Source organism: Macaca mulatta, chromosome 6 (assembly GCF_049350105.2).
Source record: "Macaca mulatta isolate MMU2019108-1 chromosome 6, T2T-MMU8v2.0, whole genome shotgun sequence".
Classification (NCBI taxonomy): domain Eukaryota; kingdom Metazoa; phylum Chordata; class Mammalia; order Primates; family Cercopithecidae; genus Macaca; species Macaca mulatta.
Window position 1 is genome coordinate 123,882,159 of NC_133411.1, and position 72,089 is coordinate 123,954,247.

Below are 72,089 nucleotides of genomic sequence, written 5' to 3' on the forward strand. Positions count from 1 at the left end.
TGTCTTTCACTCATTATTTTAAAATCCTGACATTTATTGTTAATCAGTTTTATCCAGTATGAGATCCATATGACTAAGCTCTTATCCAAGCCAACTTGTATTAATTTGGCAAGTATTACTTCACCAAGCATGTGCTGAGCAAAATCTAAATATATCAGCCAAGAAGATAAGTATCCATGGCTCTTTAGCTATAAAAGACGTGCAACTATGATTTCATTTGGGAGTGAGGAGACTCTTAATAAAACTGTATTCAGGTTTCTATTGCTGTTTGAAGACTGAAACATTCTGAATTGTCATTTTTTTCCAAAGCCCAACACTGCCATGTTTTTCAGATGAGCGGTTCCCAAAAGCTCCTTCTTACTTGCTTATAAATGTAATACTGTCTTTGTTTTACCCTCAATCTGCTGTCTTCCTGAGTTTCTTTCTGCTGCATTCATTCTCTGTGAGTTCCTGAGAATAACATTCTTGATTTATATACTTACCATTCAGTGTCTGGACAAGGTATATGATGATGGATGTTCCTATGACTTCCTTAACTCTCCTTAATTTTTCTTACTTTGCACCAGATTTTATGCAGTCTTGTGGCATTTGCACTGTGGGGATGGTGAGAATATACATATTTGCTATGGAAAGCTCCTCCCACAGATGTCCTCTGTGAATCCACTAAGTAGAAGCTCATGTTCTCTCTCAGAAAAACCATCTCAGATGCCAGGGAGGCACTGTGAAATATTTGTCATTGCCTCCCAAGTTCTTCCTGTTCAACTAAGAAATGCATGCGTGTACAATGCTTTGCATTTGCTGGAGTGTCACAAAAGCTGGAGAACAGAAGGGAAGCTCTTAAACTACATATTCCCTTGGCTCATTTGCTAAGAAGGGAAACATAGACAGAAACAACGGCCCTTCGTGTTTCTCACACTCCCTTGTGCAGACTGATCTTATGAGTCTTCGGATTCTCCCTGCTGTTGCTTTGGCTCTCATCAAGCCCAACATTCTCCCTTGTGGAGGCATCTTTAATGACTCGTCAGCAGTACAAGCATGCTCTCCATTTCCTTATACTCTAGTGCATCTGAAATTTACAAGAAGTTTCTCAGCCTAGTGGTTTTATTGTGATATAAGTTTTAAAAAATAGAAGGTCAAATCTGTCCTACAGAACCTTATACGCCAGCAGTTAATTCCACTCTAAAAATGGGCCCAGTTATCAATCAGACCAGTTGATAATTAATCAACTGGTCTACCAGGCACTATCATAAATACAAAAAGAACATAAAACATAGCTCCACCTTCCAAGAATGTATAGTTTATCTGAAGAGGTAAATAAGAAATAAGAGAAGGTACGTCATCCAGTATTCAGCGATATGGACTGAAATTACAATGAGTGATAAGAGATTGGCAAAACCTGGGCCTGTGGGTATGTTGAAGCTGGGGCTGTTTTCACAGTCAGCTTCTTATACTGGGCCTTAAGGACATATGGGATTTTGCTGGGCACAGAAGAGAAAGAACATCTGAGGTGTGAGAACTATAGGAAAAGAGGCCAAGAAACAGGGATAAGCATCACTCTGACAAGCTCAAGGGATCAGCTGCTCTAAACCCTGTAACATTTACATGCAGCCATGTGGTCTTCATTTAACAGCATCTTCCCTCATTTATGAACGCATGCCTTAGTTTGTGCATATTTGCCTTTTAGAGAAATTGAAAACTATGGGTTTTGAAGTCAGAAAAGCCCTGGTCTCAGATCCCAGCTCAATTATTTACTAACTGTGTGACCTTGGTCAAGTTTCCGTTTTCTAAACAGTTGGATGAAGATAATAATGGCTCATTTTTCTTGAGCTTATTGTGAAAATTAAACAACATTTATATAAATAACAGAGCCTACTGCATAGTAAACACTCAGAAATGTTAAGGAAAGTTAATTAATCAATTTTCACTAATGGCTGTTGCTGGTTTTCAGATTAAGAATCCCTACATTAGCTCATTTGCTGTTACTCCATCTTCTTGGATGAAAGACACTACTTTTATGACAGTTTCACTGATCCTCTGGGTGAAAATAATTTCCCTCTTCCAAATTTTCATAGCATACTTGCTATATGTTCAACATTATGATTATTATATTATGCCTTATATTTTTTATACTTATGTAGTAAATACTAGTAAGTATCCAAACTTTCTAACCAGAGGTGCCTTGTACGTCCTTATAGAACTTGCCAACATATGACCTAACAGGATTAGCAGCTGCTACTCCTTCCATGCACACAGGAGAAGGCTAGAGATGCTTTAAGAAGGGAAGAGAGGCCAGGTGCAGTGGCTCAAGCCTATAATCCCACCCCTTTGGGAGGCCGAGGTGTGCGGATCAGGAGGTCAGGAGATTGAGACCATCCTGGCTAACACGAGAAAACACTGTCTCTACTGAAAACACAAAAAAAATTAGCTGGGCATGGTGGCAGGTGCCTGTAGTCCCAGCTACTCGTGAGGCTAAGGCAGGAGAATACGTGAACCCAGGAGGCGGAGCTTGCAGTGAGCCGAGATTGTGCCACTGCACGATAAAAAAGAGAAGAGATTGTTTTCACAGGAATTCCAAAGAACAAAGGATAATGTGCATTTTCTCCTCCTTTCACTTTTCCACTGCAATGAGGGGTTTTGCTGGCTTTGTTGTTGCCATGTAGCCATAGAGGGTGAGGTTACAAAGTTCCTGGGAAAATTTGACATCGGTTCCCTGGATTTGGAGAGGGGCATAATGAAAACTGGTGCCTGGCTATCACATGAGAAGTTTGCGGGAAGCCTGGCTGTGTTGCAGCTCAAGGATGCCAGTGTAGTTCCCATACACTAAGTGAACCCCCTGGACTGGGATTGAGTCTTCTTGAGAGGAGTTTACCCATAACTGCATGCTGGGGAGTGCTGTCATCAGAACAAAAAAGGCTAGAAGTAGAGGTAGTATTTAAAATACTTACAACTAGTAAGAAAGCAGAACCAAACAATCATTATATATTCCAGTAAACAATGAAATATCCACCATAGATCCATACTGACTGAATGTGAGTCTGTCCAAAGTGTTCCTTAGGGAGCAAGAGCCAGGAGTAGCAGATGGGGAGTTTTGGGAGTACAGGTTGTCATAAGAGGTTAGCTACTAGGAAAGGGCCCAGTGTGGAAGTCCACAATGGGAAAGTGTCAAAATAATCAACCAAAGTGTCTGTAAGAGACAGCACTGGCATTTGGATGATACAATTAAGACTTTGTATTATTCCTTCTAATCTGCTTTCCCTCTGCACCTACCAACCACAAGTGGGAGGAAAACGTGGAGAGTAAAGGAACAGACCACCTGTGCTCCTTCCCTTTTGCTGCTTGGTAAAAGCCTGAGTAGGGCCTGTGCTGGAGAGAGGGAAGAAGCTTTTAATTACCTCAGGTGAAGCTGAAATGTACATTTAATATGACAACTCCAAAATTCAAAAGTGACTGAAAAACTACAGAATCCACCCAAGATCATATCTAGGAACAAGAAAGAGAGATGGACTTGAAGATGGGAATCAGAGAATAATTATTTCTTGAGGGCACTCTTCTGTGCCAACCTTTTCAAAAATCTGATTACAAAGCATTGAGACCTTCAGAAGTTGTCATGTAAGAATTCTGGCATTTAAAAACAAAAATCATCTATTTTTCCACCTCTGTTAATACTCCGGCCACAGTCAAACAGCACTTTAAAAGTATATCTCTAACATAGGCCATTTACTGCAGGACAGATGAAAGGAGTTTATTTACTGATTCTACAGAGACCAGGTTGTAATGTGCATGAAGTGGGAAGAATAATTATACTCTTCACAGTGATTGAGCTAGAGAAGCATATTGACATCAGTCCTTGGACAGAATTAACTACCCTTTCTGATGTATAGTCTTGTGTTGCAGATGGGGATACATTCTGTGAAAATACATCATTAGGAGATTTTGTATTTGTGTGAACATCACAGAATATACTTATACAAACCTAGATGGCATAGCTTACTACACACCTATATAGAGGGTAGAGCTTATTGCTCCTAGGCTACAGCATGGTACTATAATGAACACTGTAGGCAACTATAACACAATGCTAAGCATCTGTGTATCTAAAATAGAAGAGGTACAGTAAAAATGTGGCATCTTAATTTTAAGGGACCACAGTCGTGTGTGCCACCCATCATTGCCTGAAATGTCATTTTATGGCACATGACTGTATCTTTGACACTGTATCATGTGTCAAACAGAATACCGTTAGTGGATACTGAGGTAGAGACAGGAAGGCAAAGTCAAACAATATCCCAGAGTTTTAATAGAAGGAGCTGGCTTCCCTATAGCAGTCAGCCTGGGTTCTCCAGATGTATTAGTCTGTTTTCATGCTGCTGATAAAGACATATCCGAGACTGGGAAGAAAAATAGATTTAATGGACTCACAGTTCCACGTGGCTGGGAAGGCCTCACAATCATGGCAGAAGGCGAAAGGCACTTCTCACATGGTGGCAGCAAGAGAGAAGGAAAGTCAAAGGAAAAGGGTTTCCCCTCAGAAACCATCAACTCTCATGAGACTTATTCACCATCACAAGAACAGTATGGTGGAAACTGCCCCTATGGTTCAGTTATCTCCCACTGGGACTGTACCATAACACAAGGGAATTATGGGAGCCAAAATTCAAGGTGAGATTTGTCAGGGGCACAGAACCAAACCACAACACCAGGGTAGGGATGAATGTGATGTAGGAGAAGAAAATAGAAGCAGAGACAAATGGCAAGGTAATTTCTACTTACCTCATTATGCTTAGTATGACTAGGGCCAAAAAAATTAAAATTCCCAAGTAAATTCTGAACCAGAGACAATGTCAACAAAATCACTAATATTAACAGTTTTATGTGGAAGGATTAGGTTATATTCAAATGATAACAGTGAATTCTTTAACAATTTTTTTCTCTCAACAGAGTGACAAACACTGTACAATCAGGAGCTCAAAGTCAGAAAGTTAGATTAAATCTATCTCCTCATAATTGATATTCCCTCTTTCTGCCTCTGTCTAAACACAGAGAGAGGCTAACTCCAAAAATAATTATATAACAATCACTAAAAAACACTTAACAAAATAAGATATATATCATATTTACTATGCCTCAAGTAGACCAAAAATTTAATAACAATTTTTAAAAACATGTAGGGATTTTTGGCTGGGAGAAATGAATTCTCCACTTTTCTCAATCACTTTTAAGGCTGGAATGTCCTCATTCAATATACCTCATAGACAAATCCTTGTGGGCACAGATGTTCTGAGACCAAAAGGGGAAATTATCTAATTATTTTAAGAAAAGGGGGCCGGGCGCGGTGGCTCAAGCCTGTAATCCCAGCACTTTGGGAGGCCGAGATGGGTGGATCACGAGGTCAGCAGATCGAGACCGTCCTGGCTAACACGGTGAAACCCCATCTCTACTAAAAAATACAAAAAACTAGCCGGGCGAGGTGGCGGGCGCCTGTAGTCCCAGCTACTCAGGAGGCTGAGGCAGGAGAATGGCGTGAACCCAGGAGGCGGAGCTTGCAGTGAGCCGAGATCCGGCCACTGCACTCCAGCCTGGGCGACAGAGCGAGACTCCATCTCAAAAAAAAAAAAAAGAAAAGAAAAGAAAAGAAAAGAGAAGTTGTGGTAGGCATAATAATGGCCTACCCATAATAATGGCTCTGCTGAAAAGTCCACATCCTAATTCCTGGAACCTATGAATGTATTATGTTGCATGGCAATGAGAACTAAAGTTACAAAAGCAATTAATGCTGCTAACCAATTAATTGTTGGCTTTAAGATGGGGAGACTCACCCGGATTATTCAAGTAAACCCAATCTAATCACAACAGCCCTGAAAAGCAGAGGACCTCTCCTTGCCCTGGTAAGAGAGAGATGGGCCTATGAAAAACGGGTCAGAGGGATAAGATTCATATGGTTTGGCTGCATCTTCACCGAAATCTCATCATGAATTGTAGTCCTCATAATCCCCATGTATCAGTGGAGGGACCCAGTGGGAGGTAATTGAATCATGGGGGTGGATAGCTCCATGCTGTTCTCATAACAGTGAGTGAGTTCTCAGGAGATCTGATGGTTTTATAAGGGGCTTCCACCCCTGCCTTTCCTCTGCACTTCTACTTGCAGCCACCATGTGAAGGAGGACATGTTTGCTTCCTGAGGCCTCCCCAGCCATGCTGAACTGTAAGTCAATTCAAACTCCTTTCTTTATAAATTACCCAGTTTCAGATATGTCTTTATTAGCAGCATGAGAACAGATTAACAGAAAATTGGTAATAGGTGGTGGGGTACTGCTGTAAAGAGTAAAAATGTGGAAACAACTTTGGAACTGGGTAACAGACAGAGGTTAGAACAGTTTGGAGGGCTCAAAAGAAGACAGAATAATGTGGAAAAGTTGGAAACTCCCAGAGATTTGGAGGGCTCAGAAGAAAACACAGAGATGTAGGAAAGTTTGAAACTTCCTAGAGACTTGTTGAATAGCTTTGACCTAAATGTTGATAGTGATATGGACAATAAAGTCGAGGCAGAGGTGGTCTCAGATGGAGATGAGGAAATTGTTGGGAACTGTAGCAAAGATGACCCTTGTTATGCTTTAACAAAGAGACTGGCGGCATTTTGCCCATGCCCTAGAGATCTGTGGAACGTTGAACTTGAGAGAGATAATTTAGGGTATCTGGCAGAAAAAATTTCTAAGTGGCAAAGCATTTAAGAGGAAGCAGAGCATAAAAGTTTGGAAAATTTGCAGCCTAACAATATGATAGAAAAGAAAATCCCATTTTCTGGAGAGAAATTCAAGCAGATACTGAAATGTGCATAAATAATGAGGAGCCAAATGTTAATTACCAAGACAAGGGGGAAAATGTCTCCAGGGCATGTTAGAGACCTTCAGGACAGCCTCTCCTTTCACAGGCCCAGAGGCCTAGGGGGAAAAACAGTTTCATAGGCCAGGTCCAGGGTCCCCCTGCTGTGTGCAGCCTAGGGACTTTGTGTCCTGCATCCCAGCTACTCCAGCCATGGCCAAAAGGGGCCAAGGTGCAACTTAGGTCATGGCTTCAAAGGTTGCAAGCCCCAAACCTTGGCAGCTTTCATGTGGCATTGAGCCTGTGGGTGAACAGAAGTCAAGAAATGAGGTTTGGGAACCTCCACCTTGTTTCGAGAGTCACCTGGATATCCAGGCAGAAGTTTGCTGCAGGGGTGGAACCCTCATGGAGAACTACTGCTAAGGCAGTGTGGAAAAGAAATGTTGGGGGACAGAGCCCCCACAGCGTCCCCACTGGGGCACTCCCTAGTGAAGCTGTGAGAAGAGGATTACTGTCCTCCAGAGGCCAAAAGGATAGATCCACAGACAGCTTGCACTGTGCACCTGGAAAAGCCAGAGACACTCAATGCCAGCCCATGAAAGTAGCCTCAGGGGGACTGTACCCTGCAAAGCCACAGAAGCAGAGCTGTCCAAGGCCATGGGGACACACCTCTTGCATCAGCATGACATGGATGTCAGACATGGAGTCACAGGAGATCATTTTGGAGCTTTAAGGTTTAACGACTTCCCTATTGAACTTTAGACTTGTATGGGGCCTGTAACCCCTTTGTTTTGGCCAATTTCTCCCATTTCAAAAGGGTGTATTTACCCAGTGCCTGTACCCCCATTGTATCTGTGAAGTAACTAACTCGCTTTTGATTTTACAGACTCATAGGCAGAAGGGACTTGCCTAGTCTCAGATAAGACTTTGGACTGTGGACTTTTGAGTTAATTCTGGAATGAGTTAAGACTTTGGGGGACTGTTGAAAGGGCATGATTGTGTTTTGAAATGTGAGGACATGAGATTTGGAAGGGGCCAGGGGCAGTATGATATGGTTTGGCTATGTCTCCACCCAAATCTCATCTTGAACTGTAGTTACCATAATCTCCACGTGTCTGGGAGGGCCCTGATCGGAGGTAATTGAAACATGGGGGCAGTTACCTCCATGCTGTTCTCATGATGGTGAGTGAGTTCTCAGGAGATCTAATGGTTTTATAAGGGGCTTCCCCTAAATTTTTCTCTGCACTTATTTGCTGCCACCACGTAAATAAAGACATGTTTGCTTCCTGAGGCCTCCCCAGCCATGCTGAACTGTGAGTCAAATAAACCTCTTTCCTTTATAAATTACCGAGTGTCAGGCATATCTTTATTAGCAGTGTGAGAACAGACTAATACAGTGATGTTGCTGGTTTTGAAGGTGGAAGAAGGGGCCACAACCCAAGGAATGTGGGTCTCTAGAAATTTGAATAGGAAACAGATTTTCTCCTAAAGCCTTGAGAAAAAAACATAGACTTGGAACTGGCAACACCTTGATGTTAGCACAGATAATAGGATTTTAGCCTGAGAACTGAATTGAATTTCTGACCTTCAGAACTATAAGATAATAAATTTGTATCATTTAATCGACTTACTATGTAAGTTGTTATGGCAGCAATTGAAAACCATAACAGAGGGATATGATGGAGGATATAGCCCATTTCTGGAAAGATTCTGAGTAATTCTATAAATCAGGATACACCCTTAAAAATCACATAAATTTAAAATCAAATAATGTAGGAAAAGAAAGGTAACATTCCTTTTAATTCATACTACAAAAAAAATTGATTTGGTTCAGATTTAGGTCTCCAAGCTAACTAGTAAAAATGAGAATCAGCCAAAAAAAAAAAAAAAAAAAGAGTCAAACAGCAAAGGAAGAAAAATGTAAATGAAATAATAATCCATAATATTATTTGATGGTAAGTGTAATTTATTGTTTTTTTCTTGCTTTCCCCCTCTCATTTGCTAGTCCTCTTTGATTCTCTTTTATTATAATACTTTCTCTCTATCCTCTCTTATTTAAATCACATACAGCAGAGAATTAAAGTACATTTTTGTTGTATGTTACATTGATCAGATAGGGTCCTACATTTCCTATTCTTAATTTTTAAAGTGAATGATCGAGCTTGTATTCCTTTTCATGTATGTACTTTATTCATTTTTTTCTGGGAGTCAAGGTTCCTCATGCTTATGTGGCTACTTCCTAAGTGAAATCAAGATGAAGTGCAAATAGGCATCAGGTGGAATAGCCACGGGCTCCTTCTACCCAAAACAATTTGAGTGTTAACTTATTTGTATTTTTCAGAGAACTGAAGGCTTCAGTTTTCCAAGATGAATCTGTTAACTAACTTGCCTGGAAATCTTTCAACTAAATGCTCTCAAAAAAGAAAATACTCTGAATGAAACAGGAGATACTGAAAACCTTTCCTTCCCACCATCAACCCCCACAAGCAGAAAGCTACCCAGGCTCAGCGAGTTGCCCATCAGCTGTGTTCCCAGGTCTCAGTTGCATTGCCATCTTTTCAGATCAGTTCTATCAATACCAGATGTACCATCCGGATACATGCTCATTAGTCATATGTTTTAAAACGAGCCCAGTTCTCACACCCACCCAATGGTGGGAACGGAAATGATTACTCTGGGCACCATGACGGTGTGACTGTGGAAGCAACTGTTTGGTGTTAACTGATTTGCATACTGGTGAAGAACTCCCAGAGTCCTGTTTTGGGGTAGTCTTTCCTGTTTCTGCAGTTCTACATGCAGTGCTGCCTCTCAGGGATGGAGGCTAGATATTGAAGCTGTTTCAACCCACCCTGTTTAAGGGAGAGTGCCTCTCATCATTTTGTCTCAATCTAATCACATGAACCCTCAAAAGCAAAGGGAGCAGCTACTCTGGAAGCTTCTATGCCACAGGTAATGCATTCAGAGCCCAGCACTAAATCTGAGGGTCCACTAAACTCTAAAAAACAGATGAAAATAATCTAATAGAAAAACATTCCTATAGCCTCATGGTGGAAAAATGTGAAGTCTTTATTCTCTACTTCTACCCAGTAGGCAAGCAGTGATTTTATCCTCCAGACATATCAAATCCCCTGGAAAGAAGGGAGTCATTTGTTTCTGAAGTCTGCAGTCATGGGAATAAGCAGTTAAAAATGAGTTTTTCCAATTTCAAGAAGAGAAGGCTTTTGTAAAGGCATGGAGGATTAAAATCAAAGTAGGTTCTCCCAGTGGCAGAGACCAGTGCCCCCTCCCCAACCCACTACTCCAGGAGATGCTAAGACTTTCTCATGAAGCTGGGAGGTGGATTTCTGGGGACTGAACCTGGAAACACAAGCCTAAGAGGTCCATGTTTAAACTTCACATGGCAGAACTGGCAGTGAAACAAATGGATTTTTAAGCAAATTAATTGCATGGCTTAAAATGGAACATAGTTTGGACAATAAGAAGCTCAATAGCAACAGTAATGATATGGAGCCTAGAGGCCCTCAGGAACGTCCTGAACAGTATAAGAAGCCTCCCATTCTTCTATAACCCCAGTGGGTAGAAAGAAACCCCCAAACATGCTTTAAATATTATTTATCACCAGATAGCCCATTGAAGATTTAGAACCCAGTATAATTTAAAGAAGAGAAACAAGATAAACATTGTTTCTTGCACCCAAATACTGTAGATCAAATTCATGCTCCTTTAGAAAATGATCAGGACAAATCTTATATTTTAAATCCCTGAATGAGCCTCTCTGATTACTTTTACCAAAACTCTTACACCCATACTGCTTAGCATATCGTCATCTGAATCAATCCCCCTTTGGTCCCTTTCCACCCAAAGCTTTCCTTTTACCTCTGGAATTCATGGTGGGAATAAGCAAACTACCCTACATATACAACCTCTTCTTAGAATGGTTCCCCCACCTTTTCATTTAATCAAAATCTGGTCCTGCCATGAAAACAAAGCACCCATGGACAGCCTTCCCAGAAGAGGCTATTCTTGTCTCAAGTCTCATGTTGTGGTGGGCAGGTGGCTCTCCTTGTTTCCCATTGGCATGTCCAATCCATTGTGTATTCACGCTTTTACAAACCTCCTATCCTGAGACTATGCCACCTGGATATACCACCTTACTCCTGACTCAGAACCTTCCTCTCCACCCCAACTCTTTTTATCATTTTATGTAATACCAGCCTATGAATGGAAACCCTCTGGAACACCCTAAGACACTCAAATTCTTGACTCCCTTCTTTTGTAACTTGACTTAACTTCAACCCACCACTCTCTTAGTTACACCATGGTGGGACCTTGTCATCACTAAAAATTGTACAGCCCCTCTACTGCTGGCACACTTGCTTAACTACTACCACTTTAAAATGTTTCAACCCCAACCTCATTTCTAATCTACTGGACTTGTCACTTTTTTTCTCTGTCTAGAGCTTTATCCTCAATTTACTTTTATCCTTATCCTGCTTAGATGACATGCTCCAACACTATATTTCTGCAAACACCATCAATTCCCTTGCCCCTTCTCTCCCTCCATTATAGCCACCTGGAAAAACTCCCACACTGGAGACAAAGCAACCATTTACCATATCTGTGCCTGCACCCAAGCACCTTAATATTTCTAGGAAAATTCAAATAAACAACCAGAAAAAAACGGTTTTCCTTTTAATTTATATGCACATATTGCAAATAGAATCTCAACTCCCTAGCAATTCTATTTGTTACTACAGTAAATTTGATTTCCAGTCTTCTAAGAAGACTTTTACATGTTCACTTTTCTCCTCAAATTTCCTACCCTACTCTTGGTCTTAGTTGACCTTGTCTCATATTGCACAATACTTCCTTGCCTTTTTACCACCAGATCTGTAAATTTTGCCCATGTGCACACATATTCCACAGTTTCCCTCTGTTACAATTAAAGAAGTGACCTGTGCTTTGCTAAGGTTGCCCACAGTGCTTTCACAGGGACTTTGGCTGCCATAAATCTCCAGCAACATCAGTCTTTCTCCCTCTACTGTATTATTTCCAGCAGAATACAAAAATGCTGTAATATATCTTATCAAGAAGAAGACAAAGAGGAGGAAGAGCAGAAAAGAAACTACACCCTTTTACACATCCTGCCGGCCACTGCTCTTCTTTACATGCAAAATTTTCTAAAGAATTGCTTGCACACATAGTCTCTATAATCTGCTTCCCATCCACTCCTCAAATCCCTTCAACCTGGTATCTTCCCCCATCTTCCTCATATGTTATCTTTGTTGATAGTGCCTAGAAAAGCTCAGGACTTTTGTAAATTCATTCTGATTTACTCTCTTAAAAGCACTATTCATGTGTCACCAGATTCTGTTTTGATTTTTAAGTAGACAAACACAATATCTGCAAATATATGTGATTTTTTTCCAAAATTAATGACTATTATGTATTTTCTTCTCCTTATTGCACACTTTAGGACTTCTAGTACAAAATAGAATGGTAGCAGTGAAAACAGACAGTCTTGACATATTTCTGACTTCAAAAAGAATGCTTTGTGAGTGATTTTTTGTGTTTATTTTGAAATGATTTCAGGCTTTTAAAAGCTGCATAAGTAGTACAAGAAAGTCATATATATATATAAAACATAAATGGTAAGAAACATTAACATGATTCTAAAGACACAGAGGCATACTCAGAGAAGTGTCACTCTCCCCATGCCTTCTAACCCATTCTCATCTCCTGTCCTTTCTATTATATTCCACCATTCCTATGTTTCTTTTTGTACGATAAGATACATTTTTATTTCTTCTTCTTCTCACACAAAATGAAATGTACTATATTATTTTATATTTTATATTTTTTTAATTAACAGTATACCCTGGAAATCATTCCATATTTTTATTCATGGAGATTCTCTTCATTGATCCTCCAGCTTGTGGTTATACCACAGTTTGTTCAATCACTCTCCTATACATGGTTATTTGTTTCCATTATTTCACAATTTTAACAATGCTGCCAAGAATAACCATGTGCATAAGTATTTGAAATTTTTGGAAGTATATTGTATTAGTCTGTTCTTACACTACTAATAAAGACATACCCGAGACTGGAGACTTTTTCTTTAATTTATAAAGAAAAAGAGGTTCGATGGACTCAGTTCCACATAGCTAGGGAGGCCTTACAATCATGGCAGAAGGAAAAGGAGGGAGCAAAGTCAAGTCTTACATGGCAGCAGGCAAGACAGACATCATGTGCAGGGGAACTCTCCTTAATAAAACCATCAGATGTCATGAGGCTTATTCATTATCATGAAAACAGTATGGGAAAGATCCATCCCATGATTCAATTACCTCCCACTGGGTCCCTCCCATGACACACAGGAATTATAGAAGCTAAAATTAACAAGATTTGGGTGTAGATGCAGGCACACCCTATCATTCTACCCCGATCCCTCCCAAATATCATGTCCTCCATTTCAAAACCAATCATGCCTCCCCAACAATCTCCCAAAATCTTAACTCATGTCAGCATTAACTCAAAAGTCCACAGTCCAAAGTCTTATCTGAGAAAAGGTAAGTCCCATCCGCCTATCAGCCTGTAAAATCAAAAGCAAGTTAGTCACTTCCTAGATACAATGGGGGTCCAGGTATTAGGTAAATACACTTATTCCAAATGGGAGAAATTGGCCAAAGGGGCTACAGGTCCCATGAAAGTCTGATATCCAATAAGGCAGTCAAATCTTAAAGCTCTGAAATGATCTCTTTTGACTTCATGCCTCACATTCACATCACATTGATGTAAGAGGTGGGCTCCCATGGCCTTGGGCAGCTAAACACCTGTGGCTTTGCAGGGTACAGCTCCCCTCCCAGTTGCTCTCACTGGCTGGCATTGAGGGTCTGCAGCTTTTCCAGGTGCACAATGCAAGCTGTATGTGAACCTACCATTCTGGGCTCTGGAGTATAATAACCCTCTTCTCACAGCTCCACTAGGGAGTACCCCAGTGGGGATGCTGTGTGGGTGCTCTGACCCCACATTTCCCTTCTGCACTACCCTAGCAGAGGGTCTTCATGAGTGCTCCGCCCCTGCAGCACACCTCTGTCTGGACATCCAGGCATTTCCATACAGCCTCTGAAATCTAGGAGAAGGTTCCCAAACCTCAGCTGTTGACTTCTGTGTACCTGCAGGCTCAACAACACGTGGAAGCTGCCAAGGCTTGGGCCTTGCACCCTTTGAAGCCATGGCCCAAGCTGTGCCTTGGCCCCTTTTAGCCATGGCTAGAGCAGCTGGGATGCAGGGCATAAAGTCCCTAGGCTGCACACAGCAGAGGGTCCCTGGGCCTAGCTCATAAAAATCATATTTTCCTCCTAGGCCTCTGGGCCTGTGATGGGAGGGGCTGCCACAAAGGTCTCTAACATACTCTGGAAACATTTTCCCCATTGTCTTGGTGACGCATATTTGGCTCCTCATTACTTATGTACATTTCTGCAGCCAGCTTGAATTTCTCCCCAGAAAATGGGTTTTACTTTTCTATAGCATCATCAGGCTGCAAATTTTCCAAACTTTTATGCTCTGCTTCTTCTTGAATGCTTTGCCACTTAGAAATTTCTTCTGCCAGGTACCCTACATCATCTTTCTCAAGTTCAAAGTTCCACAGAGCTCTAGGGCAGGGGCAAAATGCAGTCAGTCTCTTTGCTAAAGCATAACAAGGGTCACCTTTCCTCCTGTTCCCAACAATTTCCTCATCTCCATCTGAGACCACCTAGCCTAGACTTCATTGTCCACAATACTATTAACATTAAGGTCAAAGCCATTCAACAACTAGGAAGTTGTAAACTTTCCCCCATCTTTCTGTCTTCTTCTGAGCCTTCCAAACTATTCCAATCTCTGCCTGTTACCCAGTTTCAAAGTCACTTTCACATTTCTGGGTATCTTTACAGCAGTACCCACTCCAGTACCAATTTACTGTATTTGTCTGTTGTCACACTGCTAATTAAGACATAGCTGAGACAGGGTAATTTATAAGGAAAATGTTTATGCACTTATACTTCCACATGGCTAGAGAGGTCTCACAATCATGGCAGAAGGCAAATGAGGAGCAAAGTCAAGTCTTGCATGGCAGTGGACAAGACAGAGTATGTGCAGGGGAGCTCCCCTTTATAAAACCATCAGAACTCATAAGACTTATTCGCTATCACAAGAACAACATGGAAAAGACCTACCTCCATAATTCAATTACCTGCCACTGGGTTCCTTCCACAGCAAGTGGGAATTATGGGAGCTAAAATTCAAGATTTGGGTGTGGAAACAGCCAAACCATATAATTTATCTTCAGGGTAAATTTCTAGAAGTGGAAGTGCTGAGTCAAAAAGTAAACATTTTTATGGTTAAAACCTACATTAACAACCTTAAGACTGAAAATATATCCGAGATCATTTCTAACCAAAATAGTATGAAACTAGAAATCAATAACAGAAAGAATCTTAGAAAGTTCACAAATATGTAAAAATTAAACATGCTCCTAAACGATCAATGGGTCAAATAAGTAATCAAAACCGAAATTTAAAAATACCTGGAAGGTCGGGCATGGTGGCTCACACCTGTAATCCCAGCACTTTGGGAGGCCGAGGCAGGCTGATTGCCTGAGATCAGGAGTTCGAGACCACCCTGGGCAACACAGTGAAACCCCGTCTCTACTAAAATACAAAAAATTAGCCGGGTGTGGTGGCGTGCGCCTGTAGTTCCAGCTACTCAGGAGTCTGAGGCAGGAGAATTGCTTGAACCTGGGAGGCGGAGGTTGCAGTGAGCCGAGATCGTGCCACTGCACTCCAGCCTGGGTGCAACAGAGTGAGACTCCTTCTCCAAAAATAAATAAGTAAGTAAATAAATAAATAAAAATACCTTGAGCGCTTTTTCCTACGAATGTTGGCCATGTGTATGTATTCTTTTCAAAAGTATCTGTTCATGTCCTTTGCTCACCTTCTAATGGGGCTATCTGTTTTTTGCTTGCGGATTTGTTTAAGTTCCTTATAGATTCTGGATATCAGACCTTTGTCAGATGCAGAGTGTGCAAATATTTTCACCTATTCTGTAGGCTGTTTGTTTACTCTATTGATTCTTTCTTTTGCTGTGCTAAAGTTCTTTAGTTTAATCACCAAATCTCACCTTGAATTTTTGTTGCAATTGCTTTTGGCATCTTGGTCGTGAAATCTTTGCCTAGTCTTATGTCCAGAATGGTATGTCCTAGGTTATCTTCCAGGTTTTTTTTTTTTTAACATTGTATGTTTTACATTTAAGTCTTTAATTCATTTTAAGTGAATTTTTGTATATGGTATAAGGAAGGGGTCCAGTTTCAATCTTCATATGCTAGCCAGTTATCCTAGCATCATTTATTGAATGAGGAGTATCTTCCTCATTGTTTGTATCTGTCAAGTTTGTCAAAGATCAGGTGGTGGTAGGTGTATGACATTATTTCTGGGCTCTCAATTCTGTTCCATTGTTCTATGTGTCTGTTTTTGTACCAGTACCATGCTGTTTTGGTTTTTATAGCTTTGTAGTATAGTTTGAAGTTGGGTAATGTGATGCCTCCCACTTTGCTCTTCTTGCTTAGGACTGCCTTGGTTATTCAGGCTCTTTTTTATTCCATATGAATTTTTAAATAGTTTTTTTCTAAATCTGTGATGAATGTGATTGGTAGTTTGATAGGAATAGCACTGAATCTGTAAATTGCTGTGGGCAGTATGGCCATTTTAACAATATTGATTTTTCCTATCCTTGATCATGGAATTTTTTCTATTTATTTGTGTCACTTCTGATTTCTTTGAGCAATGCTTTGTAATTCTTGTTGCACGGATCTTTTACCTCCCTGGTTAGCTTTTTTTCTAGATATTTTATTCTGTTTGTGATTATTGTGAATGGGACTGCATTTCTGACTTGGCTGTCATTTTGGATATGGTTGGTGTATAGGAATGCTACTGATTTATGTACAGTGATTTTGTATTCTGAAACTTTGCCTAAATTGTTTATCAGATCAAGGAGCTATTGGGCAGAGACTATGGGGTTTTCCAGGTACAGAATTATAACATCTACAGACAGGGATAGTTTGACTTTCTCTCATCCTATTTGTATGGCTTTTATTTCTTTTTCTTGCCTGATTGTTCTGGCCATGACTTCCAGCACTATGTTGAACAGAGAAAAACCATTAAGATTGTTTGGCTCTGTGTCCCCACCAAATCTCACCTTGAATGGTAATAATCCCCACGTGTTATGTGAGGGACCCAGTGGGAGGTAACTGAATCATGGGGCAAGATTTTCCCATGCTATTCTTGTGATAGTGAATAAGTCTCATGAGATCTGATGGTTTTATAAAGGGGAGTTCCCCTGTACACACTTTCTTGCCTGCTGCCACGTAAGACATGACTTTGCTCCTCATTCACCTTCCACTATGATTGTGAGGCCCCTCAGCCATGTAGAACTGTGAGTCAATTAAACCTCTTTCCTTTATAAATTCCCCAGTCTCAAGTATGTCTTTATTAATAGTGTGAGAACAGACTAATACAACTAAGGAAAGAATCAATATATCTAAGAGTTGGGTTTTTTGTTTTTTGTTTTTTTGTTTTTTTGTTTTTTTGTTTGAGATGGAGTCTCGCTCTGCCACCCAGGCTGGAGTGCAGTGGTGTGATCTTGGCTCACTGCAACCTCCGCTTCCCAGGTTCAAGCAATTCTCCTGCCTCAGCCTCCTGAGTAGCTGGGACTACAGGCGCCTGCCACCATGTCTGGCTAATTTTTGTATTTTTAGTAGAGACAGAGTTTCGCCATATTGGCCAGGCTGGTCTCAAACTCCTGACCTTGTGATCCACCCACCTCAGCCTCCCAAAGTGCTGGGATTACAGCATGAGCCACTGTGCCCAGCCAGAGTTGTTTTTTTTTGGGAAAAAAAAATCAACAAATTCTTGGCTAGACTAAGAAAATAAAAGAGAACTCAAATACAATCAAAACTAAAAGTGAAGAAATTAAAACATAAGCCTGAGAAGTAAAAAGCATCATAAGAGACTATTATGAACAATTATATGCCAACAAACTGAATAACCTAAAGGAAGCTGATAAATTCCTAGAATAATGCAACCTACCAAGATTGAATAAGGAAGAAAAATAAAGTCTGAACAGTTCAATAACAAATAAAAGAGATTGAGGAAGTGACCAAAAACTTTTCAAAACAAAAAAAGCGCCAAGACCATGTGGTTTCCTGGCTAAATTCTATCAAACATTCGAAGAAGAATTAATACAAAATTCTTAAACTCTTCCAAAGAATAGAGCTAGAGTGAACATTTTTAAACACATTTTATGAAATCAACTTCATGTTGATATCTGAACAAGACAAATACATCACAAGAAAAGAAAACTACAGGCCAAACTCTTTGATGAACACTGATGCAAAAAAATCCTCAGTAAAATATTGGCAAATTGAATCCAATAACATATCAAAAAGATTATACATCATGACCACATTGGATTTATCCCTGGCATGCAAGTCTGGCTTAATGTATGCAAGTCAATCAATATGATACATCACATTAACAAAATGAAAGATAAAAACTGCATGATCATCTCACTTACATTAAAAAAAAGCATTCTACAAAGTCCCACATCCTTTCTTGATTAAAAATTCTCAACAGTTTAGGAACAGAAAGAAACTTCCTCACCATAATAAAGGACACTTGTGAAAAACCCATGACGAACATCATAATCAATGAGGAAAAACTGAAAGCTTCTCCACTTAAATCTCATGCCAGGAAAGTATGCCCACTCTCACCACTTCTATTTGACATAGTACTGGAAGTACTAGCAGGAACAATCACATAAGAAAAGGAAATAAAAGGCATCTGAGTCAGAAAAGTAGGAGTATATCTCTATTTGCAGATGACATGATCCTATAAAAAGAAATTCCACAAAAAGTTTGTTAGAAATATTAAATGAATTTATTAAATAGTAGTGTATAAAATCAATATACAAGCATCGGTAGCAATTTTATACACAAATAACCTACTTGAAAAAGAAAACAATCACTTTTATGATAGTATCAAAAAACACACAAAAAAACTTAGAAATAAAGTTAACCAAGGAGGTAAAAGATCTGTACATAGAAAGCTTTATGAAAAAAATTGAAGAGACAAATAAATGGAAAGATATCCCATGTTCACAAAGCCAAAGTATTAATTTTGTTAAAATGTTCAGTGCAATCTCTATCAAAATTCAAAAATAATTCTGAGAAAGAAAAACAAAGTTGGAAGCATCACACTTCCTGATTTTGAATTATATTACAAAGATATAGTAATCAAAAAAGTATGATACTGGCATAAACACAGACACATAGACAGGTGGAATAAAATAGAGAACCCAGAAATAAATCCACACATACATGGTCAACTAATTTTTGACAAGGGCATCTAGAGGATCCAACAGGGAAAAGACAGTCTCTTCAATAAATAATGCTGAAAAAACTTGATTTCTGAATGCCAAAGAATGAAATTGGACTCTTATCTTACACCATACCCAGAAATCAACTAAAAAATGGGTAAGACCTAAATATAAGATCAGAAACTAGAAAACTTCTAGAAGAGAACATGGGGAGAATTCTTTTGGGCATTGGTCTTGGCAATAACTTTTTAGACATCATACTGAAAGCTCAAGCCACAAAAGTAAAAATAAGTATGGGACCACACTAAACTAAAAAGCATCTGCATCACAAAGGAAGCAATCAACAATGTAAAATGGCAGTCTACAGATTGGGAAAAAGTATTTGCAAACTATGTATCTAATATCCAAAATTTATAAAGATTTCATACAACTCAATAGTAGAAAAACAAATAACATGATTAAAAATGGACAAAAAACCTAAATAGACATTTCTCCAAAGAAGACATCAAAATGGTCAACAGATACAAGGAAAAGGTGCTCAATATCATTAAATATCAGGAAGATGGAAATCAAAACCATTATGAGTACCACCTTATACCCATTAGGATGGGTATTATCAAAAAGTTAAAAAGTAACAAATAATGACAAAGGTGTGGAGAAAAGAAAACTCTTGTACACTGTTGGTGGAAATGTAGATTGGTACAGCCATTATGGAAAACAATATATAGGTTTCTAAAGAAATTAAACATAGAACTAGCATATGGCCCAGCAATCCCTCTTCTGAGCATATACCCAAAGGAAACGAAATCACCACCTCATAAAGATACTGTCCATCATTATTCACAATAGTCAAGTTATGAAACAACCTAAGTGTCCGTCAATGGGTAAGTGGATGATCCATGGTGTATGTATACATGCACAAAAATATTATTCGGTATTAAAAAAAAAAGAATGAGATTTTGCCATTTGCCACAATGTAGCTGAGCCTGGAAGACATTATGCTAAGTGAAATAATCGAAGCACAGAATGAAAAATATTACATAATTTCACTTAAACATGGAATCTAAAAACAATGTTTTCAAATATACAGAGATAGAGAACAAAACAGTGGTTGTCTGGGGACGGTGGGGAGATATAGGTCAGAAGACAGGAAGTAGCTAATATGCATTGACAGGCATAGCTGTAATCCCAGCAACTCAGGATGTTGAAGCGGGAGGATCACTTGAAGCCAGGAGTTTGAGACCAGGCTGGGCAATAAAGCAAGACTTCTTCTCTAGGGAAAAAATTGGGCATGGCTTTAGTGAGCTATGCCAGCCTGGGTGACAAAGTGAGACTCCTTCTGAAAAAAATAGTGGTTAATATGTAGTATGAATAAACCTAAAAATCTTATGGTATAAAGACTACAGGTAATAAAATTGTTCCGTATTTTGAATTCATGCAAAATGAAATTTCAGCTGCTCTTGCTACAAAAAAGAATGGGCAACTATGTGAGACTATATATACATATATATATTACACATAGAGAAATGTAGAGAATTCTTATTATCTCCATTATTACTTAACATTGTATTGGAAGTATTGGCCAATACACTTAGACAAGCAAGATCAACTAGGGAATAAGACTTTGCAAAAAAAAAAAAAAAAAAGATAAATAAAATTATATATAAATAAATATATATATATATTTCAGCACAGGAGTGAAAGTCTATTAAAAAGCTTTGGAACAGTAAGGAAAGGAAAGAAAAGAAGGAAAGTACAACTTGGAAGAGGGCCAAGCAGGTGACTTGAGAAACAAGTGTACCAACAATAAATATATTAATGTGCTTCATTGTAGTACCTTTTTACTTTCTATATGTATCCTATAACATCATGTTGTATACCTAAACGTACAAAATAAAACTGATTTTTAAAAGAAAAATTTTAAAAGGTAAATGTCTATGTAACTTTGCTACCTATTGCTAAATTCCATCCAAAAGTAATTTACTAGCTTTAATTTCCACCATTAATGTATGAAAGTGGCTGTTTCCCCCACAACCTCACCAAAAGAATTTTTAGTAATATTGTGTTTAATTTTTATCAGTATGATAGGTGAGAAATGGTATCACATGTGGTCTTATCTTACATTTCCGTAATTATGAGTGAGGTTGAAGAGTCTTTTTATATCAAAAGGTGATTTTAATATCTTCTTTTCTTTTTGTCTGTTTATGTCAGCTCATTTTCCTTCAGGTCTTCCTATTTTGTGCTCTCAATATTTTAGAGTCCTATATCTAATAGAGATATTACCCTTTACCTACAATATATGTGGAAATATTGTTCTGCCAGTTTGTCATTTGCCTTCTGCCTTATGGTTCCTTTTGACAGATAAATTTTTATATAGTAAAATTTATCAATCTTTTATAGCCTCTGGATTTTGAGCCATAGTTAGAAAACCTTTTCTTATACTCGGATTATAGAAAACTTCATCCATTTCTCTTCTATTGCTTGGTTGGCTTCATTTTTATGTTTAAAACCTACATGCATTTGGAGTTCAATCTTGTGTGTGGTGTGAGAAAAATGACCTAATTTTATCTTTTTCCAAATCAGTGAACAGGTTTTTTTAACACTATTTATTTAAAAGTACATCTTTTACCTAGTAATTTCAGATGTCACCTTTATCATGCATATAATTTCCAGATGTACTTGATGCTTTTCCTGAACTTATTTTACATCACTAGCTTGCTTGTTTACTTATGTACCAGTGTACTTACGTACACTGTTTTATTGCAGAGGCTTTATGTTTTAATGTTAGATAACACATTAGTTCCCTTCATGTTTGGTTGTGGGGCTTTTGGGGTTTGTTTGGTTTTGTTTTGCCACTTTCCTAGATATTCTTGCACGTTTGTCTTTCCAGTTGATCTTCAGAATCAACCTGCCAAGCCTCATAAGAAAACTTATTGATATTTCTATAGAAATTTCATGAATGGGCTGGGAGCGATGGCTCACGCCTGTAATCCGAGCACTTTGGGAGGCAGAAGTGGGCGGATCACGAGGTCAAGAGATTGAGACCATCCTGGCCAACATGGTGAAACCCCGTCTCTACTAAAAATACAAAAATTAGCTGGGCGTGGTGAAGCATGCCTGTAATCCCAGCTAGTCAGGAGGCTGAGGTAGGAGAATCACTTGAACCCAAGAGGCAGAGGTTGCAGTGAGCCGAGATCGCGCCATCCACTCCAGCCTGGGTGACAAAAGTGAAACTCAGTCTCAAAAAAAAAAAAAACAAAAGATAAGAAAAGAAAAGAAAAGAAAAGAAAAGAAAAGAAAAGAAAAGAAAAGAAAAGAAAAGAAAAGAAATTTCATGAATTTAGAGAGTCATCCTATCAAAAATAAGGCATGTCTTTCCAGATGCTCAAGGATCCTTTTGAGTCTTCCGTGAGTGTGTTAAAGTTTCTTCAAATAAGGTTTGCACATTTCTTGTTAACTTTATTTCTAGATATTTAGTCTTCTTTGCCACTACAATATGTTGGGTTTTTTCTACCTTCATATCCTCTAACTCATTATTTTTTGTAGATAAGTAGGCTGTTGGTTTTGTATGTAAATTTGATGGCCTACAACTTCGCTGCCTTTTTATTGTTTGTGTTAATTGTATTGTTAATTTTCTAGAGCTTTTCAGGTATGCTATCATGTCATTAGCAAATTGAAATAATCTTATTTATTTATTTATTTTGCAAAGTCTTATTCCCTAGTTGATCTTGCTTATCTACCTGTATTGGCCAATACTTCCAGTACAATGTTAACTAGTAATGGAGATAATAAGAATTCCCTACATTTCTCTATGTTTAAAGTTATGGCAAGCCTGTAATCCCAGCACTTTGGGAGGCCGAGACGGGCGGATCACGAGGTCAGGAGATCGAGACCATCCTGGCTAACACGGTGAAACCCCGTCTCTACTAAAAAATACAAAAAAAAAAACTAGCCGGGCGAGGTGGCGGGCACCTGTAGTCCCAGCTACTCGGGAGGCTGAGGCAGGAGAATGGCGTCAACCCGGGAGGCGGAGCTTGCAGTGAGCTGAGATCTGGCCACCGCACTCCAGCCTGGGTGACAGAGCGAGACTCCGTCTCAAAAAAAAAAAAAAAAAAAAAAAAAAAAGTTATGGGCCGGGCGCAGTGGTTCATGCCTGTAATCCCAGCACTTTGGGAGGCTGAAGGCGGGCAGATCACGAGGTCAAGAGAGCGAGACCATCCTTGGCCAACACGGTGAAACCCCGTTTCTACTAAAAATACAAAAATTAGCCGGGTGTGGTGGCAGGCGCCAGTAGTTCCAAATACTCAGGAGCCTGAGGCATGAGAATTGTTCCAAACCGGGAGGCCGAAGTTGCAGTGCTGAAATCGCACCACTGCACTCCAGCCTGGAGACAGAGAGAGACTCCATCTCAAAAAAAAAAAAAAAAAAAAAAGGTAGTTATTGAGACCCCTAGTTACTTGAAGGATAGCTTGTCTGAAATGAATTTTTAGTTCAAACTTTTTTGGAGTCTGTTGAAAATGGTGCTCCATTGCTGCCTACTTTTTTTTTTGTTGTTTTTGAGCAATCTAATGTCAGGTTGAATTCTTTGTTTTTGTATTTGATCTATATACACCTGAATCCTTGAGTATTTTTTATATTAGAAGTCTAATCATCTTTCTCAAATATGTCTTAAGATTAATTTTTCTTGGTTAATTTCCAGATGTTCAGTGATGTCTTAATATATGGGTCTGGATTTTATTTCTGAAAGTTATCTTGAATTATAGTTTTAAAAGGTAGCTGTATTCGGTTGCTCTGTTTCTCCTCCCATGAGCGTTTTAATTAAATTTTTAATGTTTCTTCTTTGTCTTCCATTTCAACCACTTCCTTTCTGACTTTTTTTACTTCTATGCATATCCTATATTTATTCTCTGGGTTGTTTTCTGTGTTTCTTCAATGCTGCTTTTAAAATTTCCTTTTGAGCCTATTCTCCCTTGGGCAACTTGTAATTTAGTCTCTATTCGTGATGTGATTTGGTCTTTTTTCTTCTATTTCTTTCCAGAGTTTAATCAAGTCTCTTTTCATTTCTTTGTGTGGTTTTGTCTATTTCTGTTTTTAATGTTTGCATTTTTGATTCAAGATAAGTTTTCATATCCCCAAAGGCTTGAGTATATTGCATCAGTTTGGACTATTACATTACAGTTTCTTATGCTCCTTTGTTGCCTTGTTTGTTGTGTCTTTGTTTGAATAAATGAATTGTTATCAACTAAGGTAGATTGACTCTCTTTTTTGATTCAGCATAGATTTATTCACACAGGAAACAAAAGCAAAAATAGACAAATGGGAATACATCAAACTGAAAAGCTTCTTCTGCGCAGTAAAAAAAAAAAAAAAAAAAAAAAATCAACAGAGTGAAAGACAAACTGCATAATGGGAGAAAATATTTGCAAACTGCATCTGACAAAGGGTTAACGTCCAGACTATATTAGGAACTCAACCGAATAGCCACAACAACACAAAAATCTAATTTAAAATGATCAAAAACCCTGAATAGACATTTCTCAAAAGAAGACATACAAATTAGTCAACAGATATATGAAAACATGCTCACCATCACTACTCGCCAGGGAAAGGCAAATAAAAAGCACAATGAGATATCACCTCATTCCAGTCAGAGTGGCTACTATCAAAAATCAAAAGATAAGTGTTAGCAAGGATGTGGAGAAAAAGGAAGCCTTACACCCTGCTGGTGGGCATGTAAATTAGTACAGCCATTATGGAAAACAGCATGAAGTTTCCTCAAATAATTAAAAATGGAACTACCATATGATCCAGTAATCCCACTCCTGGGTATATATCCAAAGGAAATGAAATCAATATGTCGACAAGATAGGTGCATTCCCATGTTTCCTGGAGCACTCTTCACAATAGCCAAGATGTGGAATCAACCTAAATGTCCATCAACAGATGGTTAAATGAAATGTGGTATATATACACAATAGAATACTGTTCGGCCACACACACACACACACACACAAAAATAAAATCCTGTCATTTGCAGCAACATGGATGAACCTGGAAGACATTTTAAGTGAAATAAGCCAGGCACAGAAAGTCAAATATGCATTATATCACCCATATGTGGAATCTAAAGAAGGTGATTTCATAGAAGTAGAGGGTAGAACAGTGATTAATAGAAGCCAGGGAGGGGAGGCAGAAGGGATAGACAGGGAGAGATTGGTCAATTGGTACAATGTCACAGTTAGATGGGAGGAATAAGTTTGGGTATTACAGTATAGCAGAGTAACTATGGTTAATAATATTGTATTGTATATTTCAAAACAGCTAACAGAAAGGATTTTGAATGTTCTCACCACAAATAAATGACAAATGTATGAGGCAATAGTTATGCTAAATATTGATTGTATTTTTTACACAATGCATACATGTATCAAAATGTCACACAGTACCCCGTAAATACGTACAATTATTACGTCTCAAAAACAAAATTTAAGAAAAAAACATTTTTATTCAGTTATTTTCTATTCATTTTATGAGTTTGAGGTGAGTTTCTAGATTTCTAATTCATTGTCACAATCTACTAGTAAGCAAATTGTTTCTTTGTTGATGAACTTTAGTGTTTCTGTTTATCCATTCTCTTAATTTTTGAAAAATTGTATGTTGATAGAAAAGTTGCAAAGTTATCACAGAGAGCTCTTGTATATCCCCTAGCCAGTTTCAGCTTCCTTTAGTGTTAAAACTAAGAAACCACCATTCGTATATCAGTATTAGCCAAACTCTGGACTTCATATGAATTTCACCCGTTTTCTAATTCATGTCTTTTTCCATTCCAAGAACCAATCCAATATAACACATGACATTTAGTTGTCATCTCTCCCTTCGTATATGACAGTTTTCAGTATTTTCTAACTTTTCATGACCTTAACAGTTTTTTGCCGTACTGGTAAGGTATCTTGTAGAATGTCTCTCAATATGAGTTTGTGTGATGTTTTTCTCATGCACTGTGAGACTGGACTATATTTGAGTTTGAAAAGAACTGAGACAATTTGGCAAGAACACCACAGAGGTAAAGTGTCCTGATTTATATCACATCAGGGGTACAGAATATCCACATGACATCATGGTCATGTTAACCTTGATTGTTTGGTTAAGATCGTGTTTGTCAGATTTTTCCACTGGAAAATATTATTTTCCTTTTTCATATATATCCTTTGGGAGCAAGTCCTACAGTCTGGCTCACAGTTAAAAGAGGAGAGGGATGGGCTGGGTGTGATGCTGTAATCTCAGCAATTTGGGAGACCAAGGCAGGTGGATCACCTGAGGTCAGGAGTTTGAGACCCAGCCTGGCTAACTTGGTGAAACCCCGTCTCTAATAAAAATACAAAAATTAGCTGGGCATGGTGGCAGGTGCCTGTAATCCCAGCTACTCGGGAGGCTGAAGTAGGAGAATCACTTGAATCCAGGAGGCAGAGGTTCCAGTGAGCCAAGATTGTGCCATTGCACTCCAGTCTGTATGACAGAGGGAGACTCCATCTCAAAAAAGAGAAAAAGAGGAAAAAAAAAAAAAAAAAAAGAGGAGAGGGACTAAGCTCTACCTCCTGGAGAGAGGAGTGTCAACTTATATTATTTGGCATTCTCCTGTATGGAAAAGTTGTCTCTCCTACCCCGGTTATGTATTTATTTAGTCACTCATTTATAACAGATGAGTATGGACTCATCTATATTTATTTTTATACTTTGGCTTGTAATTCAAAACTACATCATTTATTTTGTTGCTCAAAATATTTCAACTTGGCCATTGGTAATTCTTTCAAGTTGGCTGCTGTGTCCCTTTGACGTACCTCTATTCTTTTATTTTTGGAGAAATTTCTTACTTTCTGCTACTGTGTTTTTTGGTTTTACAGATTCTTTTTTTTATGTTGATTTTGGCGGTGGTATTGAAAGAGGAATTTTAGCCTTCTAACTTTTGTTCTTCTCTTTTGTCTTGAAGGACTCCAAATTTTCCCCTATTCTTATCCTTTACCACTCAATTACTATGGAGTGCCTTTCCCTTCCTTTTTGCCTACTTTACCCAGAACTATTTTTAAAGACAGCCACCTCATATCATGTGTATTTTTTGACTCTTCCCTGTAGTCAATGCTCTCATCTAATGGGACTTTTTTTTTTCTTTTTATGCATCAAATAAACTTTTCTTTTCAGTGGTTATTTTGGGGCAATTTCAGGTCCCCTGCTAGTTCTACACTTCCCTCTTCCTCAGCTCTTCCTTGGACTGCTCTTACTTGCCTCAAAAACTTACACCAGAAGCCTGAGTGATCACTTACTGGAATTTGGTGTTTTTCGTTTTTTATTAGCAGGTAATTTGAATTTCAGCATATTTTCCCTTTACTTATGCTGAAGGCATGATATTTGTAACATTTCATATGTTCTAGTTGTTCTGTACTGTTATCTGGAGGATATGGAGATACAGATTTAAGCAGCTGCCATAAGTTCTCATCTAGTCCATGAATGATGCTTGATGTTGATGCCTCCATCAACTTAAAGAAGTATTGTTTAATCTTAGAATTTTTATTCATAATAGGTATATATTTTTATCAAATATTTTCCACATTTAGTGAGATAATAAAATGGCACAATCAATTGTCACTTCTCCATTAATTCTTTAGTGCAGTGATTATATTAGTGGCTTTTTTTATATATACTTTAAGTTCTGGGGTACATGTGTACCATGTGCAGGTTTGTTATATATGTATACTTGTGCCATGTTGCTGTGCTGCACACAACTCGTCAGCACCCATCAACTCGTCATTTACATCAGGTATAACTCCCAATGCAATCCCTCCCCCCTCCCCCTTCCCCATAATAGGCCCCAGTGCATGATGTTCCCCTTCCCGAGTCCAAGTGATCTCATTGTTCAGTTCCCACCTATGAGTGAGAACATGCGGTGTTTGGTTTTCAGTTCTTGTGATAGTTTGCTGAGAATGATGGTTTCCAGCTGCATCCATGTCCCTACAAAGGACATGAACTCATCCTTTTTTATGGCTGCATAGTATTCCATGGTGTATATGTGCCACATTTTCTTAATCCAGTCTGTCACTGATGGACATGTGGGCTGATTCCAAGTCTTTGCTATTGTGAATAGTGCCACAATGAACATACGTGTGCATGTGTTTTTATAGCAGCATGATTTATAATCCTTTGGGTATATACCCAGTAATGGGATGGCTGAGTCATATGGTACTTCTAGTTCTAGATCCTTGAAGAATTGCCATACTGTTTTCCATAATGGTTGAACTAGTTTACAATCCCACCAACAGTGTAAAAGTGCTCCTATTTCTCCACATCCTCTCCAGCACCTGTTGTTTCCTGACTTTTTAATGATCACCATTCTAACTGGTGTGAGATGGTGTCTCATGGTGGTTTTGATTTGCATTTCTCTGATGGCCAGTGATGATGAGCATTTTTTCATGTGTCTGTTGGCTGTATGAATGTCTTCTTTTGAGAAATGTCTGTTCATATCCTTTGCCCACTTTTTGATGGGGTTGTTTGTTTTTTTCTCGGAAATTTGTTTGAGTTCTTTGTAGGTTCTGGATATTAGCCCTTTGTCAGATGAGTAGACTGCAAAAATTTTCTCCCATTCTGTAGGTTGCCTGTTCACTCTGATGGTAGTTTCTTTTGCTGTGCAGAAGCTCTTTAGTTTAATTAGATCCCATTTGTCAATTTTGGCTTTTGCTGTCATTTCTTTTGGTGTTTTAGACATGAAGTCCTTACCCATGCCTATGTCCTGAATGGTATTACCTAGGTTTTCTTCTAGGGTTTTTGTGGGATTAGGTCTAACATTTAAGTCTCCAATCCACCTTGAATTAATTTTTGTATAAGGAGTAAGGACAGGATCCAGTTTCAGCTTTCTACTTATGGCTAGCCAATTTTCCCAGCACCATTTATTAAATAGGGAATGCTTTCCCCATTTCTTGTTTTTCTCAGATTTGTCAAAGATCAGATGGCTGTAGATGTGTGGTATTATTTCTGAGGACTCTGTTCTGTTCCATTTTCTATATCTCTGTTTTGGTACCAGTACCATGCTGTTTCGGTTACTGCAGCCTTGTAGTATAGTTTAAAGTCAGGTAGCGTGATGCCTCCAGCTTTGTTCTTTTGACTTAGGATTGTCTTGGCAATGCGGGCTCTTTTTTGGTTCCATATGAACTTTAAAGCAGTTTTATCCAATTCTGTGAAGAAAGTCATTGGTAGCTTGATGGGGATGGCATTGAATCTATAAATTACCTTGGCAGTATGGTCATTTTCACGATATTGATTCTTCCTATCCATGAGCATGGTATGTTCTTCCATTTGTTTGTGTCCTCTTTTATTTCACTGAGCAGTGTTTTGTAGTTCTCCTTGAAGAGGTCCTTTACATCCCTTGTAAGTTGGATTCCTAGGTATTTTATTCTCTTTGAAGCAATTGTGACTGGAAGTTCATTCATGATTTGGCTCTCTGTTTGTCTGTTACTGGTGTATAAGAATGCTTGTGATTTTTGCACATTGATTTTGTATCCTGAGACTTTGCTGAAGTTGCTTATCAGCTTAAGGAGATTTTAGGCTGAGATGACGGGGTTTTCTAAATATACAATCATGTCATCTGCAAACAGGGACAATTTGACTTCTTCTTTTCCTAACTGAATACCCTTGATTTCTTTCTCTTGCCTGATTGCCCTAGCCAGAACTTCCAACACTATGTTGAATAGAGTGGTGAGAGAGGGCATCCCTGTCTTGTGCCAGTTTTCAAAGGGAATGCTTCCAGTTTTTGCCTATTCAGTATGATATTGGCTGTGGGTTTGTCATAAATAGCTCTTATTATTTTGAGATACGTTCCATGAACACCGAATTTATTGAGATATTTTAGCACGAAGGGCTGTTGAATTTTGTCCAAGGCCTTTTCTGCATCTATCGAGATAATCATGTGGTTTTTGTCTTTGGTTCTGTTTATATGCTGGATTATGTTTATTGATTTGCATATGTTGAACCAGCCTTGCATCCCAGGGATGAAGCAGTGGTTTTTTTTTTTTTTAAAGTTTCCTCCTCTTCCATTACTGTAACAATTCCAGAGTTGACCATAATAAATTGGTCTTTTAATTCATTGCTAAATTACATTTGTAAATTCTTCATTTCAGATTTTTGTACCCATGTTCATAAATGAGATTGCCTACATCTATTTTATGGGCCGGATATACTTGTCCGGTTCTGATATCAGAGAAGTTTTAGGATCCTGAAATGAGTATCATGCCATGTTTTCCTCTTCTAGAACATGAGGCTTAACTTTCTCTTAAAGTACAGAAAAAATTTACTTGTAAAAATTCCTGGTTCTAGAAAATATAATGCATATTTTATTTTTTGCATGATTTTAGATTTACTCAGGTTTTCTACTTCTTTAATTTTAGTCATTTATATTTTAAAAATCATACTTTATCTAATGTTTTAGTTTACTAGTAATATTTATACTCAGCCTTTTCTTTTTCAAAATTTGTCATATTTGCAATTGTGTCCCCCCGACACTTTTGTTGTTGTACTTATATCTTTTCTCTATTTTCTTGGTAAACCTGACAGTTTATTTTGCTATATATTTTTTAAAGTTTTTGTTATTCATCTTCTCCCATATGTGTTCTATTTTGTTTTTATCTCTATTGTCATTCCTTCCAGTTTTTCTAAGTTATATTGTTCTGTTGTTAGCTTCTTTTACGAGCACTCAGTTCAATTACTCTCTATTTTTCTCATTTGTTAATGTATGCATCTAAGTCTAGACTCTTTTCTCTGTGTACCACTTTGGCCATATCCCAAAGCACAGATTTCAAAATATAATGCTCAGTCCTCTTCATTTTTAAGTAGTTTGTCATTTTTGTTTTTATAATTTTATGAGTGAAGAATTATTTAAATGCGTGTTTTTCCAAAGATTTTTGGAGGTAGAAACTAACTGTTGAGAATTTTTACTTGAATTGAGTTATACAAAGCAAATGTGGCTTATGAGATTTTCCCTTTTCTATGTTGGTTTAGGTTTTCTTTGTGACCTAACACATGGTCTGTTTGAGGATATTTCACAGAAGTGTATGTGTGTGTGTATGTGTGTGTCTGTGTGTGTGTGTATACTCCTCAACTTACAATTGACTTACATTCTGATAAATTCATTGTAAGTCAAAAGTAACATCAATCAAAACTGCGTTTATTTCCCTAATAAACTCATCATAAAGTCAAAAAATGTTAAATCAAATCTTAAAAGCCCAGATGTTCCTCAACCTATGAGGAGGTTCCATCCTGATAAATCTATCATAAAGTCAAAAAAAATCGTAAGTAATACAATTGTAAGTCCAGATGCTCCTCCACTTACAATTGGGTTATTTCTCAATAAGCCCATTGTAAATTCAAGAAACCATAAGGCAAATCATTGTATGTCAGGGACCATCTAAACACACACACACACACACACACAGACACACACACACACAGATGCATATATATACATATGTTATCACCAAAACTATTTTCTTTTTACACATTCAACTAGATAACACTTCCCAGGCTCCTTTCCAGGCAAGTATGGCAAAACAATGAAGCAAAGAGTACGGTGTCTTAGTGCATTTTGGGATGCTATAGTAGAATACTTGAGACTGGACAATTTATAAAGAACACATATTTATTTCTCACACTTTTAGAGGCTGGGAAGTCCAACATCAAGGGACTCACCTCTGGCAAGGGCCCTTGTGCTACATCATTCTAGGGCAGAGGGCAGAAGGGCTAGACAGAGTGAGAGAGTAAGAGATGGGGGGTAAACTGACCCCTGTTATAACAAACCTATTCCCACTGTAACAGCATTTATCACATGTATTCATTCACGAGGGCAGAAATATCATGGCCTAATCATCTTTTATTAGGCCCTACTTCCTAAAACTGCTTCACTGGGGATTCAGTTTCCAACACACAATTTTTGGTAGACACATTCAAACCACAGCAATGTCTACCTCAGATTTTGGCCATAAAAATCTTCCACTTTTGATCCAACAGGCTCTTTTAAGGCTTAAGGTGATAAACACAGTAAGCTTGTAAGCCAGATGTTAAAGGGGAAAAGATTCTTGACATTGGTTGAATAATAACTTTATCCAACACAGGGAGAAAGATTCTTGATATTGGTTGGATAATAACTTTATGGACATGACACCAAAAGCACAGGCAACAAAAGCAAAAGTAGACAAATGGGTTTATGTCAAACTAAAAGCTTTTTCACACCAAGGGAAACCATCAACAGAATTAAGAGATAATCCGTAGAATGGGAGAAAATATTTGCAAACCATTTATTGAGAACAAGTTAGTATCCAAAATATATAAAAAATTCGAACAACTCAATTGCAAGAATTTAAATAACCTGATTTTACAAATAGGCAAAGGACTGGAGAGACATTTATCAAAAAGAAGTCATACGAATGGCCAATATGTAAATTTTTTTAAATGCTCCACATCACTAATCATGAGGAAAACGAAAATCAAAAGCACAATGAGATGTTACCTCATCCACACTATAGTGGGTATTATTTTAAAAGATGAAATGCAGTAAGTGTTGGTGAGGATGAGAAGAAAAGGGAATGCTTGTGCACTGTTGACGGCATTATAAATTGGTACAGTCATTTTGCAAAACAGTATAAAGTTTCTTCAAAAAAACTGAAAACAGAATTACCACGATTCAGCAATCCCACTTCTAGGTATATATACCCCAAAGGAATTGATATCTGTATGTATAAGAGGTATCTGTCCTCTCATGTTTATTGCAGCATTGTGCATAATACCAAGATATAAACAACCTAAATTTCTGTGGACAGATGAATAGACAAAGAAAATGAAACATTATTCATTCTTAAAGAAGGAGGAGACCCTGTAATCTGCAGCAAAATGGAGGACATTACACTAAGTGAAATAAGCCAGACACAGAAAAACAAACACTGCATGATCTCACCTATATGTGAAATCTAAAATAGCTGTACTCATAGAAGCAGCATAGAATGGTGGTTGCCAAATGTTGGTATGGGGGAAATGAAGAGATGGTCAGAGGTACAAAGTTCCCATTACGCAAGAAGAATAGTTCTGGAGATCTAACAACAACAACAACAATAACTCATCTAATGTAGAAAAAGGAATGCTAACCATGTTTGAAGAAAAAATTTAAAATCTTGGTCAGGGGAAAATTTCCCTTTTAAGGAAAATTTCCAAGCCTGGGGTTGAGTATTAAGCAGATAGTACTATAGTTGAAAAGAAAAGTCTAAAATGAAAGACGAGAACTGTATAAGGAAAAGTGAGAGATGAGAGTTGTCAGATACACTACAGAAGAGTGCAATATTCTTGACAAATAAGCCCAGACATAAGAAGCTGAGTGAAGTTGACTACTAACGTCTTTCAGAATTGGAGCTGTATGTGAATACCCTACAAACTGGATCTTTCAAATACACTTGAATCAAATATGAATATAGTATTCCTGAGACAAAGCACTACCTCTTTTTATACATTGTACTCAAAGGTCACAGCTGAGAAGTCTCAGCAGACAATGTGGGCAAAATTGGTCTAATTTTAATCAGGGTGCAAAAACTCTAATTTCAAGTTGTGTATTTTTTTCTCTCTTTGATAAACTGCCTTCTATATTGTTGTCTCTATCACAACACCTATGTAGCCTATGACACACGGGTGCATAGTGGGGGTAACTGTTGCTCCATGATTCTTTAAATATTTCCAACATTACTTCCACAGTTACTTTAGCAACTTTTTTTAAGAACATGGGTAAATCACTTAGATTATAAAGATACTAAGTTTTAACACTGAAAGTACCAGCAGACATGTTCAAGACCTGAGAAGGCAAAAAAAAAGGACTTTGTCATTATCAACTGTGATTGATTGCTCCTGACTGCTTGGAGTTCTGCTTTGTGAAGGACTCTAAGGTCATTTCTACAGCAAGAGTGGTACAATTCATTACTGATGCCTGCTGGGGAAAATGGTGGCTTGCATTCTGCATGTTCGCCATCCCTTATCTAGGATAATGCCTCCTTTTACAACTACAGGAAATGAGTCTTAGAGAACAAGTAATTCGCTCAAAAGCCAATAGCTATTTAGTGTCAAAGACAAAACAACCTAGGTCTCCTGTATTAGTTTCATTTCGTTGCATAATACTTGGGCTGAGATTTTTGGTTGTTATCAATTTTCCTGTAATATTAACTCAACTTTTTGGCTGGGCATGGTGGCTCATGCCTGTAATCCCAGTGCTTTGAGAGGCCAAGGCATGAGGATTGTTTGAGGTCAGGAGTTCAAGACCAGCCTGGCCAACATGGTGAAACCCCATCTCTACTAAAAATACAAAAATTAGCCAGGCCTGGTGGTGGGCGCCTTTAATACCAGCTACTCAGGAGGCTGAGGCAAGAGAATTGCTTGAACCCAGGAGGTGGAGGTTGCAATGAGCCGACATCGTACCACTGCACTCTAGCCTGAGTGACAGAGCAAGACTTCATCTCAAAAAAAATAATTAATCCAATTTTTGGACTTTAAAAAAATAGGTGAGGAGACATTAATGGTAAAACCTTCAAAATCTGATGTTAACAAAAATCCCTGAAGACAAAGCTACTTATTTTAAAAGACCATTCTAAAAAATGTTAATCTAAAATGTAGTAATGTTTATCTCCCCCCAAAACCAGTATATATTAGTTGTCTGTGGCTGTACAACCAATCAACCTAAAACATAATGGATGAAAAAACAATAATCATCGTTTATTAATGTTTCTGTGTCAGAACTTTTGGGAGTGCCTTGGCTGGGCAGTTCAGCTGAGTCTTCTATGAGGTTGCAATCAAACAGTGTTAAAGCCGGGGTCATCCGAACAAATAAAACTTGAATTTCTGGGGGTGGAATGGCTGGGCACCTAAAGCATCTTCTCTTTGTGGTCCCTCCATATGTTCCCTCCTGCCCAATGGTTTCAGGGTAGCCAAACTTATTACATGTGAGCTCAGGGCTCTCTCAAGGGGCATGTCTTGAGAGAAAGAGAGCTTGATGGAAATTGTACTGCCTTTAAGCAGCCAGCATCAGGATAATGTCACTTTCACCATAATCTATTGTTCAAGGCAGTTACAGAGTGCATGCAGATCCTAATTCTCAATGAAAGAGTGTCATGTCAAATCGTAAGAAGACAACATGGAATGGTATATACAATACAATCTGCCATGCAGGATTAGTAAGAGTCCAACAACTAGCATCGCAGGAAAGAGTTAAGAAGCAACCAGGTCATAATGTCCTGAGAATTGGGCTAAGATTATTAATTACCCCAATTATGGTTTCAAATGCAGGGCATTCAGTTAAATTTGAACTTCAGATAAACAATGAATAATTTTCAATATAACTATGTCCCATGCAATATTTGGGACGTATTTATCTCCAAAAATTGTTTATTATTTGAAATCCAAATTTAGTTAGGCATTCTGAATTTTTATTCACTAAATTTAGGAACCCTATGCCAGACTGACTCAGATGGACAAGGAATCATATTTCTACATGGTGTTCAGATTGGAAATGAGACCATCTTACTGCTAGTATCAACATTTCCAAGTTTTCCTGGATACAGTAACCAAAATTGTCTTATCCGAAGTTGGTTCCATCACTGGAGTGGAATATGAACTTCCACGTTCCAAGGAGGGAGTGAATTTGGGATCATTGTCATTTTAGCTCTCTTAGTTTCCCAGAGTTTTGTCTTTCAATCTTTCAGTTGTGCATAAACTAATCTCCTGGCACTGGTTTTGTTTCCTGACAGGCAACATTAATTCATTTTCACATTCACACTAAAATCACTTCCCTCTCTGTCTAACGACAACAATAATGGTGAAAGCCCACTTGGAAAACAGCTTGATGGAACAGCTGCTTCAGACTCATTAGGAATCTCACACTTTCTGTAATTTAGGGGAAAGGATGCCCACAACCACAAGCACATTGCAGTTCAGGTATCAAGCAGACACTGTACTTCTTTTTCTGGTTCATTTTTCTACTCATACAATTAATATATAAACTATTCACTCAATTATTGTAAAATCTTAAGTGACTTGCTAAAATTTTCACCACTAATTTCCAGGATATTCAACCAGAATGTCCTGCAACGGGCTCTCCCCTTATTCCATAAGTTTCAAAGCTGCCTCTCATTCCCAAAGTCAGTTAAATACTGGCTTAAATCTTCCCTCTTATATGGCATCATTAGTTGTTGTATAACCCATTCTGGGTCCCCAAATTAAGATCTGAGATTTAAGATATTCATTAACAAACTAAGAACATAGTTATCACTATGTTCTTCCTCTGCTACAGACAAGTACAAATTTTGATGACTCACCTGAATTCAAGTTACCATGGGAACTATCAGAGTGATGCTACCATAGATAGAAAATGTCCTTGGTTGCAACATAATATTAGGGCCCTCCATCTATTTCATGGGTAGAGCCAGCTTTTCTCTTTCACTGTTACAATAAAGTATGTAGTAGACACTGTTGGTACCAACACAACATCCATTGTCTTCTTTTTCCTTAATAACAGAACCTCAATTTTTCACAACTATCTACCCCCTTCCACCATGTGCCTCAGGGAACAGTCTGGGGCTCAGAGAACAAACACTGAGACCAACTGTGAGGTAACCTGATGCATACGAAACTCAGCTCCAGGTTAGTCTAAGTCAACCAAAGAATGGTATTTCCCTGGCCACTGTTATTGGTCCAAGGGTAGGCAGGTGGACATGGAAAGGCAAGTAGGTAGCCCCAGTCATACTAAAGGTCACCGTGAAGTAATGCCAGAATTCCTCTTGGAATTAAGTCAACATAAACCCCAGCAAAATGATGAGGCAGAAAGAACCTGGGTCATTGATGGCATCACTGAAGCACTGTGACACCATCTGCTTTGAGCCACAACTGAAGCAAAACAGAAGATAAACTTCTTTATTAATTAATCACTTTGAGTCAGGATTTTCTGATTCTAGCAGTCAAAACTTCCTCAGCAACACTAGATATAGAATGTCATGTGATGTAACACAGTGTCAACCAGTAAATTGTCTGATCCTGTGCTGACATTTGCTGAGATTACAAACGTCTACCTGCCACTACTGTACTTCCAGGATCTTGGCCTACAAGTGTCAGAGATCCTAAGCAAAATTTGAAGTATCAGACATCCCAAGCAAAACCACAGAATTTACTGGCTAATGTCCCTGAGAAATACAAAGATTAAATATAATTTCCGTTAAATTCACAGTTTCTAATGGTGTTATCAGGATTTTATCTCTCTTCCCATTTATCTCCATTCTATTTTTCACCAGTGGGCCTCATTATCAGTAAGGCCTTACCCATAGCAGATCAATGACCTCCAGCGGATCCAATTTTATGTTTTAATGTCAGATATAAAGACCTCTCCTTTTCTATCAGCATATATATAAATCCCTAAAGAGGGATCTGATTAGTTCATTGGTCATGTTCCTCCTCTATGTAACAGTGGTGCTATAAATTGTGTCCCCATAAAATTCATATATCAAACTCCTAACTATATTTGGAGAGAGGGTCTGTGAGGAGATGATAAAGTCAAAATGAGGTCATGGGATGTTGCCCTAACCCCTATGGCCCCATCTTATAAGGTTGGTGCCCTTATAAGAATAAAGAAACACCAGAGTAAGTAAGCCCTTAAAATCACCTCCTACAATCCTCTAGCTCCTTCTTCCCTTCCCCAGAAACTTCAGAAGTCACATGTTCTGCATGGTATAGCTACAAAATGGAAGCAGGTTGGGTCTCTACTTCCTGCTTGGACAAAGCTTCTCATTTCCTACCAGACAGGAATGTAAGCAAGAAAATGCCTTAATTTAATCAACTGAGATTTTAGTATTTGTTTATCACAGTACTGCCAACCTAGCTTAAATAATATACCAAGATGTATTATTGTACTATTATACTAGACATTAGTAACGTATAAGTTGGAAAATTATCCTAAAATCCTTTCTTTGTTTAGGAAAACATTGGCTATTTTGATTACCATTTTACCAACCAATAGAATATGAATATAATTTGAAACAACTAAAAAGAAATGGAAAAATAAAGAAAACTGAAATATTCACAATTATTTTAGGTGAAATATAATTCTATTTGTGATTGGCTTTAAAATCCTTAGCAAAAGAGAGAGAAAGAAGCATTAAATAAAGTACATGGGTAAAAACATTAATAATATAAAGGTTTATTATAATACTATTTTCTTTTTTATATGCATTTGAACATTTTTGAATAAAAACTTAAAAAAAATAGATAGCCAAAAAGGAGGTAAAGCAAAAAAACAATAATTAACCACAAGAAATAGAAAGAAGGAAATCAAATGACAGAAATAAATCCAATTCAATAATCCAAATAAGTGTAACTGTACCAATTATACTAACTAAAAGACTTCCAGATTAGGAAAAACAAAACCAAATGAAACAAAACACATTCATATGCTTTTTATAAGAGAGACAACCAAGATAAAATAAAATGATATAGTAATTTGAGATTAATGAGATAGAAAATCTGAGGAAATTAATTCTAAAGCTTAAAGTGTTATTAAATGTATCCATTAACTGCCTATTTAATATCCATTTTCCCTTTCTTCTTTTATACTAGAACTCGATTGTGTTGTTACCCATTTATTATGGGATTAGGGGAAGATGATTTCATCCCCAATTCAGGGATGAACATTGACAATCATTGAGACCTTTGCTTGCCAGTGATTCACTGGTAAGAGGATACATCATCCCTTTCTGGCCAATGAGAACTAAACAGAAGCTGCTGGAGGCCTTCTGGGAAAAATTTTATCAAGCTTTCAAGGTTATATATAGATAGACTGATCATATATAGAAAAATAATACAGATAAAATATATTTTGTATTGATATATTATCCTAGTCATTAGTAAAAGTTGATTACCTTGCATATTTTATTTAAATCTTATTTATTATTCCATTAACTTTAGGCAGTACTCCTTTATCTTCACTTTGAAGATGAAGACATTCATACCCCTTCTCTACCTTTCTTCACCCACAACAAACTCTAAACTTCTGTTAGCTGCATTTGTATTTTTGTGTCATCAAACTTTTCAACTGTTACACTTTTTAAACTACAGCACAAAACAAACTCTTCATCCTTTGCTCATAGATATTCTCTAAAAGTCAGCTTCTAAAAGGTAGGGACCCAGCCCAACTCTACAATAATATAGGCATAGGTGAGATAAGAGCATAAGAGGGGAAAACGCTAAAATCACGGGTCTGGATACTAAAACCACCTGTATCTCTAACAATGTGGTCCTGGGTAAGTTACTTCTGTGGCTCCATTTCATCATCTATAAAATGAAGGCGTTGGCCTAAGCTGCTTCTCTAGAATCTTTCAGCAACAGAAAGAAAAACTAAAATATAGGGTAGAATTATCTGATTTAACTGCAAAGAAGGAAAGCACACCCAGAGCTTAGAAAATAATTTTGAGCTAAAGTAAGGAGTATGTCAACAGTGACCTTTATCCATACCACGGGAGTTCAATGTGTTTCTGCTCTAGTGGTATGCAGAGATGGCATATTTATTCAATTCTTTCAGTTAGAAAGATTAAAATGCAAATGTATGTAAATTATGCACATTATAAATGAGAACAAGAAAGAAAAATAAAACTCTGATTACTGGTTGGCTAGAGGAACATTAACAGAATCCTGAAATGAAACCCAAAAATCCATGCTTGGAGAACCACAGCCAAGATAAATCCCCACTCTCGCCCCTTCATTTCTTAAGTCGCCACCTGGCTTCTCTACCATCAGTCAGTGCTCAATGCTCCTGGCTGCATTTACATTACACGTGTGTAGGAGGTACAGAGTCTCAATCCACAAAACTCAAGTATGACAAAATTCAACTTTATTTTCTATATTTGATATGCGACCTTACTTTCTACCTCAAACTTTCTACTCCATCCTTTGGCAAAACTTAAGTCAGACAGTCCTGGGTCAATGCAATCAAGTCAAAATTTTATTCTCTTGACCCTTACCCCAGGGGTTGCAACTGAGATCCAAAGGATGGAAGACTGTAATACTTATTGTCAAAACATGTAAAATGGCCTTCCATTATGATCTCATAGGTCTGCGCTGACATCTACTGCAGTGTCTTGATTCCCTCTAGTCGCCTTTCCCCACTGGTATCTGCAGAGCCATACACACCCCACCTGGTCCCTGTTCAGTTGCAGTCTCCACGCTGGCCATACTACTTGCTTCCCCCATCCCAATGAGCGACTTCTCCAAGTCCTAGGCTTCCTTCAGTTATCTCTCTGGCTGTCTCAGCAGGTACATGAAAATCATTGGATGTTCTGCCCTTCCAATCTCAGTCCATAAGAAACCTAGGGGCTGTCTCAACCCCTCCTTTTCTGGATACTGCATGTCGGCATCTCTATTCTTCTGCTTTTGCCATACAGCAAGGGGTGCTAGAAACTCTATGACTTGCTGGCTTCCCTAATCCTCACTTGGCATGAAACACAAGTCTCCCCTGCCTTTGGATTACATATTCTCTCACTCCTCTACTCCTCAACAGGACAAATGTCCCTTCTCAGAGGCACTCATTGCTAAATCCCATGCTCTTTATTCCTTTCTGCTTTGCTGTCTTCCTTTCAGCTCATAAGATCTTTATCTAGTTTAGGAAGCTAAGGGAAACAAAACCACATAAGCTCTGCTTCTGCTAATAGCAAACCAACTCCTGTCAGACCAACCCAACCACAGATAACACCATAAGCTATGAACAAAATATGAAAAATAACCATCAGAAAGCATCGAAGGATAACCAAAAGCAAGAGAAGCTAGAAGGGAATCAACATGGTGAAACGTAACGGTACTAGAAGTTAAGGCTTCTCATCTAAAGGCATGCCACAATTAAGATGGCTAAAATATGTACATAAGCCTGCAGACTCACTCCCTAGAAGAACTGGAGTAAAGAGTTAGGGGCTAGCACAGCAGCTGGAAAGTTAAGAGGGAATCCTACAATGGAAGGAGCTCAAACTTCTGCATATAAACTCTGTCCAAATCTCTATCTCACCCGTCAATTCTGCTTGCTTGGGGAAGATTCCAGGCAGCTCAGCTAAGACTAAAAGAATCAGTCAGACATTTCAGCTGCTGCCATAGGAGAAATAGAATTTTGAGTTTTAATCCAGCCTAGTTAACTGCCTACTAAAACAAAAATCAATAATCTTCAGAGGAAAATTGCAGAATAGTCAGAATCTGTATGTTGTATCATTCACAATGTCCAGAATGCAATCTAGAACTACCAGACAAATGAAGAGACCTTACTCAAGAGAGTAGGCAATCAATACAGACTAAACTAACATAACCCAGAAGCTAGAATTATCAGGTAAGATTTTAAAGCAGCCACTGAGATGGTTAGGGTGGAAACTGACTGTTAAGAAGTATAAGACGGCTGGGCATGGTGGCTCATGCCTGTAATCCTAGCACTTTGGGAAGCGGAGGTAGGTGGATTTCTTGAGCCCAGGAGTTTGAGACCAGCCTGGACAACATGGCAAAACCCCATCTCTCTACAAAAAATACAAAAATTAACCAGGTATGCATGCCTATAGTCCCAGCTATTTAGGGGGCTAAGGCAGGATCACTTAAACCCAGAAGGCCAAAGCTGCAGTGAGCTGAGATCGTGCCACTGTACTATAGCCTGGAGGACAAAGTGAGATCCTGCTTAAAAAAAAAAAAAAAAAAAAGAAGTATAAGAGAACTTCCTAGGTGATGGTAATATCCTAAACCTTGATAGATATAGGGTCACAACAATATATAAATTTGTCAAAACTTATTGACTGCACACTTAGGACATAAATATTTCATTACATGTAAATTTTACTATAAAAAAGGTAAACAAAATTGAACTCTAGTTAATTATATGCATGTTTTTAAGTGTTTAGGAGTGAAATGTAATGATATTGTCAACTTACTTTGAAATCCATCAGAAAATAAGATAAATTGATAGATGTGGATTAAATAAATACAGCTTTTAATAGTAGAATCTAGAGAATTGATATACTATTCTATCAACTTTTTTGCATATTTAAAATTTTATAATAAAATATTGGGGATAAAACTCTTCATCCTGTCTAGGAAGGTGAGAAAAATCACTTTCTTCAAAATCCATTCCTTAGACTAAAGCAATACCTCAAAAAGACCCCCCAGCTCTTATGCCCCTCAAAAAATTAGAATTATAGTCTACTTTAGAATCCTTCATTTCTCTTTAAATTCCTACTGTAAGATATCTTCCCTGAAAAAAATGGATGGGTTTGGGTGCCAGAGAATGTAGAGGGGACTACTGTGCAATCAACTGGGAGAACACAGATACTCCTCAACCTACAATGGGATTACATTCAATAAACCTACTGTAAATTAAAAATATCCTAAGTTGGAAACGAGCTTTGGACTTACACATATTTTCAACTTAGATTAAGTCATAAACTAAGGAGTATACCTAATGCGCATTGCTTCCACACCACTGTAAAGTCGAAAAATCATAGGTTGAATCATCATTAAGTCGGGAATGCCTATATAGTAAATATCATACATAATTATCCAAAAACACGTGTAGCAGGCATTTAGAATCAACACTGTATTTGACATTTTTATTCTCAAAGAAGTCTTCTAAATATAATTGTCTTTCATTTAGTACCATCAGTCCTGAAGGTGGGCCAGAGAGAAATTTGACAGTAATTTAGTGGCCTATCTAGCACACTTTGCAATAGCTAAATTGAAGGTCAGAATACGGCACAATAAAAAAAGAACCCTGATCAGAAATTAGTTCATTTAAGTTCTAAATCCGGCAATATCACCAACTTATTATAGAACTGGGCAAGTCATTGGATTTTTATACATGGAATGTCTTCTGGGAAATACATGCCAACATTATCAACTGCGGGTGAAATTTGAAACTGAGGCCAGAGAGGTTAACACACAGTCTAACCCCACACAGCTTGCTTGACCTCCTGTGACTCCGGTTTCCTCATTTCTCTATCTGTTCATTCATTAAGTTAACACTTGTTGAATTCCAACAATTGCAATTCATCAAGAATAAGACAATATCACTGCTTTGGATAAATTCACAATCTAGTGAGGGAGGCAGAATTGTAAACAGATAATGACAATACAATTAAATAATTCACCCAATAGATGAACAAATGGCTACTGTGGGAGATTTTGGCAATTTCCCTACTGAAGCCTGAATTCCCAACCACCCTGATACTTTTCCTTTTGAAAAAACACAGAGAGGATTATTAGACTATTCATTAGCTATTATTCTCTAAGCAAAGTCATTAAAATTGCAGCAACTTTTCTCAGAAAACGGGTCACACATATTCAACAAAGGGACAGAACAGTATTATCTTTACCTGAAGTCTTTGTTTAGGAATCCATGCATACTTTTTCTATTTCTATCAAATTATTAAATAGAAAATTTCCCCCTCAACATCCAAGACCATGTAATGGTGAGAAGTGACAATGTGCTAGCAGCCCTCACTCTCAGCACCTCCTCAGCCTCCGCATTCACTCTGGCAGCACTTGAGGAGCCCTTCAGCCCGCCACTGCACAGTGGGAGCCACTCTCTAGGCTGGCTGAGGCCTGAACCTCCTTCCTCTGCGTACGGGGAGGTGCACCGCCAGCCCAGGGCAGTGAAGGGCTTAGCACCCAGGCCAGCACCTGCAGAGGTTGCCAGGTCCCGCAGCAGTGTCAGCCCGCTGGCGCCGCACTCAAATCCTTCCAGGGCTTTAGCTGCTTCCAGGCAAGGGGCAGGGCTCCGGACCTGCAGCCCACCATGTCTGAGCTCCTCCCCCTGTGGTGGGCTCCAGCGCAGCCTTAGCCTCCCCTACGGGCGCCGTCCCCTGCTCCGTAGCACCCGGTCCCACTGACAGCCCAAGGGCTGAGGAGTGCAGGCATGGCTTGGGACTGGCGGGCAGCTCCACCTACAGCCCGGGTGCAGGATCCACTGGGTGAAGCCAGCTGGGCTCCTGAACTGGATAGGGACTTGGAGAACTTTTATATCTAGCGGAAGGCTTGTATGTGCACCAATCAGCACTCTGTGTCTAGCTCAGGGTTTGTGAATACACCAATCAGTACTCTGTGCCTAGCTCAAGTTTTATGAATACACCAATTGGTACTCTGTATCTAGCTAACCTAGTGGAGACTTGGAGGACTAGCACTCTGTGACTCTGTGTCTAGCTCAAGGATTGTAAATGCTCCAATCAGCACTCTGTGTCTAGCTCAGGGTTTGTAAATACACCGATCAGTACTCTGTGTCTAGCTCAAGGTTTGTGAATACACCAATTGCTACTCTGTATCTAGCTAACTCTGCATATAGCTAACTAGCACTCTGTGACTGGGTGTCTAGCTCAAGGATTGTAAGCGCACCAATCAGCACTCTGTCAAAACAGACCAATCAGCTCTCTGTAAAGTGGACCAATCAACTCTCTGTAAAATAGACCAATCAGCAGGATGTGGGTGGGGCCAGATAAGGGAATAAAAGCAGGCTGCCCGAGCCAGCCAGGGGCAACCCACTGGGGTCCCCGTCCATTTTGTGAAGGGTTTGTTTTTTGTGCTTTGTGGTAAATCTTGCTGATGCTCACTCTTTGGGTCCACGGTGCCCTTATGAGCTATAACACTTACCGTGAAGGTCTGCAGTTTCATTCCTGAAACCAGCAAGACCACAAACCCACCGGGAAGAACGAACAAGTCCAGACGCGCTGCCTTTAAGAGCTGTAACACTCACGACAAAGGTCTGCATCTTCACTCCTGACAGTGAGACCACCAACCCACCAGAAGGAAGAAGCTCCAGACACATCTGAACGTCTGAAGGAACAAACTCCGGACACGCCATTTTTAAGAAACGGTAACGCTCACCATCTTTAAGAACTGTAACACTCACCGTGAGGGTCGGCGGCTTCATTCTTGAAGTCAGTGAGACCAAGAACCCACCAATTCCAGACACAATGGCATGGTGATTGGAGAGACCCAGGGATCCACATTTCTGCCATGGAGAAAATAATTTAAGAACTCAGAAACCCACTCTACCCCAACTGTAAGAGTAGCCCAGTTAGGCCTGCAGAGTTTCACCATCGAGCAAGGAACTCCTCTAAGGTAGCCACATAGTTCTAGGGTCCAGAATAGTTCAGGCAGTGGGCTATACTTTGAAATTACTTGGCATAGGTCCCCAGTGCTTAGAATTTGACTCATTGAAATGAGAAGATTTAAGGTATAGTCTGTCACAGAGAGGACAGACAACCTCAGTATTCTGCAGACCAGAAAACAGTGGCACAGAAGCAGTGTGCTGCTCTCTCTTCAGAAGGCATAAGGAGAGACCAAGTGAGAGGTCCAGTAGACTGGAAGTAAAGCTGTCAGTAAGCTTCAGCAGTTCTGGAAGCGGGGCAGTGTGAGAATGCTATGAACAGAAGTCACGGGTCACCCGGAGTAGAAAACTACAGGACTTCTAGCAGAAACATTAGGAAACTGTGCCATCTCGGATATGCAGAGCCCAGAAATTAAGCCCCAATGAAGCCCGTTTTGTAGTCAGAGAAACTATCTCCTAGGCCACCTTCAGGGAGCAAAAAGGAATAGATAAATCAAGTAACTACCTCTGATTATTGATATCCCCACCCCCCGCCAAAAAAAAATAGGGGCACTCCCTAGTATGATAAAAAAATAAAAAGGCAGGGAGCAGCTCAAGGGGCTTCAGAAAGGAGGTGTTGGTAGAAATAAGAGTACATTTGCACAGTAGGGGGAAGGCAAAGGAAACAGAAAATAACTGGGGTGAGCAAGCAGTATAGAACAAAAGAGAGAAGATATCCCCTGCAGAGATAAGGACACAAGTACGAACTGCTTCAGAAAAATGCCCTATTTAAAAGTTACCAACGCAGAAAGGATGGGAAGGGAGAAGAGTGGGGAAACCGAAAAAACGGAAACGCCTAAAAGATAAGCTCAATATGTTAAGTACAAACGACTACAGAGAGGATCCTAGGAAATAGTCCCCGGGGGGGGGAAATGAAAGAAAGGAAAAGAAAGCAATCCTGGGCAAGAGGCACAGAGGCATGTAAAGAAAGTCCCGGCCAGGCACAGTGGCTCACCGGCCTGTAATCCCAGCACTTTGGGAGGCCAAGACGGGAGGATCACCTGAGGTCGGGAGTTTGAGACCAGCCTGACAAACATGGAGAAACCCTGTATCTACTAAAAATACAAAATTAGTCAGGCATGGTGGTGCATGCCTGTAATCCCAGCTACTCGGGAAGCCAAGGCAGGAGAATCGCTTGAACCCGGGAGGCGGAGGTCGCAGTGAGCCTAGGTGGCGCCATTGCACTCCATCCTGGGCAACAAGAGCTAAAGTACGTCTCAAAAAAAAAAAAAAGACCCAAAAGTCATAACTGGAGAAATGAGAAAATCGGCAAGTGCTGATGGATATAAAAACTTGGGGATGTAGGGACAGTTGCAACTGTATAGTATTTAAATATTCATTTATGGTAAGTCTGTGAAAATTTTTAAAAATCATGGAAGTGAACAGGCTACCAAAAATATATGTATACTGTTATACAAACATAAATTATTGTTTTATGATTATATTTTCACAATAATATAAATAAAACAGATAATATAAAACAAATAATATAAAATAAAACAGATCCATTATCCGTAAAGTAATAGTTATCAAAAAGTAACTACAATGCAGAAACTTAAGAACAGCCTTTGTTGGCCTTCCAGCACTTAGCGCTAAAGTGAAGCCTTTGGGTTGGGGCTAGACATGAGCTCATCCAGGAAGTGAGTAATTGGCCCAGGGATAGAGGGCCCACCTATAGATAAGCAGTTAAAATTCACTTGTCATCCCCAAAGAAGTAGCTGTTCAACTCAAGGATAACTCATGCTCTCCATGCCTCTTCTATTTCAATACTTCATCTAGGTTCCCAGGCACCCGTGACACTAAATGCCAGACATCACTGATTTTCTCCCAAAATACATTCTCTCTTTCTTCATTTAGGTAATATCTCCCCCAAAGTGTAGCTTGGCATACAGTTAACCAGCTCAAGTGTCTATTTCTCAGCTTCCCTTAAGGCTATATGTGTTATGTAAGTAAGTTCTGGCTAATAGGATGAAAGAGAAAGTGGTATTTGCAACATATAGGTTATGCCCTCCACATCACTCTCCTTCCCACTGGCCAGAACATGGCTGTGTTGGTAGAACCCATGCATTCGTAATAGACCACAAGATGGAAAATGATGCACATTGAGGAGAGTAGAGCAACAAGACAGGGAAATCTCAGCCCCTAATATTGTAAAGCCACCATATTCATCCTGCACTGCTTATGTTCAGACTGTTACATGAGAAAAAGTAAGCTTTTATCTTCTGTAAGCCACTATTATTTGGGCCTTTGTTAACAGTCATACTAACGTGATAACCAAAATAAGCAGTAACTCTTGTGTAATAGTGATTAATTTTTCAATCCACACACTCAAATGTACAAGGAATGTAAAATAATTTTTCATTATTTTTATTATTTTTCATAGCTTCATCTCTATTTCAAGCTCCCATCCAATTTGAGAGTGAAAAAAATCATCTAAGTAAGATTTTATCAGCCAATCCGGACTTCCTTCACTAAGTTAAGATTTTCTCCTCTCCCTGGTCCTGAGACTTTATACAATGTCAAGGTATGAGGGAGGGTTGTAAATCTGGTCATGATACAGCTATGCTGGCATCTCTGAAGTTGCAAGTTGTTTAGGTATCTGGATTCCTCTGGTCCTCAGGTCTGCAGGAAATTTGTTGACAGGTCCACTCGTCCTAACCATGAGCTCCTCCTGGTATACTGGCTTTTTCTCAGCTATGTCCACACCACTGGCAGCTACACAGGAAAATGACACCTTGCTGTTTCCTGTATCCCATCCAGAATACTTCATTCAGACTTGTGCCTCAGGCCTTTCTGCCCCAGCACCCCATGTGGCTGTCCAATTCTTGTTTTCCCATATTCTAATAGTACAGAAAGGTTTGCACCCTCCCAGGGGAATGAAAAAAAGAAGTAGAGCATAGCCCCTTCTATTCTTAAACTTCTCTGGTGACTTTCATCACCCCCTCCACCCACACTTAACATTTTAAATTAAAAAGCCAAAAATATGTTAACTGCTGTGACAATTCATCTGAGAATAATGGAATACTATTACTCTATATCTGGCAAAATGATACCCTTTCAGATTTTCAACAATACAATTCATCAGCCACCATTCAGTGGGATTAAATATATATTTATGCCTAGTCAGGCCTTCCTTCTAGACACTTAATATTGCAAATTACTCAATTATGTGTAAATGTTGACATAGTCCCTACCAAACAGTACACTCTGGTTCTCCAAATGACCATGTAAATATCCTTAGATCCATGACAGTCATGTTTGGTTATGTATATTTGTTGGGGGTAAAAAGAATAGGAAATTTCCATTTATATTTTCATGACTTTATCATAAAGTTCATCTGCTTTTCTACATGGATTAGGATCATAACTATGATATATTAGATGAACTAAAGAAAAAGGAAATAGAGCCAATCCACACTTTGACCCCTCATTATGAGTGATATTTTCTTCTGCTCTGCCGTGGCATCCCCACATGGTTATACCCTGAGTTATGCAATCACCAGTATCTGCTCTCCTTCTCAAATCCCAGTTCCAAACCTAATGTTCTGCAACCACAACCTCTTATTCTTTCAGAAGGTTTTCTTAAGAATGCTTACGGACAAACTTTCTGACCTCTTCATGACCTCAAACCACTTTCTCACTACCCATTAGCTAATTATCCATTAGCTTTCCCTTGGTTCTCTTCCATCATTGATTCTATGGCCCATCATTATAATCACTCCCTTGCTAAAATCCTCAAGTTCCTGACTGCTCTCTGTCTTTCACCCTTGCCTAGGGAAGAACCCCAGTGCTCTACGAGTTCTACCCCCTATCTTCTTGGTGCCTTTACCTGAGCATCCAAATATTGCCAGAGAAAGTTACCAACTAAACATATTCATTCATTCACTCAATAAACATTTCTGGAGCATCTACTATTTATCAGGCCCCAATTAGGTACCATGAAGACTGGTAAAAGAGACAGACAAGACCCCTACTCTCTGGAGCCTATATTCTAAAGTGCAGCTCTCACTTGAAATTTGTGAACGCATATGTGCACTCAAGAAAGGCCAGTGATTCTGTGATATTTTTCATATAGGGCTGTTTTCTCATTATATGAGTTGATCATTTTATATCTTCTGCTTTCTTTCAAATCTCTCAAGCTCCCTCCTCTATCCATATCCTCCCCCTATGGTCTTGCCTCGTTCTTCATTGACAAAAAATAAACTAACAAGCTGCATGCCTCCTCATATATATATAACTTTATCTTTCTTCCTGTTATAAAGTTTTCCTGCTTTTCTGACAAAACCAATCCCTTCACCTGTGCTCTGGATCTAATTCTCTCTTGCCTTCTCAAGGGCTTTGCTTCTTCAGTTGTCTCCTTTCTGAAGGAACATCCTCATCACATGCAAATATGCTCTCCTAAAGCCCATCTTTTGAAAGTCCTCCTTTTACCTTGACCTCATCTTAGAGAGACTTCTCAAAAGAGATGCCTATGTATAGAATCTCAACTTATTTATATACATTCACTCTTATACATAATCTGAGTCTGATACAGCGCTACCCCATTGAACGCCATCACTCCACTGCAATGACTCTTATGATCACCAAATATGTCCATGATGCCAAAATTAATACTCTCCCTGCCTTCAACTTACTCTACCACTTGCCAGCATTCAGCCAGGTTGATAATTCTGCCTAAATACCTTTTATCTCTTTGTTTCTATACTCCTTGAGATCTCTTCTTGTCTTGCCAGTTATTCCTTCTCTGTCTCCTTTGCTACTCTTTACCTGAGTCCTAAAGCATGCTGTTTCTCTAATGTTCTCTTCTCCAAAATTTCCTAGGTGATCTTCTCCTTTAATCTGGCTTTAAACACTATAATATATGTAATTCAGCAACTCTCAAATTTATATTTCAGCTCAGCCCTATCCTTTGAGCTCTAGACTCACATATCCAACTGCCAACTTGGAGTTTGATCCCTCAGCAAGGTATGCCAATCCTAATAAATAGATGGACACATAGGTCGATTGATTCAGTTTACTTTTCTCCATCTCCACAACCCCCATCCCAAGGCCTAGTCACCTGAACCACTGCTACAATCTCCTCCCATCTCCATGCTGCTAATCTTAACTCCTTTCATCTAGTCTCCAGAGGCCAGAGCAATATCTTGTATTTTTATTTTTTTCTGCCTAAATAAAATCTAAACTCCCTATCATAGCTTCAGGGCCCTTCATAATCTGGCTTACCTCATCTCCAACCTTCTCACCAGCTCTCCTCTGTCCACAGTGGACTTTCTTCCACTCTTCAAGGTTCTTTTGCACACCACAGCCTTTGCACATCCTCTTCCCTCCTTCTGGAATAGCCGCCTCCTCTCCTTGTAGCTACTTTATTCCATTCTTTAAGTATACTTGTCCTCCACTCCAGAGCTATTGTTTCCTATTTTAAACTCGCAGTGATTTCTTTTATAACACTTATCATAGTGTGCAATTATTATTCTTTTTTTTGAGACCAAGTCTCACTCTGTCAGCCAAGCTGGAGTACAGTGGTGCGATCTCAGCTCACTGCGGCCTCTGCCTCCCGGGTTCAAGCAATTCTCCTGCCTCATCCCCCTAAGTAACTGGGATTACAGGTGCCTGCCATCATGCCCGGCTTATTTTTGCATTTTTAGGAGAGATGTGGTTTCTCTATGTTGGCCAGGCTGGTCTCGAACTCCTGACCGCAGGTGATCCACCTGCCTCGGCCTCCCAAAGTGCTGGGATTCCAGGCATGAGCCTCTGCACCCAGCTGCAATTATTTCCATAATTGCGTTGTTTTCTTAACAGGTTTTGCCCATATTTCCCATTCAGATGCTAATGCCATGTGAACAGAGGCATATCTGTTTTGTTCATCATGGTATTTCCAAAACATTTTCAGAATGAATGAATAAAAGAGTGAATGAGTGGATAAAGTATAGGAGTCGTAAGGTTGTATGTGCCATCTCCATAGCTATTAAAAATTCTTACATTGCTACAACCTAATGACTTATGAATCCTAGCTGTTGCTTTGTGTTCCTTTGCATGTAAGAGATTTTTATATAGTCATTGACATGAGCAACCTCTAGGTTTTTAGTTTTTCTTGTGCCTCGAGCATCACTGGCTAAAATCCCCAATTAATAATTCGTTATAAGGAAATGATTTAGAACACTCAAATTTGACTCTCAAGTTTCCAAGGTGAAATTTCCTACTATACAAGACTACCATGCTGAAAGAAATTGGTATTTCTTTCACACTGAGATTTGGAAAGCATATCTTACTGGCATGTACAATGAAAGCCACCATTTACTGAACTCTTGCTATGTGTCAGGCACTGAACTAATCCTTCACAAGTGTAGCATATTTAGACTTCACAACAACCCATTAAGAGGGACACAACAACTCTCTTGTTTAAAAGATGAGAAAACCAAGGCTTCAAGACTTGGCTAGTATGACCAAGCTTACACAACTGATAAGTGGTAAAAGCCATACTTTCAATCATTCTGCTAGTCTTCCACTCCGGACAGCAGAGAGAAAAGTAGGGAGAGAGTTCAATTTCAATTCAGATGATAGCAAATTATGCAGAAAGAATAGAAGAACCCCCAAACTCCACCTTATATCTTGCAATTATCCTATTAACAAAAGTGGGTCTTCTACAGGCCCATTGGCTGTATTTTTATTTTTTTGAAATTTACCTCAGTGATTGTTTGGCAAACCTCATAGCTCTCTTTGCAACAAAGACCCTAGGGAATTCTAGTGTGGGTATTTTTAGATCTTTAAGTTACTCTTATCTTTTCAAGAAGGTCTGAAAATTATTGGCTAGTGATGACTGCATTCCTGTAGTCAGAAATGCATTCACTGGGTCATTTAACAAAAATCCATGGAGAACATGTGGAACCAAAGTACGAAGCAGATTCACTCCCTATAAACTGTTTCTCTCAGCCCCAAACTGCACTTACATGGAGGAAGCCTGGTGATTAGCAAGCACCCATGAGGCCAGAATTATAATCAATTTTAAGAAAATTCTCTTTGGCCTATATCTGAGTGCCTAGAAAGCCGTTTGTAATTTGCCAGAGCTCCCTCACCTTTCCATTATATTTGCATCAGAGCAGGCAGGCTGAGTTAAGTCAAACAATCAGGAATGACACAGACTTTGCTCCAGATCCTCAAACACAGAAAGGATGTTCTGAGAGAGGTCCCTGACTACTACAAATGGTAAAGATATAGAGGGGAGGTGGCCAGATTTAATCACTGATTTTCTGCTTATTTTACTTACAAGTATTAACGCAATAGTTAACATTTATTGAGTGATTTTACCTGAGCATACTTTCTTGAGTCTTTTGCATGTATTAGTTCATTTAATCTTCACAACTATCTCATGAGGTACTATTATTATCCCCATTTTACTAATATGGAAACTGATATTCAAAATGTGTAAATCATTTGCCCAAAGTTACTCAACCAGAAATTCATGACAGCAGAATTGTACCTGTGGGAGTGTAACTCCAGAGTTCAAATTTATAACCCCTGCACCCACCTGCTGCTCACAGATGTACAGATGCTCAACTTATGATAGATTATGTCCCAATAAACCCATTGTACATGGAAAATATCATAAGCCTAGATGCATTTAATACCCCTAACCCCCACCCTTGTGATGAAGTGGCTGCCTAGGAGCTCCAGTTCATTGCCGCTGCCCAGCGTTCACAGAGAGTATCGTACAGCATACCACTAGCCCAGGAAAAGATCAAACTTAGAAACTTGAAATACACTTTCTACTCGGTGTATATCTCTTTCACACCATTGTAAAGCTGAAAAATTGTTAAGCCAAACCATTGTAAGTCAGCGACCATCTATATAACCAAGTATCTACAAATATTAATCTACATGCCCTTAATTCCGATCACTGAGTCATTTTTAAAATGCATTCTGGAGGGGCGGAGCAAGATGGCCGAATAGGAGCAGCTCCAGTCTCCAACTCCCAGCGCGAGCGACACAGAAGACCGGTGATTTCTGCATTTTCAACTGAGGTACTGGGTTCATCTCACTGGGGAGTGCCGGACGATCAGAGCTGGTCAGCTGCTGCAGCCCGACCAGCGAGAGCTGAAGCAGGGCGAGGCATTGCCTCACCTGGGAAGCGCAAGGGGGAAGGGAGTCCCTTTTCCTAGCCAGGGGAACTGAGACACACAACACCTGGAAAATCGGGTAACTCCCACCCCAATACTGCGCTTTAGGAAACAGGCACACCAGGAGATCATATCCCACACCTGGCCGGGAGGGTCCCACACCCACGGAGCCTCCCTCGTTGCTAGCGCAGCAGTCTGTGATCTACCGGCAAGGCAGCAGCCAGGCTGGGGGAGGGGCGCCCGCCATTGCTGAGGCTTAAGTAGGTAAACAAAGCTGCTGGGAAGCTCGAACTGGGTGGAGCTCACAGCAGCTCAAGGAAACCTGCCTGTCTCTGTAGACTCCACCTCTGGGGACAGGGCACAGTAAACTAAGACACACAGACACCTCTGCACAGACGCAAACGACTCTGTCTGACAGCTTTGAAGAGAGCAGTGGATCTCCCAACACGGAGGTTGAGATCTGAGAAGGGACAGACTCCCTGCTCAAGCGGGTCCCTGACCCCTGAGTAGCCTAACTGGGAGACATCCCCCACTAGGGGCAGTCTGACACCCCACACCTCACAGGGAGGAGTACACCCCTGAGAGGAAGCTTCCAAAGCAAGAATCAGACAGGTACACTCGCTGTTCAGAAATATTCTATCTTCTGCAGCCTCTGCTGCTGATACCCAGGCAAACAGGGTCTGGAGTGGACCTCAAGCAATCTCCAACAGACCTACAGCTGAGGGTCCTGACTGTTAGAAGGAAAACTATCAAACAGGAAGGACACCTACACCAAAACCCCATCAGTACATCACCATCATCAAAGACCAGAGGCAGATAAAACCACAAAGATGGGGAAAAAGCAGGGCAGAAAAGCTGGAAATTCAAAAAATAAGAGCGCATCTCCCCCGGCAAAGGAGCGCAGCTCATCGCCAGCAACGGATCAAAGCTGGACGGAGAATGACTTTGACGAGATGAGAGAAGAAGGCTTCAGTCCATCAAATTTCTCAGAGCTAAAGGAGGAATTACGTACCCAGCACAAAGAAACTAAAAATCTTGAAAAAAAAGTGGAAGAATTGATGGCTAGAGTAATTAATGCAGAGAAGGTCCTAAACGAAATGAAAGAGATGAAAACCATGACACGAGAAATACGTGACAAATGCACAAGCTTCAGTAACCGACTCGATCAACTGGAAGAAAGAGTATCAGCGATTGAGGATCAAATGAATGAAATGAAGCGAGAAGAGAAACCAAAAGAAAAAAGAAGAAAAAGAAACGAACAAAGCCTGCAAGAAGTATGGGATTATGTAAAAAGACCAAATCTACGTCTGATTGGGGTGCCTGAAAGTGAGGGGGAAAATGGAACCAAGTTGGAAAACACTCTTCAGGATATCATCCAGGAGAACTTCCCCAACCTAGTAGGGCAGGCCAACATTCAAATCCAGGAAATACAGAGAACGCCACAAAGATACTCCTCGAGAAGAGCAACTCCAAGACACATAATTGCCAGATTCACCAAAGTTGAAATGAAGGAAAAAATCTTAAGGGCAGCCAGAGAGAAAGGTCGGGTTACCCACAAAGGGAAGCCCATCAGACTAACAGCAGATCTCTCAGCAGAAACTCTACAAGCCAGAAGAGAGTGGGGGCCAATATTCAACATCCTTAAAGAAAAGAATTTTAAACCCAGAATTTCATATCCAGCCAAACTAAGTTTCATAAGTGAAGGAGAAATAAAATCCTTTACAGATAAGCAAATGCTTAGAGATTTTGTCACCACTAGGCCTGCCTTACAAGAGACCCTGAAGGAAGCACTAAACATGGAAAGGAACAACCGGTACCAGCCATTGCAAAAACATGCCAAAATGTAAAGACCATTGAGGCTAGGAAGAAACTGCATCAACTAATGAGCAAAATAACCAGTTAATATCATAATGGCAGGATCAAGTTCACACATAACAATATTAACCTTAAATGTAAATGGACTAAATGCTCCAATTAAAAGACACAGACTGGCAAACTGGATAAAGAGTCAAGACCCATCAGTCTGCTGTATTCAGGAGACCCATCTCACACGCAGAGACATACATAGGCTCAAAATAAAGGGATGGAGGAAGATTTACCAAGCAAATGGAGAACAAAAAAAAGCAGGGGTTGCAATACTAGTCTCTGATAAAACAGACTTTAAACCATCAAAGATCAAAAGAGACAAAGAAGGCCATTACATAATGGTAAAGGGATCAATTCAACAGGAAGAGCTAACTATCCTGAATATATATGCACCCAATACAGGAGCACCCAGATTCATAAAGCAAGTCCTTAGAGACTTACAAAGAGACTTAGACTCCCATACAATAATAATGGGAGACTTCAACACTCCACTGTCAACATTAGACAGATCAACGAGACAGAAAGTTAACAAGGATATCCAGGAATTGAACTCATCTCTGCAGCAAGCAGACCTAATAGACATCTATAGAACTCTTCACCCCAAATCAAGAGTTCTCAGCACCACATCATACTTACTCCAAAATTGACCATGTAATTGGAAGTAAAGCACTCCTCAGCAAATGTACAAGAACAGAAATTATAACAAACTGTCTCTCAGACCACAGTGCAATCAAACTAGAACTCAGGACTAAGAAACTCAATCAAAACCACTCAACTACATGGAAACTGAACAACCTGCTCCTGAATGACTACTGGGTACATAACGAAATGAAGGCAGAAATAAAGATGTTCTTTGAAACCAATGAGAACAAAGATACAACATACCAGAATCTCTGGGACACATTTAAAGCAGTGTGTAGAGGGAAATTTATAGCACTAAATGCCCACAAGAGAAAGCAGGAAAGATGTAAAATTGACACTCTAACATCGCAATTAAAAGAACTAGAGAAGCAAGAGCAAACACATTCGAAAGCTAGCAGAAGGCAAGAAATAACTAAGATCAGAGCAGAACTGAAGGAGATAGAAACACAAAAAACCCTCCAAAAAATCAATGAATCCAGGAGTTGGTTTTTTGAAAAGATCAACAAAATTGACAGACCACTAGCCAGACTAATAAAGAAGAAAAGAGAGAAGAATCAAATCGACGCAATTAAAAATGATCAAGGGGATATCACCACCGACCCCACAGAAATACAAACTACCATCAGAGAATACTATAAACACCTCTACGCAAATAAACTGGAAAATCTAGAAGAAATGGATAATTTCCTGGACACTTACACTCTTCCAAGACTAAACCAGGAAGAAGTTGAATCCCTGAATAGACCAATAGCAGGCTCTGAAATTGAGGCAACAATTAATAGCCTACCAACCAAAAAAAGTCCAGGACCAGATGGATTCACAGCTGAATTCTACCAGAGGTACAAAGAGGAGTTGGTACCATTCCTTCTGAAACTATTCCAATCAATAGAAAAAGAGGGAATCCTCCCTAACTCATTTTATGAGGCCAACATCATCCTGATACCAAAGCCTGCCAGAGACACAACAAAAAAAGAGAATTTTAGACCAATATCCCTGATGAACATCGATGCAAAAATCCTCAATAAAATACTGGCAAACCGGATTCAGCAACACATCAAAAAGCTTATCCACCATGATCAAGTGGGCTTCATCCCTGGGATGCAAGGCTGGTTCAACATTCGCAAATCAATAAACATAATCCAGCATATAAACAGAACCAAAGACAAGAACCACATGATTATCTCAATTGATGCAGAAAAGGCTTTTGACAAAATTCAACAGCCCTTCATGCTAAAAACGCTCAATAAATTCGGTATTGATGGAACGTACCTCAAAATAATAAGAGCTATTTATGACAAACCCACAGCCAATATCATACTGAATGGGCAAAAACTGGAAAAATTCCCTTTGAAAACTGGCACAAGACAGGGATGCCCTCTCTCACCACTCCTATTCAACATAGTGTTGGAAGTTCTGACTAGGGCAATCAGGCAAGAGAAAGAAATCAAGGGTATTCAGTTAGGAAAAGAAGAAGTCAAATTGTCCCTGTTTGCAGATGACATGATTATATATTTAGAAAACCCCATTGTCTCAGCCCAAAATCTCCTTAAGCTGATAAGCAACTTCAGCAAAGTCTCAGGATACAAAATTAATGTGCAAAAATCACAAGCATTCTTATACACCAGTAACAGACAAACAGAGAGCCAAATCAGGAATGAACTTCCATTCACAATTGCTTCAAAGAGAATCAAATACCTAGGAATCCAACTTACAAGGGATGTAAAGGACCTCTTCAAGGAGAACTACAAACCACTGCTCAGTGAAATCAAAGAGGACACAAACAAATGGAAGAACATACCATGCTCATGGATAGGAAGAATCAATATTGTGAAAATGGCCATACTGCCCAAGGTAATTTATAGATTCAATGCCATCCCCATCAAGCTACCAATGAGTTTCTTCACAGAACTGGAAAAAACTGCTTTAAAGTTCATATGGAACCAAAAAAGAGCCCGCATCTCCAAGACAATCCTAAGTCAAAAGAACAAAGCTGGAGGCATCACGCTACCTGACTTCAAACTATACTACAAGGCTACAGTAACCAAAACAGCATGGTACTGGTACCAAAACAGAGATATAGACCAATGGAACAGAACAGAGTCCTCAGAAATAATACCACACATCTACAGCCATTTGATCTTTTACAAACCTGAGAGAAACAAGAAATGGGGAAAGGATTCCCTATTTAATAAATGGTGCTGGGAAAATTGGCTAGCCATAAGTAGAAAGCTGAAACTGGATCCTTTCCTTACTGTTTATACGAAAATTAATTCAAGATGGATTAGAGACTTAAATGTTAGACCTAATACCATAAAAATCCTAGAGGAAAACCTAGGTAGTACCATTCAGGACATAGGCATGGGCAAAGATTTCATGTCTAAAACACCAAAAGCAACGGCAGCAAAAGCCAAAATTGACAAATGGGATCTCATTAAACTAAAGAGCTTCTGCACAGCAAAAGACACTACCATCAGAGTGAACAGGCAACCTACAGAATGGGAGAAAATTTTTGCAATCTACTCATCTGACAAAGGGCTAATATCCAGAACCTACAAAGAACTCAAACAAATTTACAAGAAAAAAACAAACAACCCCATCAAAAAGTAGGCAAAGGACATGAACAGACATTTCTCAAAAGAAGACATTCATACAGCCAACAGACACATGAAAAAATGCTCATCATCACTGGCCATCAGAGAAATGCAAATCAAAACCACAATGAGATACCATCTCACACCAGTTAGAATGGCGATCATTCAAAAGTCAGGAAACAACAGGTGCTGGAGAGGATGTGGAGAAATAGGAACACTTTTACACTGTTGGTGGGATTGTAAACTAGTTCAACCATTATGGAAAACAGTATGGCGATTCCTCAAGGATCTAGAACTAGATGTACCATATGACCCAGCCATCCCATTACTGGGTATATACCCAAAGGATTATAAATTATGCTGCTATAAAGACACATGCACACGTATGTTTATTGCAGCACTATTCACAATAGCAAAGACTTGGAATCAACCCAAATGTCCATCAGTGACAGATTGGATTAAGAAAATGTGGCACATATACACCATGGAATACTATGCAGCCATAAAAAAGGATGAGTTTGAGTCCTTTGTAGGGACTTGGATGCAGCTGGAATCCATCATTCTTAGCAAACTATCACAAGAACAGAAAACCAAACACCGCATGTTCTCACTCATAGGTGGGAACTGAACAATGAGATCACTCGGACTCAGGAAGGGGAACATCACACACCGGGGCCTATCATGGGGAGGGGGGAGGGGGGAGGGATTGCATTGGGAGTTATACCTGATGTAAATGACGAGTTGATGGGTGCAGCACAGCAACATGGCACAAGTATACATATGTAACAAACCTGCACGTTATGCACATGTACCCTACAACTTAAAGTATAATAATAATAAATAAATTAAAAAAAAATAAAATGCATTCTGAGCTCAGTTATGAAATTATAGACACTTGGAGTTAGAAAAGCTCCTAAAGAGGCATGAGGAAGATGAGGTAAGCTTATCCTGTTTACTTCAGAAAAGTAAACTGAGATTAGCCAATAATGAAGACAGGGAAATAGATTTTTACCTAGTTAAAGGAAGACTGTTCTAGCAAATGTCACAGTGGTTTTGCAGGCCAGGTCTGGAAAGGGTACCTATCACTTCTGCTTTCATTCCACTGGAAAAGGCTTTGTTGCATGACCAAACCTGCCTGCAAGGGAGGCTGAGCAACATAGCAAGACTCACTTACTTTGGAAGAGGAGGAAGGCAGGCTTGTGCATAGACTGTTTCCTTTCAGCTCTGTAACATTTCCCCTTGCTTGGGGCTATTTTCCAAGGTCATTGGGCATCTTGGAGTACAGATGACCACACTAACAAAGAACTGAGGATTCTCAGAGAAGAGAATCTGAATATAATGCAAGATTTTATGGATGCTGTGAAGGAGGAGATGAATAACCACTGGGATGCCAGACAGATGTTTCAGAGACTCCAGAGCGAGAAGTAGCATGTCATTATAGATCTAATCCCTTAAAGAAAGAATAACCAACTTCCAGACTCAATCCTTGATACTCCAAATCCCCTAAAGCTGAAGTTGTGCTTACATTTGTACTTTTCCTAAGTTCTTAACCAAAAATAGAGAAGACAATGGGTTAAAAATCTATTTCAGCTACTTGCCAGTGAAAAATAGCATCATGCAGCCAGCCGATGGTTATTTTTGGAAAATCCACTCTCCTCTAAAGATGAAAACCAAATCAGATGGTTTTTCCTCTTGATCAGTTTTAAAGTGCAGAAGTCTGGGAGGTGTGTCACAGTAATAGACTCTAATGTAGGACTGCATTAAAAATTCACAATTTAATAAGAAGTAGAATTTGTCTCAGAAAGATTTGTACATTCTTTATCAAAGTGGTCAATCTACCCTCTTCCCTGCTCCTCAAAGACCAAAACCCTGACACACAAGGGCTTTTATTTGTTTCTCACTATATATTTTCTCTTTCTCTCAAAATTATTGGAAGAGCATCAGGACAGTCATACTTTTTCTGACCATGAATAGTAATAGCCTCCCTTTTCCTAGGATGCTACACACAACCAAGGACATGTCTTTTCCTTCACTGCACCTAGAGCAGGGACTTCTTGTCTTCATCACTTATTCAGTCCTGACTGATGAGAATATCCTATTTGCAGGAAAAGAGCCTCAAGTCTGAGAGAAGAGCCTAAGTTGGGGCAGTGGTCAACTATGAAAAAAATTATGCTTCCTCCACAAAATGGAAAATTATATGAAAAAAAATCATACTTTCAAACAATTGACATTAAAAATAACTATTAATAGGAGCATTTATAAAATTTCCAGTCATAAAAATACTGAACTTTTGCTTTCTAATTTAAGGTAGAAAATGATAAATTTAGCAATCCTTCATCAGTCATGCAGAACACTCATAGTCTTCAGTTTAAACATACCATGCTTTTGACTGTCCTTCAAAAGAAAGCAAGGCTGTGTTTCTGAAGCACAGCTTCCTACTACCCAATGGTTATTTGTTCTGTGAAAATGGGAATCAACTATGCTCCTGCTAATTTTTTGTCAATATAATTGTAACATAATGGGGAAAATACCCAACTCATATATAGTGCTAACCAAGTAGACTGATGATTTTACACAAGAAGAATTGTACCTGGCTTTATCAATAGCATTTTTACTCTATCCTTTATTTGCCTATATTTTCACATGACCAAGTTCTAACCATAAGTTTTGCTCATGTGAAAATCTGGGAAAAATTGAAGGAAGAATCAAAACTATATTTGAAATATAAAGAATAAGAGCTCCAGTATTGCAGTCGTTTCTCAGTATCCATGGGGGATTGGCTCCAGGACCTCTCGTGGACACTAAAATCCACAGACGCTCAAGTCTGTGATATAAAATGGCATCATATTTGCATAAAATCTATGCACATCTCCCTGTTTACTTTGGATTCTCTCTAGATTACTTCTAATACCAAATAAAATGTAAATGTTATGCAAATAGTTGTTATTCTGTATTGTTTAGGGAATGATACAATGTAACAAGAAAAAAGTCTGTACATGTTAAGTACAGACGCAATTTTTAATATATTTTTGATGCGAGGTTGGTTGACTCCATGGATGTGAAGTCCACAAATACAGAGGGCTGAATGTATTCTAAAATGTCCATGAACTATGCCAAGAGTTTCATGTATATTACCATACTTGACTCACACCAACCCCTATTTTAGAAATGAGAAAGCCAAGTCACAAGTTCAGATATATTTTCCAACATCCTACATTTAGTAAATGGTGATGCTGGGATTTGAGCTACGGGACGCTGACCCTAGCACCCAAGCTGTTAACTCTGTAGTTCACTGCCTCATAATGTTAGTGAGAGAAGGAAAGGAGAGCAAACTGGGGAAAGCAAATGTCTTATTTGCGCACAGCTCTATCCTCTCAAGAAAATAAAAGAAACTGGGGAGTAAGCAAATCTAATTTTCACTCTGTAATTCTAGGTCACTATACCCAATGACCATTTAAAATCTATTCATTGTCTGAAAAGCCTGGCATATCTTTATAAATTATGCCTCAAAAAGAAAAATACTGAGAGCTAATAAATGGAACAGTTTAGCATGCAAAATAAATTCAAAATAATAGTGTAATTTTATAAGTTTTCACAGCACAGAAATGACTGCCTCTCTTACCTTTATTGCAGAACAGGAAATGAGAAAACAAAATAGAAAATCACGGCTATAAATTCCAACTCATTCCAACTGAAATAGTTCTTTAAAAAGGAAGTGGCAAAATAGGCCGCAAACTCCAATTGGAAATAGCAAGTCTACGGCATTCTTGGAAAACATTCACAGTTTCAATGAAAAGACAAATTAACCATAAAATAAATATCAGCCCAATGGCTCAAACTCAGGAAGAAATAAAAATGGGCCAATGATCAATCAGCTCAAAACACACGTAATCCAAACTTATATAACAAATGGAAGAAACATGAGAACGATGCTGAAGTGCTCCAGGGCTGGGGCCCTGCATGATCCCCTACACAGAGGGAGATGATGCACAGACCATGAAAGTAGACAGTGCAGGAGTCAAGAACAAGGAAAGTAATCTGATAAAACTGGCCTGTTTCTTCTGATTTCACTGGATATGTTCAGAAAACAGGATTTTTTGAGATGCGGCACCAAATCAATCTGAAAGCCCTTAGTGAGTATACTCTAAAGAGGTAAAGTTTACATCTCCCCATGTGGAAGTCAGGACAGAGGAAGATTGCCTCCTAGTCAGAAGGGTGGGCTGGGAGAAGAATCTGTGAAGAATATTATCTAACATTCAGAGGTCTATGGGAGTATGATGGTAAGGGTGAAAGGAGGAGATGGTGTGTGCTAGATTCCCACCATCATTCTGCACTGAATGGGGCATGAAAATCATCCTTGACAGTGCAATAGGCAGCCACTAATAGCTGTGTCCTCCTCTCCTGGGGCCAGAGGTTCTTTTAGAAAAAGGACACATTAGCCAGGCAACAAAAGCTTTGGTTGAAAAAACAAAGCAAGGGCTCTTTCCACATCTGGACAGGCTGCTTCAGCTGTTTGCTAACTAAAGCCCTTTATAACAAAAATAAATGGAAGAGGAGTTTGTTCCTTTTCCATTGGAACCTGAAAAGATGGAAGCAGCTACTCTGGAACCTCAAAATACTCTTTTGGAGCCTGAGGTGCCCTCTTTCCTTGCCACCTTCACTCAAGAACTCAGGCTTTCCTCAGACCTTGTTAGAATGCCTACTTTCTGCTACTATGCCAAGGACCTGGAGATGTCAAATAGCCACAGTTCATCCTGAAAAAAATGTAAATCTGTTGGGAGTGCTAAGTCATCATCCAAACAGATGCCCTATAACTCAAAATAAAATGTGCCAAATGTTGATGAAAAGGAGAAGGAAAGAATCATGACTTTTCAAAGTGAGCGCCAGTCACTGGGGAGAGGAGCCTGATCCAGTTTCTGAAAGAAGAGGCATCTGAGCTGCATCTGGAAGGAGGAAGACAATTTCTACAAACAGAGACAGTTTGAACAAAGGGTCAAGATGAGAAAAATTAAGAAATGGTTAGAGAGTTGGAAGTGGTTTGCTTTTCCATAGGGTGACATAGCAGAAAGTGGTATATAAAGCTAGAAAGGTGAAATGGAGTATAAAGGTAGAGCTCCTAGGAAATCAGTCCAAGAGAATTTGATGGGTAGACACTGAACGTTTTTAACTGAAGAACTGATACTACCAGAGCTCTGTATCATAAGAAAGACATGCTTGGTGCCTTGGAGGGGTGGAGAATGCAAGTCAGAATCCTAATGCAGCTGCTTCAGACAGTAAGAGCTGGACCTAAGAAGCAGAAACAGGAATACAGGGAGACGACACTGTAAAGACAGAAGGAAGAATCTACTAGACTAGATGACTGTCATGGACTGATTACACTAATAACCTCAATTCTTTACCCCTCCCTATGTCCACATATTTGCCAGAAGAAATTGCAGTCACTTCCACTGAAAAGGTGGGGTCTGTTTACTCACCTCTTGAATCTGAACTCAGCCAACAGAAGGAGGCAGAAGAGAGTTTGCCAGGCTTCAAGGAGCTCTGCACATTTCTGCTCAGGCTCTGCACCTTTGCCTTTGTCATGAAAACATACCCAGGCGAGCATGCTGGAGCCAAGCCACCCATCATCTCACTTGGCACAGCCTCAGGTGGGTAAGTGAGCCCAGTCAAAAGCAGCAGAGCTACCCAGCCAGCCCCTCTGACTCAGACTCAGGAGCAATAATAAAAAAGTTTTTGGTGCCACTAAGGTTTTGTGATTGTTGTGCATTATTGTGGCAATGTATAAGTGACACAATAATTGTCAAGAGAAAAGGAAGGAGGACATGGCTGGAGGACACTACAATAAAGAGGGCAGTTGAGTCCTGAAGGTATATGTGGAGTCAGAAGGTTTGTATCCAGGGCAGGAATGGTAACCAAGAGTGATGTAAGACCCAAATTCCTACTACTGGAGCAGCATTCTTTTAGACTGGTGACAAATAGGCTGAAGATGTAAGTTAGAATATATTAACCTGGGGGTGACAAACTATATCCTGTTGGCCAAATGCAGCCTGCCATCTATTCCTATAAAGTTTTGTTAGAACACAGCCATGTTCATTGCAAAGTGCCAACTTTAGCACTGCAGTGAAGTTGAGTAGTTATGACAGAGACTGTGTGGCCCACAAGCCCTAAAACTCTTACTCTCTGGTCCTAAACAAAAAAAAAAAAGAAAAGAAAAAAAAAAAAAGCTGACTTGATATAAACAATTAGATTTTTTAGCCTAATATTTTCCTTAATATTTATCAGAAAATGTTTTCTACAAGAGAGACCACATTTTGCTTTAAATCATGCCCTTTTCTCTCTCTACTGTAGTGTTTACAGTGTAAGGATATCCTCGTGGCATTAAACATTGTTGTGTTTCAAGGGGGTGATTAACAAATAACTGAAATGATAAAAGGTGATCCAACCGTAATCCCAACAGAGTTAGTCTTCTTCTCACTTGTCTGTCTCTCTGCTTCACTACTTTTGCAGCCATGTTGTTGAGTGTTGAGAAGAGCTAGTCTCACATCAGGCATAGATAAAAATGAGAGAGTTTCAATGTAACTTTGAAAAAGAAGAAAACAATAGAAAATAATTTGATACATTAATTATAGTATGGGATAAAATGCATCGTAATAAATATTTATTTGAGTTAAAAGTGAATATTAATAGATTAACAGTATGGACCATGTGTTTTATTAACTGACTTCTGATTTAAAAAAAAAAAAAAAAAAAGCTTCGAGTCCATTTGGATTTTATCATTATAAAAGAGTGTGTTCCAGATGGGGAGCTGGGGTTACGAGGCCTCCAAGTGACAAAGATCTCTGCATGCAGATTTATGCTCGTTATGCTGCTTCAGGGGACATACGCAAGAATTTCTGGAAAGTAAAGCCACATTGGTCAGAGGTTTAAAAGAGGCTAAATGTCCTCCATTCATAAGAAGCACAGCGGTATAGACTTAGAGTCAAACTCCAACTCTGTACCTAGCAACTATGTGAGCCATCAGTACCTTTGCACCTCAGTGTCCCCATTAAAAACTAGAATGATAATACCTTTGACCAAGTTGCCTTGAGGGGCATTTGTAAGAATCAAATTAGATAGCATATAAAATGTACATTATAAGAAATAAAGTGTTTTTTAAAATATTGATATCTATGTATAAATGTATAAGCATATAATATCAGGAATTGAGGGGTGTGAGGAAGATGGCCGAATAGGAACAGCTCCAGCCTTCGGCTCCCAGCGCAAGTGACACAGAAGATGGATGATTTCTGCATTTTCAACTGAGGTACCAGGTTCATCTCACTGGGGAGTGCCAGACAATTGGTGCTGGTCAGCTGGTGCAACCCGACCAGCTAGAGCTGAAGCAGGTTGAGGCATCGCTTCACCTGGGAAGTGCAAGGGGGAAGGGAATCCCTTTAGAAACTGAGACACACAACACCTGGAAAATCAGGTAACTCCCACCCTAATACTGTGCTTTACCAAGGGTCTTAGCAAACAGCACACCAGGATATTATATCCCACACCTGGCCAGGAAGGCCCACGCCCATGAAGCCTCCGTCATTGCTAGCACAGCAGTCTGAGATCTAACTGCAAGGCAGCAGCGAGTCTGGGGGAGGGGTGCCCACCATTGCTGAGACTTAAGTAGGTAAACAAAGCCTCCAGGAAGCTCGAACTGGGTGGAGCCCACAGCAGCTCAAGGAGGCCTGCCTGCCTCATAGATTCCACCTCTGGGGACAGGGCATAGAAAAAAAAGCAGCAGAAACCTCTGCAGATATTAATGACCCTGTCTGACAGCTTTGAAGAGAGCAGTGGATCTTCCAGACGGAGGTTGAGATCTGAGAACCGAAAGTCTGCCTGCTAAGTGGGTCCCTGACCCCTGAGTAGCCTAACTGGGAGACATCCCCAACTAGGTGCAGACTGACATCCCCACCTCACATGGCAAGGTACACCCCTGAGACGAAGCTTCTAGAGCAAGAATCAGACAGCAGCACTCGCTGTACAGCAATATTCTATCTTCTGCAGTCTCCGCTGCTGATACCCAGGCAAGCAGGGTCTGGAGTGAACCTCAAGCAATCTCCAACAGACCTACAGCTGAGGGTCCTGACTGTTAGAAGGAAAACTAACAAACAGAAAGGACACCCACACCAAAACCCCATCAGTATGCCACCATCTAAGACAAAAGGCAGATAAAACCACAAAGATGGGGGAAAAGAAGGGCAGAAAAGCTGGAAATTCAAGAAATTCAAAAAATCAGAGCACATCTCCCCCTCCAAAGAAACACAGCTCATCACCAGCAATGGACCAAAGTGGGACAGAGAATGACTTTGACGAGTTGAGAGAAGAAGGCTTCAGTTGATCAAACTACTCAGAGCTAAAGGAGGAATTACGTACCCAGCTCAAAGAGACTAAAAATCTTGAAAAAAGAATGGAAGAATGCATAACTAGAATAAGCAATGCAGAGAAGGCCATAAACGAACTGACAGAGATAAAAACCACGACACAAGAAATACGTGACAAATGCACAAGCTTCAGTAACCGACTCGATCAACTGGAAGAAAGAGTATCAGCGATTGAGGATCAAATGAATAAAGTGAAGCGAGAAGAGAAACCAAAAGAAAAAAAAGGAAAAAGAAATGAACAGAGCCTCCAAGAAATATGGGATTATGTGAAAAGATCAAATCTACATCTGATTGGGGTGCCTGAAAGTGAGGGGGAAAATGGAACCAAGTTGGAAAACACTCTTCAGGACATCATCCAGGAGAACTTCCCCTACCTAGTAAGGCAGGCCAACTTTCAAATTCAGGAAATACAAAGAACGCCACAAAGATACTCCTCGAGAAGAGCAACTCCAAGACACATAATTGTCAGATTCACCAAAGTTGAAATGAAGGAAAAACTGTTCAGAGAAGCCAGAGAGAAAGGTCGGATTATCCACAAAGGGAAGCCCATCAGACTAACAGCAGATCTCTTAGCAGAAACTCTACAAGCCAGAAGACAGTGGGGGCCAATATTCAACATTCTTAAAGAAAAGAATTTTCAACCCAGAATTTCATATCCAGCCAAACTAAGTTTCATCAGTGAAGGAGAAATAAAATCCTTTACAGACAAGCAAATGCTTAGAGATTTTGTCACCACCAGGCCTGCCCTACAAGAGATCCTGAAGGAAGCACTAAACACGGAAAGGAAGAACCAGTACCAGCCATTGCAAAAACACGTCAAAAAATAAAGTCCATCGATGCTAGGAAGAAACTGCATCAATCAACAAGCAAAATAACCAGCTAATATCATAATGACAGGATCAAGTTCACTCATAACAATCTTAACCTTAAATGTAAATGGACTAAATGGTCCAATTAAAAGACACGGACTGGCAAATTGGATAAAGAGTCAAGACCCATCAGTTTGCTGTATTCAGGAGACCCATCTCACAAGCAGAGATACACATAGGCTCAAAATAAAGGGATGGAGGAAGATCTACCAAACAAATGGAAAACAAAAAAAAGCAGGGGTTGCAATCCTAGTCTCTGATAAAACACACCTTAAACCATCAAAGATCAAAAGAGACAAAGAAGGCCATTACATAATGGTAAAGGGATCAATTCAACAGGAAGAGCTAACTATCCTGAATATATATGCACCCAATACAGGAGCACCCAGATTCATAAAGCAAGTCCTTAGAGACTTACATAGAGACTTAGACTCCCATACAATAATAATGGGAGACTTCAACAGCCCACTGTCAACATTAGACAGATCAACAAGACAGAAAGTTAACAACGATATCCAGGAATTGAACTCAACTCTGCAACAAGCAGACCTAATAGACATCTACAGAACTGTCCACCCCAAATCAACAGAATACACATTCTTCTCAGCACCACATCACACTTATTCCAAAATTGACCACATAGTTGGAAGTAAAGCACTCCTCAGCAAATGGAAAAGAACTGAAATTATAACAAACTGTCTCTCAGAACACAGTGCAATCAAACTAGAACTCAGGACTAAGAATCAATCAAAACGGCTCAACTACATAGAAACTGAACAACCTGCTCCTGAATGACTACTGGGTACATAACGAAATGAAGGCAGAAATAAAGATGTTCTTTGAAACCAATGAGAACAAAGATACAACATACCAGAATCTCTGGGACACATTGAAAGCAGTGTGTAGAGGGAAATTTATAGCACTAAATGCCCACAAGAGAAAGCTGGAAAGATCTAAAATTGACACCCTAACATCAAAATCAAAAGAACTAGAGAAGCAAGAGCAAACACATTCAAAAGCTAGCAGAAGGCAAGAAATAACTAAGATCAGAGCAGAACTGAAGGAGATAGAGACACAAAAGACCCTGCAAAAAATCAATGAATCCAGAAGCTGGTTTTTTGAAAAGATCAACAAAATTGATAGACTGCTAGGAAGACTCATAAAGAAGAAAAGAGAGAAGAATCAAATAGACACAATAAAAAATGATAAAGGGGATATCACCACTGACCCCACAGAAATAAAAACTACCATCAGAGAATACTACAAACACCTCTACACAAATAAACTAGAAAACCTAGAAGAAATGGATAATTTCCTGGACACTTACACTCTCCCAAGACTAAACCAGGAAGAAGCTGAATAGATCAATAGCAGGCTCTGAAATTGAGGAAATAATTAATAGCCTACAAATCAAAAAAAGTCCAGGACCAGACAGATTCACAGCCAAATTCTACCAGAGGTTCAAGGAGGAGTTGGTACCATTCCTTCTGAAACGATTCCAATCAATAGAAAAGGAGGGAATCCTCCCTAACTCATTTTATGAACCCAGCATCATCCTAATACCAAAGCCTGATAGAGATACAAAAAGAAAGATAATTTTAGACTAATATCCCTGATGAACATCGATGCAAAACTCCTCAATAAAATACTGGCAAACCAAATGCAGCAGCACATCAAAAAGCTTATCCACCACAATAAAGTGGGCTTCATCCCTGGGATGCAAGGCTGGTTCAACATAAGCAAATCAATAACTGTAATCCAGCATATAAACAGAACCAAAGACAGAAACCACATGGTTATCTCAATAGATGCAGAAAAGGCCTTCGACAAAATTCCACAGCCCTTCATGTTAAAAACTCTCAATAAATTCAGTATTGATGAAACGTATCTCAAAATAATAAGAGCTATTTATGACAAACCCACAGCTAATATCATACTGAATGGGCAAAAACTGGAAGCATTCCCTTTGAAAACTGGCACAAGACAGGGATGCCCTCTCTCACTACTCCTATTCAACATAGTGTTGGAAGTTCTGGCTAGGGCAATCAGGCAAGAGAAAGAAATCAAGGGTATTCACTTAGGAAAAGAAGAAGTCTAATTGTCCCTGTTTGCAGATGACATGATTGTATATTTAGAAAACCCCATCATCTCAGCCCAAAATCTGCTTAAGCTGATAAGCAACTTCAGCAAAGTCTCAGGATACAAAATCAATGTGCAAAAATCACAAGCATTCTTATACACCAGTAACAAACAGAGAGCCAAATCAGGAATGAACTTCCATTCACAATTGCTTCAAAGAGAATAAAATACCTAGGAATCCAACTTACAAGGTATGTAAAGGACCTCTTCAAGGAGAACAATCTCACTGCTCAGTGAAATAAACCACTGCTCAGTGAAATAAAAGAGGTCACAAACAAATGGAAGAACATTCCATGCTCATGGATAGGAAGAATCAATATCGTGAAAATGGCCATACTACCCAAGGTAATCTGTAGATTCAATGCCATCCCCATCAAGCTACCAATGACTTTCTTCACAGAATTGGAAAAAACTACTTTAAAGTTCATATGGAACCAAAAAAGAGCCCGCATTGCCAAGAAAATCCTAAGTCAAAAGAACAAAGCTGGAGGCATCATGCTACCTGACTTCAAACTATACTACAAGGCTACAGTAAGCAAAACGGCATGGTACTGGTACCAAAACAGAGATATAGACCGATGGAACAGAACAGAGTCCTCAGAAATAATACCACACATCTACAGCCATCCGATCTTTGACAACCCTGACAAAAAAAAGAAATGGTGAAAGGATTCCCTATTTAATAAATGGTACTGGGAAAATTGGCTAGCCATAAGTAGAAAGCTGAAACTGGATCCTTTCCTTACTGTTTATACGAAAATTAATTCAAGATGGATTAGAGATTTAAATGTTAGAACTAAAACCATAAAAACCCTAGAAGAAAACCCAGGTAATACTATTCAGGACATAGGCATGGGCAAGGACTTCATGTCTAAAAAAACAAAAGCAACGGCAACAAAAGCTATAATTGACAAATGGGATCTAATTAAACTAAAGAGCTTCTGCACAGCAAAAGAAACTACCATCAGAGTGAACAGGCAACCTACAGAATGGGAGAAAATTTTTGCAGCCTACTCATCTGACAAAGGGCTAATATCCAGAACCTACAAAGAACTCAAACAAATTTATGAGAAAAAAACAAATAACCCCATCAAAAAGTGGGCAAAGGATATGAATAGACATTTCTCAAAAGAAGACATGCATATAGCCAACAGACACATGAAAAAATGCTCATCATCACTGGCCATCAGAGAAATGTAAATCAAAACCACAATGAGATACCATCTCACACCAGTTATACTGGCAATCATTAAAATGTCAGGAAACAACAAGTGCTGGAGAGGATGTGGAGAAATAGGAACACTTTTACACTGTTGATGGGATTGTAAACTAGTTCAACCATTGTGGAAAACAGTATGGCAATTCTTCAAGGATCTAGAACTAGAAATACCATATGACCCAGCCATCCCATTTCTGGGTATATACCCAAAGGATTATAAATCATGCTGCTATAAAGACACATGCGCATGTATGTTTATTGCGGCAATATTCACAGTAGCAAAGACTTGGAATCAACCCAAATGTCCATCCGTGACAGACTGGATAAAGAAAATGTGGCACATATACACCATGGAATACTATGCAGCCATAAAAAAGGATGAGTTCGTGTCCTTTGTAGGGACATGGATGCAGCTGGAAACCATCATTCTCAGCAAACTATCACAAGAACAGAAAACCAAACACCGCATGTTCTCACTCATAGATGGGAATTAAACAATGAGATCACTTGGACTCTGGAAGGGGAACATCACACACCGGACCTATTATGGGGAGCGGGGAGCGGGGAGCAGGGAGGGATGGCATTGGGAGTTATACCTGATGTAAATGACGAGTTGATGGGTGCTGACGAGTTGATGGGTGCAGCACACCAACATGGCACAAGGATACATATGTAACAAACCTGCATATTGTTCACATGTACCCCAGAAATTAAAGTATAATAAAAAAAATTTAAAATTTAAAAAAAAATTACAAGAAATAGAATAATGAGAAAAATAAAAATAAATAATAATATCAGGA